This window comes from Triticum aestivum, chromosome 1B (assembly GCF_018294505.1).
Source record: "Triticum aestivum cultivar Chinese Spring chromosome 1B, IWGSC CS RefSeq v2.1, whole genome shotgun sequence".
NCBI classification, from domain to species: domain Eukaryota; kingdom Viridiplantae; phylum Streptophyta; class Magnoliopsida; order Poales; family Poaceae; genus Triticum; species Triticum aestivum.
In genome coordinates, this window is record NC_057795.1 from 590,976,721 (window position 1) to 591,048,809 (window position 72,089).

General features: G+C 43.8%; 2 protein-coding genes, 2 non-coding genes and 1 pseudogene across 4 annotated transcripts in view; 2 read left to right on the forward strand and 3 right to left on the reverse strand.

The window, feature by feature from the left end:
* The window catches only part of LOC123096361 (uncharacterized), a 1,055-nt gene extending 258 nt beyond the window's left edge, over positions 1-797 (reverse strand). The window contains exon 1 of the mRNA XM_044518082.1: positions 1-797. This exon is cut by the window's left edge and continues 258 nt beyond it. Coding sequence (XP_044374017.1) covers positions 1-797 — 797 coding nt within the window.
* Positions 798-22,960: 22,163 nt separating this feature from the next.
* On the reverse strand, positions 22,961-23,033 carry TRNAK-CUU (transfer RNA lysine (anticodon CUU)). The gene has a single exon. It is a non-coding gene; the product is annotated as a tRNA-Lys (tRNA).
* A 2,045-nt stretch (positions 23,034-25,078) lies between these two features.
* On the forward strand, positions 25,079-25,151 carry TRNAF-GAA (transfer RNA phenylalanine (anticodon GAA)). The gene has a single exon. It is a non-coding gene; the product is annotated as a tRNA-Phe (tRNA).
* Positions 25,152-25,314: 163 nt separating this feature from the next.
* On the reverse strand, positions 25,315-32,400 carry LOC123080135 (kinesin-like protein KIN-14K; annotated as a pseudogene).
* A 1,314-nt stretch (positions 32,401-33,714) lies between these two features.
* LOC123140662 (BAHD acyltransferase DCR) lies at positions 33,715-37,415 on the forward strand. Its single transcript, XM_044559949.1, has 2 exons — positions 33,715-34,271; positions 36,259-37,415. Exons 1-2 carry the CDS (start codon positions 33,819-33,821, stop codon positions 37,144-37,146), a joined length of 1,341 nt encoding a protein of 446 aa, XP_044415884.1. The 5' UTR covers positions 33,715-33,818; the 3' UTR covers positions 37,147-37,415.
* The last annotated feature ends 34,674 nt before the right edge of the window (positions 37,416-72,089 follow it).

Here is a 72,089-nt window from a genome sequence, read left to right on the forward strand (position 1 = left end):
CACACGATGAACTCGTCGGCGCGCCGGTCGACCACGCCCTTGCGCCCTTCCTCGTCGTCCTCCGCCCTCGCCGCGAACGGTGAGTCCGTGATCCGCACCTGCCGCGCCGCCGGGCCGCGCCCGGCAGCCCAGGGCACTGTCGCGCCCTCCACGTTGCCCTCCTCCCCCTCCTCCACGTCGTCCATCAGCTCGAACAGCGTCTTCACGGCAGGAGCCGAGGTGTACTCCGGAAGGTCGCCGTGCTGCTGCTGCGGGAGCAGGCTCTGGCCCCGGTGCCGGTGCGCGCGGCGGCGGCGCCTGTGCACCGGCGGGCTGCTGCAGCTGAACTCTACCTCGCGTGGTCGGTACTGGTACTGCTGGTACACGGCGGCGCCGGGGTCCATGGACCGGCACGACAGCGTCGACGAGATCGAGGACGCGCTGCCCCTGCCACCGTGCGCCCCGCGGCCGCGCGGGTACGGGTGCACCGCGGCGCCCGGGTCCATGGACCGGCAGGAGAGCACCGCCGACAGGTACGTCGTGAACGCCGGGTCCTGGTCCCGCGCCGACGGCAGGTGGTTGTGATGGCGCTTGGACGATGACAGCATGTGGTGCAGGTTCACGCCGAGCGCCGCGAGCTTGGGCTGGTGCTTGTCGAGGCCCCTGACGAGCACGAGGTGCACGGCGCGCACCATGCGCCACAACTTCTTGGCGCTCAGCGCCGGCGCGGCGGCCGTCGGGACCTGCTCGGCACGGCCGACACCATCCTCCTCCATCCCCGGCGGCTGATAGTGGTACGTATCCCCGCTCATGTCCATCGATCGCCCTACTTCTCCTTTCTCCTTCTGGAAAATTTCTAGTGCTCTCGGGGACTTGTCTTTGCTCTCAGGACTAGCACACTAATCTGTCTCTGCATCTGACAGGAGGGAAGAAGAGCAGCAATGGTATTTAAAGAAGGGTCACGTCGTGTGATGGCCACGGATCACTGGACATTGATGCCACGGAGAATTATTGGCCCAATATAATGGTCTTCAAATTGTTCTTTTTGTGCTCATCTGCTAGCTCACGACGTGGTCAGCCGGGGTTGGCCGATTTAGTTCCACATATATGTGCATCAGTGCATGGGATCTTTGGCAGGAGGTCATAACGGGCTTGCGTGTCATGCCATACATATCAGGCAAGCTCATACGATGTAGATGCATGGAATTAGTAAGCTTTTAAGCCCGCTTTTCCTCATACGCGCGTTCTGGTACACTGACTAAGAGTTTCCACGTTTAGCTTGCGTGATCTGCAGTCGAGAGAGAAAGGCTACAAGGTAGGTTGCTTGAGATGTCGACGTGACCTACCCTCGACACTTTTTACCATGAAAAAACAGGTTTCTCGATGAAGTAGAAATGAGAGGAAAACGAAGAAATTCGGGCCGAGGTTATGTATCTGTCCATTCCTGATTTGGTCATTCGATTCTGTAACCCTAAACTTTTTGACTAGAAACCTTTAGCCCTAGGTCTCGGTCAAAAGTGTTACAAACGACGGAATAATGTTACTTCACTGTTGGTTCCTCAATGATATGTCCATCTCTAGATTTGGTCACTGGGTTCTAAGTTCTAACCCTAAACTTTTGACATGGGAAAACTTTAGCGCTAGATACCAGTCAAAGTGTTACAATCGTGCCCGCAAAAGAAAACTATTACAATCGATGAAAATTTTCAAATCTATTCATCGAACATCATGGCAGTACAAAGAACACGAGAAGTAACAAAAATTACATCTATATTCGTAGACCACTTAGCGACAACTACAAAGCGCCGGGACAAGCCAAAGGCACGCCACCGTCATCGCCCTCTCTCACCAGAGCAGGGCAAACCTAAACCGTTGAAACTGGGTAGAAATGAGAGGAAATCGAAGAAATTCGTGTCGCAATTATATATCTGTCCATTCTTGATTTGGTCATTTGATTCTACAACCCTAAACCTTTGAGACTAGAAAAACTTTAGCCCTAGGTCTCAGTCAAAAGTATTATAGCTTACGTACAATTGATGGAGTAATGTTACTTCATTGTTGGTTCCTCAATGATATGTCGATTTCTAGATTTGGTCACTGGGTTCTGAGTTCTAACCCTAAACTTTTGACATGGGGAAACTTTAGCGCTAGATACCAGTCAAAGTGTTACAATCATCCCCGTAAAACAAAACTATTACAATCAATGGAATAGTGGTGGCTTCTTCTCTTATTTTTGTGGGAAAAATTTCCAATCTATTCACCAAACATCATGGAAGTACAAAGAAAACGAGAAGTAACAAAAAATACATCCATATTCGTAGACCACCTAGCGACAACTAGAAGCACTGGAGCGAGCCGAAGGCGCACTACCGTCATCACCCTCCCTCACCAGAGCCGCACAAGCCTAAACCTTTGAAAGTGGATAGAAATGAGAGGAAATCGAGGATATTCGTGTCGCAGTTATATATCTGTCCATTCTTGATTTAGTCATTCTATTATATAACCCTAATCCTTTGAGACGACTAGAAAAACTTTAGCCCTTAGGTCTCAGTCAAAAGTGTTATAGCTTACGTACACCCAATGGAATAATGTTACTTCATTGTTGGTTCCTCAATGATACATTGATTTCTAGACTTGGTCACTGGGCTCTGTGTTCTAACTCTAAACTTTTGACATGGGGAAACTTTAGCGCTAGATATCAGTCAAATTGTTACAATCGCCACCGCAAAAGAAGACTATTACAATCCATGGAATAGTGGTGGTTTCATACACATAACAGTCCAATCAGCACAAGAAAAATAATAAGAAGAAAAAGTGAATTAGAAAAAGGAAATCAGAAGAAGGCAAGCAAAAATATGGAAAAACTCATGAATCTGGAGAAGCCTAGATCTCCTTGAGCCCTTGGTTGAATATTCATTTGTGTTATTACATTTATTAACATAATACAACCGACGACGCCTCCGACCACTACCATGGCAAGTCTAGCCACCCTGTGACGTGCGACTAGATTGTCCCTCTCATGATCCAATGTTTATGACTACCGATTTTGTCAAGTTTTTTTTTTTGATTTTGTGTTATCTTGTACTCCCTCCGATCCATATCAATTGTCGCTGATTTGGTGCAACAATTAATATGAATCGGAGGGAGTATAAAAGGCTTAGGTATTTTTTTTTTGCGGAGAATAAAAGGTTTAGGTCACATGTATTCGATTCCAAGACAAAACTCTATGTTCGATATAAGTCCAACTGTAGCCCTACACAAATATTCAACACAAATTTAACATGTTGCCACTTAGAGGGAGTAATATAACTATCTCCATGGTGTCACCATCTGCTTAATTTATGTTAAGACAATTAGGAGTTTTCTGGGTGTTAAGAGCGTAGGGTTCACTTAAATAGCATGACAGCAGAAAACTGAAATGATGAGTTGTGCGTGGCAAACATGTAGCTAGTAGTATTACTATTAGTGTATCCAAGATAGTTTTGTCAATACAAAGTGTTATGATGAGGACATCTTAGTACTAATTAAAAAGATGAAGGGGCATACTTCATCCTTGTGCGCTCCATGAATTCTGAAAGAAACGAGAGTGGAATTTTGATGTCACCAGCTGGACTAGCCAACCAGCAGACCACTGTTCATTAATAGGAATGTTTTATGCACTGCACTCAATATCGCAAGTTTCTTACCTCCAAACAAAATATTTACTTGTTACTAATACAAAATCAAAAGGTTTAGCCTGCAGTTGTATACCAGGAGGAGTCCATAAGCAGCAGCCGCAGCCGCTGATAAGCTTGATATCACTGTCCGAGTTTAATGGTACACCCGGCCAATTATACACAGCCGGCCTCTGTCCACCTCAAACAAGACCGCTAACGCCCAACATCACCTGTTTAGTATTTCCGGTGGTGTTTAGTATGCAACCTGCGATCTAAGTAGGCTCACACACGTGTCTAAGATCTCTTAGAAAGGACATGTATACATGTTTAATTCTGACACCTATTAGCAGTCAGAACACCATGTACTCCCAAAAAGATCCCATGAAGAACACTGTCGTAGAAGTTGCCTCCCCAAACTTGTGTGGAACGCAAGAGAAAATTTGAGGGAATTAGTAGCAGTGATGTGACAAAATGAAGAAGGCAGTTAATCTAGAGCCTCAAAATGGTACGAGACCTTGACCTTCCGCAAAAGCAGAAATGCGAGCTGCGATCTGCTGACTGAGACTAGGTAAGTACGGTTTGCCTTTGGAACAAAAACTATTTTTAGGCACAACCGACAGCCTATACACCTTGTGTTCTAAGCCTTATCTGGTCTATTAATGGTTGCCTAAATTTTCCATGGTTCCATGTGGTCCATTGTAAAAATTTAAAAAGAAAATTCATAGACTCTAGAAAAATGGTAGAATTCAGCACCATGGCGGTCGAATAGTGGCGCCTGCCTTTCTTTTAACTTCATACAAAATTTATTAAATGATGGTTACATGCAAAAAAAGGGTTGCATGCATACTTCACCAGGATCATAACGAGGAAATCAAATAACATCATTTGTACACAAAGTGAACCGACTCCTCTGACCCCCGCGTCGCCTCTGCTCTGGCGACACGGGGGAGCCCCACCAGGCGCCGCCACCTCTCCCCTCCCCCCCTCCCCTCGTCTCGCCGCCGCCTAGCCCGCCGGCGAAGCCCGGGCTGGCTCCAGGGAGGGTGGCGGCAGGGCACCTCACTAGGTGGCGCGGCGCGCGGATCCCGACCGCTCGGGAGCGATTCAGCGGTGACTAGCGTCACGGAGGCTACTCCAGGTGTCCGGCGGTGTCGGCCCTCGGTGTTGCTCCCTTGCTCCGACGTGGGCGGAGGGATGCGGAAGAGGGGCGGCGGAAGGTACGTGGTGGCCGGATCTGGTCGGCCTAGGTCGGATTCGGAGTGGCAGCGGCTGGGCGCGTCGTCAGAGGTGGTTGGTGGTGCGCGGGGAGGTCTACGGTGGCGGGCTACGTTGGCGCGCGAGCAGTGGCGTTATATCGGGCGTGCACAACTCGAGGCGGAGCCGGTGGTCGCAGAGGGCATGGGCAGCAGCTGGACAAGGGGCTCAGGCGTCGTGGTTCTGACGTCGAGCTGGGTCTGGCACGTCATTCACGACATGAGGTGTTGTTGTGATTACTGGCACGGTTGCAAGATGCGGCAACAGCTGCACGACGAGGTGGAGCCGGTGGAAGTCGACCGTGGGGACTGTGCTCGGATTCGGAGGTGTGAAGGAGCTCCGTGCGAAAGTCTAGCATTGACCTTGGGTCAGTGCCGGCAACAATGGCACCATGGCCATGGTGTCGTTCCCCTTCTTGAAGGTGTTGCCATGGAGCTCCATTACACGACTCTCCGTGAGAAATCCCTAGATTTGGATGGTCGAAGCGGGCGATGACGGCGGCTACGTCGTTTCCTTCTTTGAGGCATCGTCTTGGAGAGTTAGCATGTTGCAATTTGCACGGATCTCTTCGTCGTCGGGGACAGTGGACGTTCGGGAGACGACTATGAGTGGTTTGTGATTGTGCGTCGAGATGGCGATGTCGGGAACAATGTGAGTGGCAACTCTATGAGGTGGGGGTTCTATCTCGACATTGGTTGGGTGGCATCCTTATTCCGCTCGGGCGGTAGGGGTGTCGGCTCGGTCGATGCGCCCGAATGGGGGCGATACGACTTTACATTGGGGCGGCGGCCCCGGATGTGGTGCGACGTTGGTGGTCTACGAGTGGTTTCCCTGAGCAGCGTGGGTTGCAGGCAGCTGGGTTGTGCGGAGTTGCTGCTCGAGGGGAGCGGTGGTATGTCGGGGCGGCGGCCCCGGAAGGCGGTGTCAGTTGATTGTGCTGGGCGCGACGTTGCGGTGGATGTCGGGGCGGCGGCCCCGAGAGAATCACTGTGGCGACCAGACTTTTGTGGCAACGATGATTGTGGGAGCAATATCGGCAACGCGGCAATGGTTGTGGTAGTTTGCTTGTTGCTGTGGAGTCGAAGCTACGGGGCTGGGCTGTGGTGTATGATGACTGACTGTAGGTGGCCCGTTCGGCGATCTTCCGTGGCGTCAGTCGTGCCTGGTTTTGTTCTTCTGAGTTTTCCGTCAGAGTCGGAGCTGCGTTGTCTATCCGCAGGTCGACATGTCGATTAGGATGGGCTTTGCCCTGTGTGTTCCAGTCTATGGGAGTGGGCTTGGTCCTAATTGTTCTGGTTTTTGTCCGGTTTTCCGTAATTAACTAGCAATTCTTTTCTGCTTAATTAATAGATGAGGCAATCTTTGCCTCTGTTTCGAAAAAAATAACGAGGAAATCAGTTGGGTCTTCAGGACAGACCCGATCCCTGTGTATAACCGCCTTAGTGACCTCATGTCAACCCTTTTATGTCGCAATGACAATGTGTATAGGTTGCATGCTGTGCATTTAGAGTTTATTTGGCTCTATGAAGAATCGAGTTGTAATTTTTCTTCTTTGGGATTTCTTGTATCACTGGAAATCTTTAATACAAATCGAGAGCCTCTTCACAAAAATAATGTCAAGGTATTTAGAAAGCTTCCGCCATCCTTGTATATGTGCTCTACCTTCAGTGCGGAGACCTTCAGAGCTAAGGACTTCTTGGACACAAAGCATCAGATTTTTTGTCGAAAGAGACCCTCTGCCCACTGGAATTACCAAAAAAGACCCCCTGCGGACGAAATTGACAAAAGAGACCCCCTCACTAGTGGCGGCAGGCGCGGCAAGCGACACGTGTCACCTGCCGCCGCGCCGTGAGGCGGCGGGCCCGGCCGCCACAACAGGAGGCGGCAGCCCGGTGTATAACGGTGCGTGCACAGGGCAGCACAGGGCAGCGTGCCGCGACGGAACGGGCCGCGCCAGGCGGGCCCGGCCGCCACCGGGTGAGGCGGCCGCCGCTGCCGCTGTCGCTACCCGGCCGACAAGGCCTGCTGCGCGCGGGCCCAGCAGGTGGGCCACGCCGCCACCTGCCGAGGCGGCCTGTCCTGTGCTGCTGCACGCGCGACAGTGCGCAGACGGCGCTGATTTCGAGGCGCGACAGTGCGCAGACGGTGCTGATTTCGAGGCGCGACAGTGCGCAGACGGCGCTGATTTCGTGGCGCTACAATGACGGTTGTGACTCCGACGCGCGGGGATATGGACGCTTTTGGTTCTTTCACCAGGGAATCACTCACTCGCTGCGGGAATCCGAGCTGCGGGAACCTGTTGTGCCGACACTACAGGGATCCTCTTCCTTTATATAGTATGCTTCTGCTCCGTGCGCAAGCACACTGGCATCCTCTTCTAACTTCTGAGTGTGTAAGAACAGAGAGAAAGAAAAACTCAGTAGGCACTTCCACTCGTGATTTAGGGCGATTTGAAGTTGGATTTTGAATATGTTGAAGTTGAAGAAAAGATAGACGAAGGTAAGATCTATCCATTTTTGTTGGTTTCGTTTGCATGCATGATGTTTTTACTATTTTTGTTTAGTTCATAACTATGTGTTATCTATTTTGTTAGGCATTATTTCATCACTTTTTGGAGTCATTTAGAGCTTCAGGAGTACGATTTGCCTAGCGAAGTGAACTACCAAGTTGAAGATCAAGGTATGAGCTTTGCAATAAATTGATTTTTTTGTGCATGCAAGGTTGTAATTAGTTAGTCTTTTAGCTCATCATTAGCTATGCAATGTTAGTGATTAGAGGTTAGAAATAATTTCAGACGACAGATGTAGCATTTACAATATATTTTTTAGAAGGGTAGGTTGAAGATGTTGTATCAATGTTAGGTGCGTCCATTAGTATTGACATGCAAGAAATCTTAATATGGTAATTAAAAAACACTTGTACTGTAATTGTTCATTGCATGTGGTATGTTATTTCATGTGGTATGTTTATTAATAAGTCTATAGTTAGGAGGTTGTAGGTCTATTTTGTTATGTCAAAATAATGTAAATTTTATATGTTACGAATATGTGCTAATGTACTTGATGATGTATGTAATTAGGTAAAATAATTAATCTTAGTAGCAAACAAGGAGGAGATGACGTGATTGAAGAAATTGTGTTTCCATCTTCGCTGTCCCTTTTGAGGTGATGACCAGATACATGCAAGTGCTATTTTCATACTTTTGATAGCAGAAAGAAAAATCTGTGTGTAATATTGATGTTCATATGATAATAGGTTGACTCTGTTCATATAGTACTGGTGACGGATATTTATTCGAACTATTTGGACTCTTAATTGCATTCGCAAGCACATCCATATTGGAGCTAAGGTATAAAATGACGTCGTAATTTTGTTAATATTTTTTATATTGATGTACTGTCATGCCGCTGCAAATATTATTATTTGTAAATAAATGAATTTTATCGTATGATATGAAAAACATTATATCATGCCGGAAGAAATTAGATATTTTACTCATATGATATTAAAATGTTATTATCGTAATATTATGTTTAGTGGTTGTTTGGATAGCGAGTACTTACCCTCAGTTTTGTCATAACCTGTTGTAAGAAAATTATGTAGAAAACCATATTTTACTAATAGTCGTTTTTTCAGAAGCTAAGTTTTTGCATGTTGCGAGAACTATTTTAGGATATTTTTGGGGTAGTTAGAGAAAAACAAACAGAGTTTTAGTTTGTTACGCTCGTAGACAAGTTTGAGAAAAATAGATCTTTAAATACCCGTTAACCAAACAACCCCTTAAAGTCTAAGCAAATGATTCTAAAAACAAACCCAATATTTATAACGAAAATACGGTTACTAAATGTTCAGTTACTAATTATTTGAAATGTAAACATGTATGTTGGTTAGGTACTATGGAAAATTTAGTAGTGTACTATGGGAACGTCTTACGCAACGGTCAATGCTGGGTGGATGTGTCCTTCTGCGAGTCGACTACAGTTGTGGTGAGAGACATGGTCAACGTGGGTTATGTAGCTGTTAGAAGGTGCATCCGAGCGGTGTTTAGCCCAGTGATGTAGGGAAAAAAATGACAATGGAGGCCTTCGTCGTTGACGGAGGAAATGATGGGACAGTTGCCCGTTGGGGTTTGCGGCCTGTCACAGGTGATCGGTCGTGGGGGTCGTACATGAGGTTTGCAAGCAATCCCAATAACTCAATGTATGGTCAGCCGATGGTGTATGTGGAGTTCATTTCAGTCACTGATGTTGCCGGATGCAGTAGCAGGGGTGGTGAGGTCGAGTTGGCCATCACATCAGCCCCTAGCATCGGCCCATCGGAACCGACGGGCGGCCAGCCTGTGTATGACACAGGATATTGGTCGGCGGCCGTTGACATGAGCGAACACGTGGACGGATTGTCGGAGGCGCTAGATGATGATGATCATTCTTCTGCGTCTTCGGAGTCAAGCGGAGAAGAAGATGTTCCTCCTCAGAGGGCGGTCGCGGCGGCACTGCAACCTGGGTTTTTACAGGATATGAGCATCACCAACGAATTTCACTCTGCTTCTGGCCTAGGAGCGGGAAGCCTGGAGGTTGGGCAAGTTTTCCCAGATAAGAAGTCTGCTTACCAGGCAATGGGTAGCTATGCAATCGGCATCCACCGCCAGCATAGAGTGAAGCAGTCTGATAAAAAAGAGTTGAAGGTCATATGCATCCACACCGCGAAAGGTTGCCGCAGAAGAGTTCTCGCTAGACTGAAGCCTGGGGTATGTCAGTCATGGCATATCACAAAAATAGTGGAGCATACCTGTGAGCAAACTGGGACTCTTTCAGATCACTGCAATGTGACAGCAAAATTTGTGGCACAGACGATGGAAACAATTGTGCAGGGAAATCTCAACATTAGTGTTAGGGCTCTGCAAAAAGATGCAGAGGATCTAATTGGATTCCCTGTTAGCTACAGCAAGGCTAGGCGTGCGAAGGAAAATATATTCAAGAACTTGTATGGTACCTATGAGGAGGCATATTCTTATGCCCCTAGAATGCTTCATCAAATAGCAAGTGCTAATAGGGGGACTCAAGTTTGGCGGAGAGAACATCCAAACCCAATGAACCCGGGTGAGCTAATCCTGGACCGCTTATTCTGGGCATTCACCCAGACTATACAAGCCTTCAGGCACTGTCTCCCGGTATTATCTGTTGATGGTACCTTTCTCACTGGAAAGTATAAGGGCACACTATTGGTGGCGATTGCAGCGGATGCAAATAATCAGCTTCTTCCTATTGCATATGCATTGGTCGAGAGCGAGAACAAAGATAGCTGGTTGTGGTTCCTGAGCTGCGTGAAGATTGGTGTCGTGAAAGAGCGTAAAGGTGTTTGCATCATTTCTGATCGCAACATTGGATTATTAAGCGCTCTTGAAATAATTAAGGCGTCGGAAGAAGAGTGGGGCTGGCCCGATCTAGAGGGAAGGTGGTGCATGAGGCATTTGGCAGCAAACTTTTACTCCAAATTCAAAAACAAGGATTGATTCAAGTTATTCAAGAGGATGTGCATGCAAAAAACTGAAGCCAAAATGAATGCGATATGGGCGGGTATCAATGGTGAGATCGACCGCGCGGCCTTGCCGCAGAGAGAAGACCGGAGGGGTTGTAGGACGGCCATAAATTTGAGCCAGTGAATCACCGAGAATTGCCCTCATTTGGAGAAGTGGGCGCAGGCTCACGACACCGGGGCTCGGTATGGAATAATGACCAGCAACATGTCAGAGGTGTACAATGGTGTTCTTAAAGGGGTGCGAGCACTGCCTATCACAGCCCTAATTGAAGAAACTTGGAACCGGACCCTGTCATACTTTGCAGACAGGGTCACCGTCGCCAAAGCACAAGTTGAATTGAACAAGCCATTGTCCGAGAAGATGCAAAGACATCTGGACAAGAAAGCAAAGAAGTCCCAAAGTCATGGCTGCCGGAAAGTGGACGCACTTAGGAATAAGTGGGAGGTCAATGTGCGAGCCAAGTACGTTAAGGGTTACCACATAGGATCAAAAAAGCAAGCTATCACCCTTGGCTCAACCTCCTGTGAGTGCACTTGTAACAAGCCCAAGCTTGAGGGCTACCCTTGCAGTCATGTGCTCCGGGTGGCTGCTGTTCAAAAAATCAGCGTCGACCCATACATATCGCCGTACTTCAACATGTATAATCTGTATAACACTTGGAACGGTGAGTTCTGGGCTTGGGGCATTGATATGAACTACAAAATGTTATGGCCAGATGGGCCGAAATGGGTTCCGAACGCCGACTTGACGACGTCAGTCTAGGCGTCATCGCAATGACATGGACCATAGCCAGATGGGAGAACCAAGGCGATGCCGCGTTTGCAGGTGTCCTGGACATTGACGCAAAGATTGCCCGTATCGAGCCAACAACAACGCATGATGTTGATATATATGTACTCGCCATGTTTATTTATATTTCTACTCGTTATGTGTACTTATATTAAATTTAAATTGATTCTCTTTGTATTATTGTGCTCCTGATGTTAACTTCAGATAATTAATGTAAATCGTATCTCTTTGTATTTTTTAAGTTAATTTTGATTTGCATTTGTATTTCTGTCTTCCTCGTAATTTATATTTGTATGTTTGTGTGCAGGTTATGGGTGAAGTGCCAGTGCTTTTGCAAGGGGCCCATGACGCCGGCCACCGTTGCCACCTATTTCTGAAACCAAATACTAAGCATGATTATCGGCCTTTCAGTCTTCGAACCATAAAGAAAACATGGCCAATACACAATCATTTCCTTGCTCACCTTGACGCTTATGGACTACAAGGTTTTGCTAGGCTCACATCATGCGACGACCAAGTACGTTCGGACCCATCCCTTTTGACATCCCTCGTTGACCGGTGGAGACCTGAAACCCACACCTTTCACTTTCGTTTTGGGGAGCTTGCACCTACACTGAAAGATGTTTCTATGATCACTGCTCTACCAATTAGAGGTGAGCCGGTAGTCTCTCCACGAGTGTCTCCATCTTGGGCATTAGATATAGTAGCCCGTCTTGGGATGGAAATGCCAGAATCACAACGTTCTGGTAACCCTCGGGGCATCCCACTCGTCTGGCTTCGTGATAACTTTCTTAATTTATCTAGCTTCGCCAATGAGGAGACGAGAAAAAGACATATGTTTGCGTATCTGTTGTGGCTCCTCGGGAATCTATTTCCAAATTCACATGGGGACGTTGTTGTCCCTGGTCTCATCTACATTGCAGAGAATATGGTAGATGAACCTTTACCCGAGCAGCCAAAATACAGCTTCGGTTCTGCCATGCTATCTCATACATACAGAGGCTTGTGTGATGCCACGCAAAAAACCTCTTTCGCACAAAAAGCTCCATTACTTTGTGTCGCCTATGAGTTTCTACAGTTGTGGTCCTGGGAATACCTCCCTGTAGGACGACCTCGTATAGTACAACCCGTATACCCATATGACTTTAGCGAGGGTGCTAGCGCAACTATGGCCACCAGGTGGACAAAGGCACGGAAACGTTGGTCTCCAGATATTGCGAAAAATTGTTACCCTATGTATCACCAGCAGTTTGAGATACTTGATGAGGCATAAGTCACATGGAACCCGTGGACTCAGGACCAGCTAAAAATGGTCTTTGATGCTCGACACTTCACACCAGGCATGTTGACCGATAGTGCATTCTGGCTGACTCGCTGCAACTTATTGTTCATGTGGTGTGTTGAGCCTTACAACCCAGAGCGTGTAATGAGATAGTTCGGTCTCTATCAAGAAATTCCACCACCTTTTCCCAGACGTATCGACGAGGAAACACATAAGTAAGATGTGACATCCCTAAATAGTTAGTGTCATTTTTAATTTACTAAACTCACACTTTGTTACATAATTTGCAGGCTAACCAATATGGGCAGGGGTTGGAGTTTATACGATTGGAGGGAAGAGAGCATTGAATGGGTACACAAGTGGGAAAATGAAGCGCTAGCAGATATAGTGCGTCAACTTAGGTATATTTTATGTACATTATTTTTTTACGATGATCATACGATGCATGAAGATGCTTTGCTTTCATCACAACGGTTTATGTAATTATTTAATTTTGCAGACCGTACGATGAAAGTACAGATCAAGCGTACAAGCAGTGGTACTGCATGAACACACGTGCTAGCCTGGCCAGTCAGCCAGCTACTATACCAACACATCTCACACAAGAGGAGCAGGCGCGGAGACATGTTGAGCTGCATGCAGCTTACTATCGTGACCACCTGGTAATCACTTGTAACTTTTTTAGGTCCATCATTTCATAATCATTTGAACTAAATAACATCCAAATATTGTTCAGCTTGAAAATGTCAACGAAGTAGGGCAGATGGCTACGGATAGCATGTCGGCCCAGGGCCCATATCGCAAGACATTCCAGAAACTTTTGCAACAATTCGTGGCAAAGAAGTTCAGATGCGGTAGAGGCGACGATGTTGTCACTGGAGCATACATGCCGGCAGCGAGGTCAGCCAGACCGAGTGCGGCACCATCGTCCAGACCGAGCGAGGCGCGTATGAGCCATGAGCAATGGGGGGAGGGTCCGAGTACTAGAACGACATTGCCACGACATGACTCATCTCTGCCACTGCATCGCTCTTCTTCGATGCAGCTTCGTCAGGGGCAGACATCTCAGGACCATGGCACGGGCTTGGATTCGATGCCCGAGCAGTTTCTTTCCCCTAACCCATATGCGTACACAGGATATGATGCATACACCCAAGGTGAGGGATCTCAGCCGTATCTCTCCACGCGAGGGATCCCCATGCCCGAGGAGACTCGTGTACCAGATTTAAACCAGCACCACGTACAATGGCCAGATAGTATAGGAGAGGGATATGCTCAGGTAGTCATGTTTACATTTCAATGCATTTACAATGATATCATATATTATCCTCTAACAGTTTGTTTAAAATTTTTCTATGTGCAGGACACACCTGATGTTAATTGGGGCGATGAGAACACCCAACGCAGCGTCAACACAGGCCTCCGGGGAGCATCACATGATCATGGCGTCAACACAGGCCTCCGGGGAGCATCACATTATCTTGGCGACACGGTTACATCATTAGTTACAGAGTTCTTCGGAGGGGACGTTATTGTCCCACTTTTATCCCCCCGGAGTCACAACCATACGCCTACAATTACGCTTCAGGTTCGCAACAAGGATTCGCGACTCCACCACCTACGCAGGACTCGCAGACACATGAAGCCGAATTGGAGTACGGCCGCGGTCTTCGTGTGACCCGGCCACCGCTTCGCTTGTCGCCTTCCGGTCGTAAGGAAATGCCAGGTGGTCGTCGTAAAGTAGGGTGATTCATCTATGCACGTGCGCGACCCATTGTATCTACATATGTCTGTATCAGACTTTTCAATTTGAACATCTATGTATGCTGAAATAAAAATGCATCAGTCAGGAACAATTTTTCCCGCCTATATCTCCCGCTCCACTCTTTTGCTTATGTTAGGCCGAAATGAATTTTTTTTAAATTTTGGCTGATGAATACTGTGCAACCATTGCCCGTCTTAGACATTGAAAAAAAAAATTCAGGCAATGCTTTCCCCTCAATATTTTCCCGCAAACGCTTTCCCTCCATATGTTCCGCCACCCGTTTCCCGCCAACGCTTTCCCGCAATATGTCCCCGCCACTCATTTCCCGCCATATGTTCCCGCCAACCCTTTCCCGCCATACTGCACTCGTTCTTTCCCGCCATTTTATCCTCTCTACCTATAAAACCCCCTTCAGACGGAGGTGGATAAGCATTCGAGTGTAGTGTAGTCGAGATGTCCCATTATCCTTTCGATCGTAGTTTTTACCCTGGGATGAGCAGGACTCTTCTGAGGCTAGCTACCGATTTCAGGATGGACAATAGGATAGTTCCATGGGACGAACTCACCGGTAGTGACACCATAATGAATGAGTTGGCTCACCAATTACGTAGGTCTGGGTGGCCTGAAAGGACCTATGAGGAGGTACGTAAAGAACTTCTTAGGTTGCGTGCAAGGTGGAAGAATGTAGTGGAGCCGAAGAGTGAAACTTTTAGAAGGACTGCAGAAAATCATCCATTTTTATGGACTGAGGAGAGCGAGGATGAAGATGATATCTTCATGCCGCCGCTTCCGGGTGCTGCATCGTCAATGGGCAAGAGTTCTGCATCGTCTCAGGGCAAGAGTACTGCATCCTCGAAGAGCAAGAGTTCTGCATCGTCCAAGGGTAAGAGTTCTACATCCTCGAAGGGCAAGAGTTCTGCATCGATGGAGGATGACGATGATGCCTTCATGTAGTTTTTAAGCTGTATTCCAGTTCTACCGTTTAATTCGGATGTACTTGCATTATTGGTTTGTACTCTCTTATTGTAGGGCACTATGTTCTATCTTAATTTTATTTTGTAGTTGTTGCACGATGTTCGATATTAGTGGAGGGAAAGAAAATGCCACTACTTTATTCTAAAACTATATTTATTTCCATTACGACACGGCACAACTGAAAATAAGATACATTGTAGGAATAAACCTACATTTAACTCCTGAAATAAAGCTACATTAAAGTGCAGAAATAAAGATACAAATGATTGCAAAATTTAAAATACTACCACAGGAATCTACTGAGTCCAACGTGGATATTTTCCTTTTCCATCGCCAGCTTCTTCTGCTGCATTGGCCTCACGAGCCCTTTCTTTCTTTCTCTGCCTCTCCGCCTCACGAGCCTCCTTTCGCTGTCGTTCCTGCTCCTCCATGCGACGAGCCTCTTCCCTGTTTTTCTTTCCCATTTCCTGAAAAAAACGGTGTTGCTCCGCATAGTATTCTTTTAACTCTCTCTTGCTCTGCTTTCTCCTCAGCTTCCGCCTTCTCGCGTCGCTCTTCCGCAAATAAACTATTCCACGCCCGACGACTTGTTTCACGAATCTCAGTCACTGCCCAAGCCGGCTTCTCCGTGTCAATCCAACGATAGTACATGCACAGAGGCGGAGGAGACTACAACAAGAAACAAAAATGTTACTAAAGAATCAATGAAAATACCAACAATATCTATTCGTGATGGTTAAACCATACCGGAGGCTTGTCGTACTCTGAAATAGCTACGGCAGGATCTTCCTCATAATTGGCGCACATGAAAAACTTCATGCCCAACCAATCTGAAAAATCCATCACCTCCTTCACCTTGCAAAGATCGCCACACCAACACCGCAGGACTGCCACCCCCAGAGGCAAACTTGCATTCTTCATTTTCCTCGGCCTAATGCTTTGATCCGAGCAAGGCAAACTCATACCGACTGAAAAAATGTGTTACACACTTTGCGCACTGCCGATTTCGAGGATGGCTGGACGAGAGCCTCGGTGTCTCCTTTTATAAGCTCAGACGATAATGCTGGCGAGAAAATTAAGCGGGGATATTTACGATCCATGTAGTGTCGGCACAACAGCTTCCCGTAGCCTCGGATTCCTAGTGCCATCGCATCCGCTGAGGCAAAAGAAGCAAAGGCAGGATTGATTCCTGGGCGAAAGAACCAAAAGCATCCATATTCCCGCGCGTCGGAGTCACGGCCGTCACTGTCGCGCCTCAAAATCAGCGCCGTCTGCGCACTGTCGCGCATGCAGCAGCACAGGACAGGCCGCCTCGGCTGGTGGCGGCGTGGCCCACCTGCTGGGCCCGCGCGCAGCAGGCCTTGTCGGCCAGGTAGCGACAGCGGCAGCGGCGGCCGCCTCACCCGGTGGCGGCCGGGCCCGCCTGGCGCGGCCCATTCCGTCGCGGCACGCTGCCCTGTGCTGCCCTGTGCACGCACCGTTATACACCGGGCTGTCGCCTCCTGTTGTGGCGGCCGGGCCCGCCGCCTCACGGCGTGGCGGCAGGTGACACGTGTCGCCTGCCGCGCCTGCCGCCACTAGTGAGGGGGTCTCTTTTGTCAATTTCGTCCGCAGGGGGTCTTTTTTGGCAATTCCAGTGGGCAGAGGGTCTCTTTTGATAAAAAATAAAAGCATCAAAGTCCACATAAAAGATTGCAAACCAATCTATATGGCTGGGAGGATACTATCTCCAATAGCTTTTGTTTGAACAGATCGACTAAAAGAGTGTTGACGATTGTACGATTGCATGCCACAAGAAAGTTGCCTTGCTCATCCCAGATAACACATATAACCAACTACAGATGGTCTATCACAACCAATTAGTTGCAATGAATACCAAAATATTGCAATATCTAAATGGTGACAAAATTATAAATATTGTGCAATATAATTTAGTTATTGACACAATTACTTATTTCATGCCAATAATACATTTTTTATTGCCACAATGTTTAATGATGGCGACATTCTGAATTTTTTTCTCCAGAAATAGCTCACTATTGCCACATTTCTTACAATGTGGAAATAATTAGTATATTTCGTGACGATTGTGACTGTTCCGAGATTTAAAATTTCTTTGCACGACAGTCACAATGTTGCTGCAGATAAAAGAAGTTGGTAATAGTTATGTCCTTTGGAATGACTTTTGATGATTGCAAGAATTTAGTTTTTCTTGCAATACATCTTACAAATTACAACGAAAAAAAGTAACATCATGGTAATAGTTGCATCATGTTGCAATGACAATAGCTGGATTTTGCTGGCACATAATCGGTGCAGCAACAAAACAAGCACTAATGTTTCAGTGAAAATTGTGTTATTGAAATCTGTAAAGCATGATGCAAAAATATTTGGCTCTCTAAAAATATGTTTTTGTGGGTGTCTATTTTATTAAATCAATCTTGATTATTTTGGATGTTGTGCTCATGGCATAAAGTAATAGGTTAGCGTTTATAATATCCTTATATACTTCAAATTTCGAAAAGATTCACCAACCATGTATTGCAGTGTACTCTCAATCGAATTTTTAGGTGATGTATTTTCAAACAAATAAGTGCACTTTGAAAGAAAAGAAAAGAAAAGCAATGTAGAAAGAAAATAGAGTAGTGGGAAAGTGGGCTAGCCTAACCGGCCCATCCAACCCACGGAGGGCAGCAGTTTTTTTATTTTTTTACTTTTTTAGATGAGGGCAGCAGTTTGTTAGGAGAAGGTGTCTAGTGCAAATCTTGGGGTGCATCTGATGTTACGTGCATGTGACCCTCGTCGAACAATTAGTCCCACATCGCTAGTTGACCAACACAAGCACCTGTCTAAAAGGCAACCCTCTCGCTCTTTACATCAGCCTGGCGTGGTCGCGCGCGCCTGTAACTCTAGCGCATCGGAGGGCTGAAGAGTCTGTGAACCGGATATGTGGTCTCGAGATCTTGCATTGGGAGACAGATGTTGCTGCTACGCCCCATTCCCCCCTCACCCTGTAGAACGGGGCCTCTGGCAATACCATGTTATGGCTTTAGGCCGCAACTGTGCTCCCGAATGTTGCCATGTAGCCAGGGCGAACCCACGGGATGCCGCCACACGTCACAGCACCCACTTGTTTGGGCCCGTCGATGCCAGGATTCGACCAACAGCCCATTTACAAATTCTCTTTTTAGTTTGCAAATTATTCTATTTTTATATGCCAAAATATAGGAATGAAAAACTTTGGTATCTCGTCGCACCAGATCTGCATGCATACGCCGCCACTGTGCTCCCGAATGTTGACATGTAGCCAGCGCGAATGCACGGGATGCTGCCACACGTCACAGCACCCCGCCCCGCTCCATCGGGCATCAAAGGGGAAGGGAGTAGCCTCGCCGCCGCCACCGCCGGCCAGACTTTGTCCAACGATTGCCACCCGGTGGTGGCGAGGGAGAGGAGGCAGAGATGGGGTTGGGACTAAAGGCGCACAAGGGTTCTCCCGGTCTCCCGCGAAAGAGACACGGATGAAGAGAGGAAAGTTTCTCTCCACTTAGTTGCATACAACAAGTCACAGTCCGACCATCTGCTGCTGCAGCGCATGGTTTTGGCTGTAACTTTTGCATATGACCTCGAATGAAGATGATCCAAATATCAAAATGGTCCATTTCGATTATCTAAAGAATTTTCTTGTAGAAACCTTTTACATTTGAGGCTATCTTATTTGCATTTTATGCCATGCTAAAATATGGCGTCAACAATGTGCTCACCGTTGCCGGGCAGTTCTGGCTACACCTACAGGTTGTTGATCCTGGGGGAGAATGTGGATGTCCTGTCGTCTGCCATCAAAGAGGTGGGGACAAACCTCTGAACATTCAATTTTAAGCTACATGCATTAGAGCATCTCTAGCAGATCTTGCAAACCGGGTCATTCGTTAAAATAACCGCCGGTTTGCGGGATCCATTTCGTATCCCCCGCCCGAGCAGATCCACCAAATCGGATAGTCTCGGAATTTTTTGTGGGATCCCGCATCCGCGAGTTCATTTCCTCCATATGTACAGGAATCCACCCGATTTTGCAGGCTCCACCGCAACTCGTCGCCACCGTCGGCACCATGGATCCGCCCGGGAGCTCGGCACGCGGGCTCATTCCTTGCAGATCCGGTTGCTTTGGCCGACTCTTAGCGGGCGCATTGGGGGAAGAGGGCAGCACGGTGTTGCTTCGGTCGGAGGGAGAAGAAAGGGGTGGTGCGGCGTCGGGTGGCGGGAAGAAGAAAGAGGCGGATCCGCGTCAGCCGGCAGGAGAAGGAAGGGCAGCGCGACGCGGCTTGCTTCGGGGGAGGTATGTCCGGTTGAAACTCATGCCGGCTAGTGCTCGATTTTGGCCCGGATTGGGTTCGGGTGAAACACATTCCGTCTTGTGTGCATATTGTAGATGGATTGGAGTTCATCCTCGTCTTCTTCGTCCGACGATTCGGACATAGAAGACTTGATCCTCGATGATGATGATGAAAACCTAGTGTTGTTGCATCTCCTCGACGAATTTGAGGTGGGGCCGAAGAAAAAGCGGCACGGATCGACGGTCGGCTGGCTATGCATTCCCCGCAACCGAGCTCTCGGCGACAAAATGCTCATGAAGGACTACTTCGCTGAGGTACCGACATATCCGGCTATCCTCTTTCATAGGCGATATCGAATGCGTAGGTCACTCTTAGTCCGCATCGTCGAGGCTTGCGAGCAAAATTGCCGTCTCTTCACCCGGCGTAGGAATGCCGCCGGTTTGATTGGTTTAGTGCATATAGAAAAATCGGCGGTGATGAGAGTGATTGCATATGGTGTTCTGGCTGACTATGCGGACGAATATCTTCGCATTGGCGAATATACCACCATAAAAATGGTCGTGTCTTTGCTAAGACAATAATCCGGGTTTTTGGCCCGGAGTATCTTCGAGCTCCAAATGAAGATGACGTAAAGAAGCTCATGGCAATGAACGAAGCAAGGGGATGGTCGGGCATGCTATGTAGTATTGATTGCATGTATTAGAGGTGGGAGAACTGCCCGGTGGCTTGGCAGGGCAATACACCGGCCACAAACTCAAACCCACCATCGTGCTTGAAGCCGTGGCCTTACATGATATGTGGATTTGGCATTGCTTCTTTGGTTTGCCAGAGTCTCTCAATGATATCATCGTATTGCAATGGTTTCATTTATTTGCTCAACTAGCTAGTGACAAAGCTCCGGCTTGCAACTATACCGTCAATGGCCATGACTATACCATAGGGTACTATCTTGTCGGCGGTATTTATCCATCATGGTCAACATTTGTGAAGACCATTAGTGACCCCAATATTAAGAAGGACAAATTTTTTGCCGAAGCACAAGAAGCTTGCCAAAAGGATATTGAGAGGGCATTTGATGTGTTGCAAGCTTGGTTTGCCATTGTTCGAGGTCCTGCTCGCTTCTGGGATAAAAAGTCCCTTGGAAACATCATGACTGCTTGTGTAATTTTGCATAACATGATCGTCGAGGAAGAGAGGGATTTGGACTTAGAGTACAACTATGACAATGTTGGTAGTCGTGTGAAGCCGACCAGGGATGCAGATAAGATCAATGCATTTCTTGAGACCTACCAGAAGATCAAGGACTGTGATTCGCACAACCAACTTCAACATGATCTTATTGACCATCGGTGGCAGCTCTATGGGATCCCCATCTGTATCCATTTCTATTCACGTGAGATTTGAATAATTTGGTGTTGTAATAATTATTTGAATTCAAACATTTGTTGTAATGATGATTACTGTTATATTGTGAGTTGCTTGACCATTTATATATTTGTATGTTTTGAATTTATTTCAGATTCCATTCGATTGATATTATTATGAAATGTGCAATTTGTTTGATGTTCTATTAAAAATTTACGATGCGGCGAGGGTTCCGGCCAAACTGATCCACAAACGCATCCCACAAAACATTTGTGAGATGCATTTGCCGGATCTATTCGGGCGGGCGCTTGTCACATCGTAAAAACAATTTGCGGAAGCCCTTATACAACTTTTATGGGACGCACGGTTGCAGGATATGCTAGAGATGCTTTTATTCTGTCTAACCCGTAAAATCTTTCAGATAACGGAGCCTTTTTTTTGCATGGTAATATGTATCTCATTTATATAGAGTAAAGATCAAGTTACAAGGCACGTAAGCACCAACCATACATAACTGAAAAGACAGGAAAATCCTATGCAATATACCAGCGCCTGTCCCTTTCCTTCGACACCACCGAAGTGGCCATCAAAGGATAAAAAGACAGATCACCTCTTCACCCAAGCTCGATGCGGCTCCATCGCTGGTCAGCACTTTACGGACCTCCAAAGTAGTTTGCCAGAAGCAAAACCATAGCCGTTGAAAGAATCAGACCGGGGCAACATGTCCCCGGACACGCCATCGAACTTCAGAACTGGCATCCCCGCATGACGACGATGACGTCGGAGGAGGAAACCAGAACTGACAGCCTTCGACCACAGACCCAACACAGGATACTCCATCTTCCAGCTGTCACTTGCGTAGACAACCGCCTGCGCGTACTCCTGAACGATAAAACTTCCCTGCTCCACCATGACGTCGGAGACAACGCCACATCAACGGGGACAGAGCAGAAGGAGAGACACACCTAATGGAGTCACCGCCGCCGCCTCACCAACGCCATCCATGAACCCTAACGCTGCCAATCTGAGGGATCGACAGGGACACGATGCCATCAACTCCGAGACGCCGTCATGAAAGACACCGCCGGTGTGGAAATAGAGTTGAGGCAGATTTATTCGTCTAGACGCCGCTCCCACCACCACAACGACGCACCACGACCTACAAATCCAAATCCTAACTACAGAGCGAAGGAACGGGGTCCCCCCTCCCTCCTGCCGCCGGAGCAGCGGCCGGAGGGAGAGGGGGCCAGCGCCCCGGCCGGTGGAGATCGGAGGAAAAGATCGCCTCTCCCTAGTCGCCTGGTGGTGGCGGCGCTAGGGTAGGAACGCCCGTAGCTTCAGATAACGGAGCCTGACGATGACGAAAGGTACGTGAAGGTGGAGCTGTAGTAGAGTCCGCGCTGGATACTGTACTTCGTCGGCTCAGGTACTGCACAAATACAAGCGCGGCTCGATCGAATTACATCACTGAAATGTTGGGCTGCATTACTGCATAGCTGAGTGTTTCTTTCTCACGCACACCGACGTTTTTGGTACATTATGTTCGTAGCCATCCTGGCGGTGACACTGCTGTTTGTTTTTTTTTTGGTATGAGTGACACTGCTGCTGCTGCTGTACGAGGTGCTCAGCGAGCTGCTCGGGTATGCCAGCGCCACGGAACAGACGACGGCGACGCCTCGCTGTGGAGAGGAAGAGGGTGGGAGCCTGGGCTCGTTCTACAACTCTGTCAACTCCCGCGACGGCGACGTGGGCGGCGTCTATGCGTGGTGTGCTGCGATGCCCGGACTGCGGCACTCCGCCACCTGCCACGACTGCAGCGGATATGCGTATGTATGTGCGGTCTACGTGTTCTGTCGTGCATTTGTGTGGCAGGATTGTTGAGAGGGGTGCTAGCTGCCCGTTCTGCCAGAGGAAGCTCAAGAAGGTGAGGAGAATCTTCTGTGTATGAGCGAGATAGACATTCATGTCCGTGAGGGACGAAAAAAAATGGCAGCCAGTGCGATCTACTCTTCTACAAGAGAACGCCCACCGTGGGGCTCGAACCCACGACCACAAGGTTAAGAGCCTTGCGCTCTACCAACTGAGCTAGACGGGCTTGGTGAACTGTTTCTAAGTATAGTTCTAATGATGAGAGTTTCTAATGTAACGAGCGCAGGATGTGTTAAGCATTTTATACTAGCATCCTGTGACGGTATTTTTCCTTTCAGCACATTACCGACGCAGATAATCATACATTACTCTATGAATGCATGCACATACATACTACCCCTATGAGCATCTCAAAGAAATCGAACCGACATCTCATCTTAAAATTGGCGAAATCGCCACAGAAGACTTCGTAGACGATAGGAATGTCTCATCCCATCGACATAAGACCTGAAATAAATTCTGAAAAATGCAAGAATCAGTGTCAAGTCTAGGAATTGTACTCTGATGGTCTGGAGATGCCATTGTCCTTCTAACTAACCGCAGGTTTCGCGTTATCAGCATTTTTGGACTAGAGATACCACTGTCTTCCTAACCAACCACATGTTGGTTCGCGTTATCAGTATTTTTATTATGGACATTATCTTGTTCTTTTTCGACTGTGGGCATTATAAGTTTCTCTCTTTTTCCCCATAAAAAAGGCATCTATGTTTCTTTTCACTTCTCCTGCAAGGTCGCCGTTCCCATCCACCTCCGGTCGCTGTCCAGAGGTGGATGAGAACTCGGCAGCAGTGACAACACATTATCCCGCAAAAAAGACAACACATTGATGGAATAAGTGCCTCCATCCTTCTTCCCTTTCCAATGGTATTTGCTTCAACGTCGGCGGCAAGCTTGTAAATGATGGCCGTGTTGATCCGGACAACCAAAGCTATTAGGTGATGTGTTAGGAGTTTGGTTTTGTCGAACTCTTTGCCCAATATGTAGGGTGGTAGGCAATGGTGAATCTAGAAAACAGAGGGGGGTTGGGCTGCCTGTGCCATGCGAACATGTGTTGGGCTGGGCTGGCAAGTGACTAGGTTGGCCCTTGAGACTATTAGTAAAAAGAAGTTGCAACGCTTGGAGGGGGGCTTGAGCCTGTTAAAGTTCCCTAGTAGATTCACCACTGATGATAGGGGTGGTCCAAATGATCTTCTTGGAGTAGCTTTATTAGGTCAATGATATTTTGTTGGTCGGTGGAAGCAAGATGGAAGTGCTAGAAGCACCGACGGCTATATCAGATCTAGTTGTGGATGAGGATGCACCTCTGTTTGCTTGATGTTTACAATGGTTAGATTAGTGTCGTCATCTATACTCTTAGGGGGGTAGTGACACTACGCCTGTCGTGTCGATGTTCGATCGACGATGTTTTTGTTATGTCTTAGTGGACGGGATATAGCCGCGGTCTTCAAAACACATTAGGTGATAGGAGTTTATTAGGTCTTATCATTTTTTGATAGAAGAATGCCGCTCTTAATGACTATAAAATATCATCATAAAGAGTTTCCTGGATACAATCCATAGTTACATTGTGCTGGATAGAATCACCAAAGCAAGCACACACATGCGGTAATGTACGAGTCACGACATTATGATTGTTCCTTGACATGAATCAGATTTCAAATGCCCCCGGGTGCATTCTCTAATCCTAGGGTACCATAAAACTGAACACGTCACTGAGAAAAGATAATGAGAAACATGAGCTGCCAACATTGGCTGTCATACCTCTGAACACACTTTTAATCTCGTATGATCTTTTCTGGAAGACCCTTTGGGTTGTAGGTATGGACCAAGAAATTCCAGGGGATGTTTAAACACTACCAGTGGATAGGGACGATTCCACATGGTTGGAAACAGAACCTGCCATATTCATTACCCTATGTTCCTATACGCTGTAATATACTCCCTCCGTTTTTATTTAGTTCGAATATTAGTTTTTGTCAAAGTCAAGCTTTGCAAACTTTAACCAAGTTTATAAACAAAAATATTAAGATATACAATAACAAATCAACAACATTAGATTCATTATTGAATGTACTTTCACATCGTATAGATTTATTATGATAAATGTCTATATTGTTTTTTATAAATTTGGTCAAACTTTATGAAGTTTGACCTTAGTCAACTTTAATATGCAGAATAAATAAAAACGGAGGGAGTACTAGAAACACACAAGCGGGGATAGCTCAGTTGGGAGAGCGTCAGACTGAAGATCTGAAGGTCGCGTGTTCGATCCACGCTCACCGCATTGCATTTTTTTTTTTTTTGCGAATCCACCGCATTGTATTTTTCATGTTGTTCTGTAAAAACACTGAAAACTCTTCAAGTCTCATAGCGGTCTCTCTGACTAGTGTGATTTCCTTTCTTTTTCTATCAACAACTCTCACAATAGTTCCGTCAAAAAAAAAGTCTCACAGTGGCAATTCTCTTGTGTAAAGAAGCCAAGCCTGAATGTGGGCTAGAGCCTGAAAAGAGAGAGCAGACCAGTTGTCATGATCATGTACATTGAAACCGAACCAGGAGTGTACCAATAGTCCAATATTTTTTTCGTTCTTGATCGTCAGACCATAACATTTAACCCTTGTTGCCGTAGAACAAATACAATGCGAGGATCCTCTGAAGTCTGAACATTGCAAGCATCCTCGTCAGAAGTGAAACAGGGGTCACATATCATAGCCTTGTTCTCATGTCAGCAGTTTGTTCCACCTTTCTCGTCTCATCGAGTAACAATGGGCATACAAAATACAGACCTAGCAGCTAAAACGTGATCTACTTCTGCCATCTTTTGGTTGACCTGGCTGACGAAGAGCCTCCCGCCAACTGGTTGGATTGATTCCTTGTATGACCTGGTTTGTCAATATGATCCTTACTCCTTAGGAGAATTAACTATTGGTTCCGATTTAAATTTTTACCAAACGTCATGAGTAGATAAAAAAAATTGAACCTCGACGTGAAATTTTCCAAGTTGTGAAAGTTTATTGAGCCCTAGCACCAAAATTTTGCAGGTTCTATGAAGAACTCTTGTGCTTACTTGGAGCCTTCAAAATTGCATCCCTTGGTTTTGATCTGGAGATTGCTGGCTACTTGGTTTTTGTGAGAGTGGATCTGGTTATCCACGATGGACCTCCATGCCTGAAACTATCGAGCATTACCAAATTATTAAGCCTACTTCTCGAAAGATGAAAAACTCTCAAGACGACTAGTATAGACAAAAATAAATTACTCCTGATGCATAGCGGTAGGAATGGAAAAAAATGGAAGTCATATAGGAAACAGAGAGTACATTGTCGTATCGTCGATTATGTCCAAGTTGAAGTCCATAATATTCCTTCTGCCAATAGAATACTCCATTTCTCTTACCAACGAAGAAAGAACCATCTTTAGATACATTGTCTTCATAATCTGCTTCAGCCAACCCCAGAGCCAAAATTTTAGTGGGTGAAGTCTGACCAGCATGTGCATTTACCTCAGCATAACTCACCGGATCTGCCAGTTGTCTCTTTCGGTTTAATGTGATCAGCGATGCCTTATTGGAATTAAAATTATTTGGCATGGTTGCACCATGGTTGTCAACAATTGAATTTGGGATTTGTCTTTGTCTTTGTCTTTCATGAGTTTGAGCTGCTCAATTTGTATATCTTTTCATGAAATAGTGTCTTTCAAGGATGAAACCTAGAAAAGTCCGAAAAGCACAAATGACAACTTTATATCCATAATATGAGAGATTCTTTATCTGCAATAGAAGTTAACAGCAACTGCAAATGACCACTTTGGAGTTTCAGTTAGTACTCCCTCCGTCCCAAAATTCTTGTCTTAGATTTTTCTAAATACGGATATATCTAGTTACATTTTAGTGTTAGGTACATCCGTATTTAGACAAATTTAAGACAAGAAATTTGGAACGAAGGGAGTATTATATAAAAAACTTGAACCATACGATATCCAACAGTGATCTTTTTTGACAGAGCTACAGCGGGCTTACGCCGACCTGAATCATTTTCATTATCATAATTAAGACTGAGATACAAACACAACGGCTACACAAATGTAGCACGCAGCACACACAGGAAGAAATTAGGAATAACAGAGAAGCAGCCAACACCAAGAACTTAGCACCCAACAACACTAGACCGACAGAGAAGAGCAGGAACTAGTATTGTTGGGTCAGTTGAAAGGTGAATTGACACCGAGAAGAGGAAGAGAAGAAGCCGCGTGCTACCGTGCGATCACTCATCACCTTGAAGAGCTAGGAGAGTCGCAGCCACCATCGAAGGGCTTCCCAATGCCTATCCACGACACGACGCAGAAGCCACTGACCATGACGAAGGGAAATGTTCTGCTGAGACAGCCCTGCACCTCCTCTGAGCCACACCACAACCACCATCACAATAGAGATAATCAGAGCACTTTGTCGAAGGGCACCGAAAACCGAGACCTCACCGCCGCCACGATCCCCCAAGAGAAAGATCGACCAAAACAACACCATGATTTTTTTAGAAAAGGAGGAATACCCCCGGCCTCTGCATCTGGACGATGCATACGGTCATTTTATTAATTATTAACACAAGACCTTACAAAGTCGTATAAAAGTAAGACCGAAGCCACCATCTAAGCAACATCTGTCCCTACCACTGTCTAGTTGATGAAGGGGCGCTGATAGTCTGGGCCTAATACCAAACAGACCTCACAGCAGAACCTAACATCTAAGACCTGAGGTCCCAACCAGGATGCCTGCCGGGTATGGGCACCCACCAGTCCGGCGTGCTCCTCAACCAGGACGCCTGCCAGGTATGAGGCCGCCACAGCCACCTACCACCAATCCATCTTCAGAGCTGTACTGCTGCATCGACCTTGCCCGATCTAGCAGCCGCCGACGCCACCACGACGCCAGACAATGTTGACCTCCTGCACGTGTCCATCACCACACATCTGACGCCAAGCCTCCGCTGCTCCATGCCACCAAGAGCCGCCGACAAGAATATGTAGAAAGAAACAACGCTCCACCGAAAGGGAGGCAGCACACCCCCACCCCTCACCTACAGACCCTCCCATCCGAACCCAGTGTCCCTGACGCCGCCTCCAGGAAGGTTACGGTGCACGGGACGCCTCCGACGACCGATCCGCATCGGATCTTGGGGTTTCACCCGGACATGGGTCGGAGTGGAGAGATGGTGTCCTCAGCAGCGCCCCAAGGAGGAAAGCGCCGCCAAAAGTCGGCGTCGCCGCTGCCGGCCAGCCAAGGCGGCCAAGGTTTCCCTCGGACATCGATCTGCTCTACAGAACACACCGGAGGCAGATCCGGCAATATCCAAAGTCGAACCGGGGATTGGGAGGGGAAGCATGGAAGGGAGGGGGCAATACCTCTAGATCTGGCACGGGAAGCTCCACGCCGCGCTCGACCACCACTTGCGGCTCGCCGTCCTCACAGGCGAGCCCTTAGGCCAGCCGTCCGCCTGCGCACGCCGCCTGTCGCACGACGGCGCCGCCACGCCAGCAGGGGCCGCCGCCCCTGGATCCTAGGGCCTCCGTGAAGAAGGAGCGCCGAAGACCCCGGCGCCACCTTCCCCGGCGCCCGCGCGGGCTTTCCCGGCGGTCATCTCCGGTGGCGGCGAGGGGGGAGTGGGGGGTGGCGGCGGGGGCTAACCCTAGATGCCCTCGAGTCGCCCTAGGGGCGACGCAAGGGACGGAGGAGGGGGCAAGGATAACAAGCAGATCAGAGCATCATAATGATCTTAAAATTGGGGGAGAATTTCACTTCCCCGGCCTCTACACCAACTAGGGATGCATACGGCCATTTTAGTATGAGTACCAAGATAAATATGGCCCTCAGAATTTTTTAAATGAGTATCAAGATATTTTTTGATGAGTGGTTCCACCACACACCAAACTTGATCCTTAATAAATGGGGAAAAACCCCTATGCATCACCTGTCAATTCTAAAAATTGAACCCGGGTCATTAGGTTGCACAACCACATGCCCAACCACTAAACCAAGGCTCTCTTTGCAAACAATACCAGGATGACCAAGGCAAAGACCGCTGCCACAATTCACTTCCACCACCACCCCAAACAGTCCATCAACCCAAACCACACACTAAACAGACCAACCACACTCGAGTTGAGATGACAAACGAACCATAGCGGCTCAATGTCTCCAAAGACAACTCCCCCAAGAGGGCAACGATGTCAAATACCTCGTAGATGTCTGGTCGACAAATGGATCTAGGCTTTCGCCTGAAGCACATTAGAGGACACGACACGGGAGCTTCACTGGGCACGCACGGGCTTTGTCGATGTCCCCTCCGGCGGCGCTGATGCGGTGGAAGGAGGGGGGAAAGTCCTGGTGGCGCACGGGAGGGGGGGGGCAGTTTTAATCGGACTATGGATCTTGTAAGCCCTCATTTTATCTATGGTCCTATGGAAATTTAGCAATTCATGTTTGCTTTCCTTTCTAATTGGTCCAAAATTTGTTCTGGTAGTTTTGCAAAGAGGGAAATAGTAGTGGAGAATGATGTTTTGACTCTCGGCCTCCATGGAGGTCCAAAATTTGAAAATTTAGGTTTAAAAAAACTGAAAAAGTTGTACAAGTAAACAAGGATGTGAGGCGTATGTGTGTAACATTTCAGGATTAAATACGTTGAAATGCGACTTGTACAAAAAAGATAAATTCATGATATGGGAGGATGAATAGTATCATGTGTTAAAAAGCCTCAGATTTGTCTTTTTTGCACAACCCTCATTTCAACATATTTCGTCCTGAAATTTACACACTTGCGCACTATGCCTTCATCTATCTCTGTATTTTTTTTCAGAATTTTTTGAATTATAAAAATATGAATTTTCATGAATTTTGAATTTTACATTTGAAGGCCTATATGGAGCCCGACCTCCAAAAGCAATTTCCGATGGTAATGGCATTTCGCTGAATCGGCATAACTGGAGTGACATTTATCTAGTTAACCCCCAAAAGTAAAAATAGCAAAAGTTCCCAAGCTATTCAAGTCCGAGTTTTTTTGTAGGTTTGTATTCATTATTTGTCAATACTAGCGCACATTCTAGAAACCAACACTATCAAGAATGTCAAGAAATATGTAACATAACCCAACCGTAAATAAACACATGCTATTTTACTGCTAATTCTTTACAATGTTTTGGTACAGGCTATGAATTGTAGTTTTTATGGTTTAACACCATACCAACTGTAGTTATAAGCAAGTACTCCCTCCAATTAAAACCACGACACTTATTATGGATTGGAGGGAGTATATAAAAATCACTTGAGTCCTAAAATCGGTTCCAACCTGAGATTAGAAGTGATCATGGAACGAAAATATCTATCTTGGGTTTTTAGGACAATGTTCACAATTTATTACCACATTTATATGTAAATCTATCCTTTTATTTTACACACTATTCTTTCTTTCCCTAACTAATATTGTTTTTTAACTCCACCCATATATTAATTAATTAAAACAAATGTTCATACAATCATTCATTACAGCTATTGCCACGTTGGGGGGAACACTATTAATAAGAATACGATCAGACTTGCTAATAAAACTCAACTTCACAATTAGAATGAAGGCTCGAGAAGAGTTCGGCTTTGAATTAACAAAGTCATCAAACCGGCAAGGAATACACAAGGCCACCAAGCATGAGCGACCAAAAGATACAAGGAAGAGGACTGAGCGACTAAAACGGGTTCTCATGTGCGCAAAAGGAAAACAAACTCCAGTTCAAGACGAGCTACAGAAAGGCTTAAGTGTAAGAGCCTGTTCAGTAGCTCTTTGATTGATGCTGCCACGTGCATCCGGTCTTGAGCTCCGGGGCGAAAGCCTAGGTTTTGAACCCCTAGCAATGGCGATGGTTTTTGTAGTTACCTTGTTGAAGGAATTGCTCGGCATGCTCGTACTGACTCTTCAGGATGAAAAACTAGATTCTAGCCTTGTTGGTTGGATCTGGTGATGGCAACTTTCAGTGTCGCTCCCTTCCTGAAGGCATTGTTGTTGAAGAAATTCGTTGTTTGTGTGGTGTCATGATATGGTTGGTGCAGATGCGGTCATTGTTATAGTTTGTCGATCATGGATTTGATCCCTTTGACATTTTTTCTTTTCTTTTTCCTAGCCTACGCATAACTTTGGTCTTATATGACTTTGCTAGCTGCTGGCTTTTTTAGGGTGTGTGTTGGTGTTGGTTGTGTGTATTTTAGCTATGCAGAGGTCGGGTGTGTGCTCATAGTGTTTTTATCCTCTTAATGCTCCATTTTAAGTCAATAAAAGCTGTCCTTTATCCAAAAAAGTAGCTCTTTGATATCCTTTCCCTCTTTGTACTTCTTGCAACGCCTAACTCTACTCCAGAAACTCCTTTTAGCAAACTTTAAAGTGCTTATTGTTTCTAAATATGGGTCAACATCAGGATTTATTTGGACAAACATTAGTGTCTTTGCTTGTCCCCCTGCAATAGAATATTTGAAGAAATAATTATAATTATCACATAAAGCCTCCAAATGCATGATTTATCAGCAAGTAAACAATCGATTATGAAGAGAGCTTTGAAGAACTTGTGTGAGCTTTGCTGTTTCTGTAGGGCACATGGGCATTTTTCTGTGCCAGAGCAAAAATCACATCACCTAAAGCAGAGAGTGATTTGTTAATATGTTGAGCCTCTTTTAATCTATCTCCCGTTGCTTCGGACTGCTCTACTCTTTCCCTGCCAGCAAGATCAATGAGCTGTATACATCCTCTAGAGGTGGATCCAATATTCACATCCAACTCTATAACATGTACAGATAGAATACTACATGTAATAGTATATGTTTAACAAATCCATATTATAGAGAATAACGGTAAAAACATAATATGAATCCGGTTCATGGTTCAGTCAACCTGTGGGACCGGCTGCTTCTTTCATCTAGAGCTGTTGCACCAACTGCTCGATTTGCTAGTCCAATTTCCATTAAGTCTTAAACATCTGATGTTGATTTAATTGGATATAAGCTCGCATCCGGTAAGAGTCCAATAGGCTGAGAAGTCTAAACATCAAGTGTTTATTTATGTTAATGAGTACCATTCTTACTTTACAATTTTAATAATAAGAATACAATACAATAAAATAGAGGTATGATTATAAGAAATGTAACGGAAAAAATATGTGCAAGAGTATTAAAGGATATTGTGTCCGTGCAGTATTGATTGACAAAAGATCATGAATGTGTTCGTTGTAAATCTCAACCATCTGTACCCCCACCTTGTACGAGAAAATATTTCTCCCACCTAGTAAAATATCAAATAGATCATTTAAATCCCTATAATTGACACCCCCAATCTTTCATTGATGTACTGGGTCCACTCTGGAAAAAGATAGAAAATAAGACACTGATAATTATACAGTGTACGGCAAAAATTTAAACATGATTCTCAAGACTAGAGTCAGTGGCACAGTGTAAGTTTTTTCAAAACCAGTTTGACAATACACAAAAATACACACCTTGAATCCATTGAGAACTGACCAATTCAACGGTTGAGTGTCGGAAAAACTTGGCTGTGGCTAATTAGAGAATTATTAATAAGAAAAAATAAAACTATTATTATTATAAAATTATACTCTAAGAAGCAAATGAGCTAAACACTTTGCTAAACTCGACATCCAGTGTGCATCTTTCCTTGCTTCAGTGGATTTGAAATCAGAAGCTCACCACTTTCACTAATGTATTTAATAGTAGTTGATTTTTTTTATCTTGGTCAGGAAGAAATGGTATTACATGACAATGCACATATTTCATAAAAATATTGTCTAGGAAAGAGAATATTTTCAAAAGAGAATATTATATAGGAAAAGAGATTATTTCCAAGTGTTCACATAGTTCATAAAAATATTAATATTTTAAAATATATTTAAATACATTCTCATATAATTTTAGAAAATATCGTATTTTAATAAAATATTCATGTCTTATATAAAGTGTTCATGCGTTTGGAAAATGTTATGTAGATTTTAGAAAATGTTCACATGTTTTAATAAACTTTGTGTGGTTGCAAAAAGATAAATTTTTGAATAAAATTAAATATAAAAATATGTATGTAAAATTAATCAGGAGCCTAGTGTGGCCCCAGACTATCATCCTCAAATGAAGATTGTTTCAAGTTATGCATACATTTATATAATTCACAAATATTATTTTAATTACATGAACAAAAATTTAAAAGCAAGTTATTTTTGTATGCATATTATTAATTAATCAAGTATATTTGAACTTGTATTATGACTATGACTATAATTTACTTTTACAAAATTATTAGAAAAAAACTAACATGTGGAATATGGGCCACACAGAATACGGGTTCGGCTCCTCTGCAGCTGTGTTGCTACTGTTGTCTAAAAAAAATGCTACTCCGTAAGGTGCATTTCTACATGTTAGTTTTTCTTAGCTTTGTTACTATTCCTACTATACTACCTTTCCTGTAGTAATTTTTTAGCTTGCTACTATCTGTTCACTTGCTGTTACATGTTCTGCACTATTTTTTCTAGTAAGAGTACTACTACTCGTAGTGAAGGCAGAGAGGAACGTATGCATCCTTGTAAGTCTCCCTCCACCGTGTTATCTTGTCCTTCTTCACACGTCCCGACCGACCGTGCTCCGGGTGGTTTGGAAGGGCGCGGTGGCGGTCGATCAATTAGCTCGGTGCATCAAGGCCGCCATAAATGTCCCACCACCCTCCCAACGGCCATCGCCTTGGTCCTTCCCCTCCCCCATCAAGATGACAACCAAAGCCTGCTCGATCTGCCTCCCCCATCAATGCCCGCACCTCCACCTCCGCCCCTCCTTTATATCACTCCCCCAGAGTAGCTCTCCCATTCCACGCCACAGCCCGCTGACACTCGCAGCTTACATCACAGACCAATTAAACAAACAGCAATGGCCGTGGACAACGGGGACGCCGCCATGGCCGTCGCGGTCACCGGCACCCGCACGGTGGCGCCGGCCAAGACCAAGGTCACCCTCGCCACCTTCGACCTGCCCTACATCACCTTCTACTACAACCAGAAGCTGCTCCTCTACCGCCTCCCGCAGGGCGCCGCCGACTTCCAGGACGTCACCGCGCGCATGGCCGACGCGCTCGGGGACGCGCTCGCCTACTTCTACCCGCTCGCCGGCCGGATCCGCCAGGAGAAGGGCGACGGCGGCGCGCTGTACGTCGATGGGGAGGAAGGCGCGGAGGTCGTCGAGGCCGCTGCCGAGGGCGTCTCCGTGGACCAGCTCGCCGGCGAGGACTGCGGCGAGGAGGCGGAGAAGCTCATGCAGCAGCTCATACCCTACACCGGCGTCATGAACCTCGAGGGACTCCACCGCCCGCTGCTTGCGGTCCAGGTATGCACCGCCGGAGCTCCTTACCTTGATCACTTAGCAACCGTAGCTTTGGCATGATGGTACGGGAAAGGGCGTTCATAACAGCAAGTTCCGGGGAACGAAATCCTTCGGCCTCCTATTATTTTCGAAAATACTGATGGGCGAACGTTCACTGGGAGGGTGACTTAGAGCCGTTGGATCATGATCAAACGCGTGCCATTTTTTAGAGAAACAATTACACTGCATCGCTGGCAATTTTGCCATGGATACCCAGTCCTCAGTGAAAAAGACACCGTGAGCGTCATCTTTTTCATTAAAACCAACAAAACCTAAAGTCATTTCGTGTCAGGGGTATTAATTCCTTGGTATGTACATGAATACCAAAGAAATTCCACAGCCAGTGTATACTGTAGCTATATTGTTGGTATTCAGGCAAAAAAATAATACAATGAATACCAAGCAGGCGATTCCTTCCGCACTATTGTTTCGCGTTCCCCTTTTAACTTATCGACTACTATCCGGGAGTGGATATGATCTCCCAGACATACGCAATGATTTAGCTAATGCACGGAAATGCATACCATGATTTTGAACGAGCTCTTTCTTATACGTGCAGGTTTTATGAGCCTTTTGCTAACAAAATGAAAAGGGAAGAGACAAACTGTAGTGCCCGTTAGAACATCTATGTGTAGTTTTCATGACCATTTAATTATAATTTTTGACAAAAAGAATTTGAATTAAATTTTATGAACAATAAAATACACAGACTTTTTAGGAACCTGTTATCGTGGATCATCTCTAAAAAAAAAATACTGCCTACGTCTTAAAAAGCTTGTTTTAGATTTGTTAGATTAATAAATTTAAGACAAGCTTTTTGAGACGGAGGTAATATATAAAAAATCCTGGCATAAAGTCACTGATCATTGGGAAAAATGATAAAAGCAAGGCCTTGTTGTGAAATTTGGGCTTGTTTGCTGGTCGCGAACAAGCTATGAGGCATCGAGCACATGTGGCCCCGCCATATGAGCGAGTGACAAACCCTATCGGGTAACCTGTTAGACCATTTTAGCGGTGGCGGTGGGTAATAGTGGTCAACAAGGGGGCAGTTGAACAGGGGCGGATATCTTTAGAATCCGCCCTACCTTATAAGCATGGTTGGAAGATCTACACATTCGGCAATGGTCAACGAGGGGGTAGGTGAATAGGGGCGGACATCTTTAGAATCCGCCCTACCTGGCTACCTTATGAGCATGCTTGCAAGATCTACATATTCGGCGCATTTTAAGTAAGTGCTAGTAAATCTCTGAAATACTACAAGTATATATTACTCCCTCCATCCATAATCTAAGATGTTTCTTGACACTACACTAAACAGAGAATTCGCTCGAATTTGTCGCCACAACCATGCAAGGTTGACTATTTTGAAATATGAACATATATTTGTCATTCCTACGAATGGCATTGTCACACCCATGTCTTGCCGACAGGTGCATTCTGGGGCCGCATGTCGCTGAAGAGGGAATGCCAAACACTCAAATTACTATAGCGTTTGAAATGGCAAATCCGCAAATGTTGATCCAATTGCTACACTGCTGGCTTATTAGTTAGGTATAGTATATAGCCGTATACTTTTAAGATTTTTTTTAGGACAGTATACCTTAAGATGTTCCCGCAAAAAAAAAAGTATACTTTAAGATGATCACATAACAAACTGCAGAGATCTACTGCTGCAGTACTGAGGTTGTGCACCGACGCATTGCCTAGCTGTGCGATGTAAATATAAGGGGCAGAATTCTGATTCGGACACATGCACGGTTGGCGTGTAAATTTATCGGCCGACAAACTAGTAGGCCAGCATTATTGATCGTGCATAGTAGGAGTAGATCATTGCGCGTACACACACTATTTGCGTTCATCTTTCTGCAATTCAATTTTCATATTGAAATTTGCCCTATCCTTCATTTTGTTCAAATTTCCTCAAACTGAAAGTAATGGAGTTGGAGTGCAGTTCACCAAGCTCAAGGACGGCCTCGCCGTGGGCTGCGCCTTCAACCACGCCGTGCTGGACGGCACCGCCACGTGGCACTTCATGAGCTCCTGGGCCGAGCTCTGCCGCGGCGCCGCCGCCCCGTCGGCGCTCCCGATCCACAACCGCGCCATGGCGCGCTCGGTGCGCGTCGGCCTCACCCTCCCGGCCTCCGCGGAGGCGCACGAGAAGACGGACCCCAACGGGCCCAAGAAGCCGCTCGTGGCCCGCGTTTTCTCCTTCCCGGGGCCCGTCGTGGCCCGCATCAAGACCGCCGCCAACGCGGCGCTACCCCCGGGCGCGAAGCCCTTCTCGGCCTTCCAGTCCCTGGGCGCCCACATCTGGCGGTCCGTCTCGCGCGCCCGTGAGCTGGGCCCCGCCGACATCACCGTCTTCGCCGTGTTCGCCGACTGCCGGGCCCGCCTCGACCCGCCCGTGCCGGCGACGTACTTCGGCAACCTCATCCAGGCGGTCTTCACGGGCGTGCCCGCGGGGATGCTCCTGGGCGGCCCCCCGGAGCTGGCGGCCGGGATGCTGCAGAAGGCCATCGGCGAGCACGACGCGGCCGCCGTGACGCGGAGGCTGGACGAGTACGAGGCGGCGCCCAAGCTGTTCCACTACAGCGACGCCGGGCCCAACTGCGTGGCCGTGGGCAGCTCGCCGCGCTTCCGCGTGTACGACGTGGACTTCGGGTTCGGCAGGCCGGAGCGCGTCCGCAGCGGCGGGAACAACAAGTTCGACGGGATGGTGTACCTGTACCCGGGCCGCGGCGGCGACAGCGGCGGCATCGACGTGGAGCTGGCGCTGCAGCCGGAGCCCATGCAGAGGCTCGAGAAGGACGAGGAGTTCCTGCAGGTCGCGGCTGCCTGATCACCTGCACGTCGCTGCTTGCATTATTTAGTGAGCTTAATTAAGCAAAGGTTTGTGATTTAGCCAGCTTCGTTAATTCGATGTACACTAGTGCATGTGTGTTTGCTTGTTACTGCTACGGCCTACGGATCTGTTCCGGTTAAATAAGGATCGATCGATTAGTTTGTGTAAAATCACCATCCTATTTGTCATGTCATGTACTCATGTCACACAAATAGTCATGTAATGTACTATATGTAATCCGCCTACAGGATTTGCATATTTGTTTACACGTACTAGGCTTATCCCTTCTGAATTAAACTACTGTGTTTCCTTTTTCATATATTTTTAAAGGGGAAATCCTTTGGACAACGCTAACGCCCACCAGTGGTGGCGGAGCTAGCATTTGACAATAGGGTGGGCCGCCCAAAAAAAATGAGTTCGTTCTAAGGCCACATCTGCAGTCCCTGCACATCTGGCTTGAACATACTAGCTTTCTTCCCTATCTTCCTAGCAATGTCTCTCAAAAATAGAAGCAAGGTTTCTGGTCCTCTTTTTTTTTCAATAATTCTGCAGGAATATGGGTTTGATTTCATCGGTACATCTATTTATGTGCTGCATCTAATTAAATTCATCCACAACTAGAAAACAGAACTCATCTATGTAATATATAACATTGCATCTCTGTTTCCATTCCCTGTCAAGGGTCTGACAAGCAAAGAAATTTAACTGTAATCGGCCGAAGGGGATTTGAGGCCAGTACCTCTCCCTCAGCCTCCCAATCTGTGCGCCTGAGTGGACTGGGCGCCGTGGCCCGTGGGCGACTCGCCGGCTCCGGCAAGCAGTAGCAGGGCCAGGGCGGCTGCCGACTGGGCGCGCTGTTGCGCATGGCGGCCGGACGACGCGCGAAGCAGGCAGGGCCGATGCCCGCGGGCTTCAGGATGGGTCCTCCTGGTGGCCGGCGAGGCGACGCCACAACGGCAAAGCAAGGAAGCAGGCGGCGAATCTGAATCGAGCGAGACAAGGGTTGTGCGGCTGTCTCGTGTGGTGCGGTGTGCCTGTGCGTTGTGCGTGCTGTGTATTCGGCCTTCTTTCTCCCCCGGCCGCTCTTTCTGGCAGCACTTGCTGGACTTCTTTTCCCCTGGCCCATGTCTTAATAATCCTAGGCTGGCTCAAAATCCCAGGGTGGGCCGCGGCCCACCCCGTCCACCCTGTGGCTCCGCCACTGACGCCCACACGTATGGTGGGAGTCAAACCCGCCCACACGCCATGTCACCGCATGCATGCATGTGTAAATTTTTTGGATTTTCAGTTTTTAAAATGTTTTATCTCTTAAATGAAAAATCCGATTGAAGATCCGTTTTCACCATTAAATCCCCCGCGACGAGATCTTCGAAACTAGATCTCATATCGATATATTTCGGCGAATTTTTTTTGGGTTAAAACTTGCCATGTCTATTGCACATGAATTGCCATGATATTTACACTGAAATTGCCATGATATGTTTCAACTATTTTCTTCTACATTTAAAAGTAAATTTTAACATATTATAAAACGGGGAATTAAGAAACTAGACTTGTCATGCACCATAAACTAAAATTGCCATGATACATGCACTTAAAATTACCATGGTTCATACAAAAAAATATTTTCATGGTTAAAGTACTGGAATTGGCATCATCAAAAAACTAAAATTGCCACATGGCAACTTTAGTTTAAGCACTATGGCAACTATAGTGTAAACATCATGGCAACTTCTGAGCAAAGAAAATTTCGTCGAAACATATCAACATGGGGTCTAGTTTTGAAGATCTCATCGAGACGGATTTAATGGTGAAAACGGATTTTTAATTCGCTTTTCTAATTAGGAGATAAAACATTTTAAGCCGAAAACCAAAAAAAACTGCTGATGTCATCTATTAATACGTGGCAAAATGAGTGGTGATGGAGGCTTGTCGGCGATGTGTAAACGCCCACACGTGTGGGCGTTAGTTTTTCCTAATCCTTTTCATATTTCTGAAAAGCGATGCATACATCAAAGATGTTTATGGTACCACACCAAACATCACCATCACATTAGGTTTTTCCTTTTCCCTAGGTTTTTACCTAGCTAGGGTCTACCTTGTCCTTTGGCGGCGACGGCGGAGTCCATGTAATCCAACCACCGATCGCTGGGGATTCCTCAAGGTTTGGTGGTTCTATCGTCCGTGAGGAGAGACTATGTTTTTCATGGTGGAACCATACATGATGGAGGCTAGCAGGGGGGAAAGGAAGATGGGGTAGATGAGCCGCGAGCGTCAGGAATAGAAGGGAGTTGCGGGAAGAGAGGGATCGATGATTCCTCATATGATCCGCAGATCTGCGATGAGAAATTCGGGAAGGAGCGGGCAAGCAGCAGCAAAGCAAATTGGGAGGATGTTGATGGGGATGAGTGGGATTGCTACTGCCCCGGCCCACATTAGGACAATTTTGATGGGCTGAACACCTTCATGGTGAGGAAGAAGAGGATTTGGATCTCTCAGGAGAGGTGGAAGAGTTGATCAAGGATGTAAGGTGGTCATGGTTGTTTAGGGTTCATACAAAGCGACTCTTCAGCCATGTCACGCTGCTAAACACGACGAGGAATGCATGGGCGTCGGCCCAGGGAGTGGCCTTCAACAAAGATCAATCTGTTCCTAGTCTAATGACACTGCTTGGGTGACTGGAAATGAGTGATGGATGTGAGGCCTTGTCTATTCAGGAAGGGTCACGTGGTTATAGTGGAGTGTGATGGCTTCACGAACGTGTCTGACTATGCCTATGATAAAATCCAGGTCTGGGCAAGAACCAAGGGACTACTCGATGGTCTTAGGGGGAATAAGGATTTGGATGTGAAGGTTGGTACGGAAGTGGGAGAACCAACGATCACGGTGGTGGTCAATGAAGGAAAGATTAATCCGTCAAGCTTTCTTCGTGCAAGAGTTTATGTTGATGTCAACAAGCCACTGGTGAGATTTGTGCCAATCACTTCTATGGAGACGAATAAATGCCATGTTTATTATGAAAAAACTTCCAGATTTTTGCTTCTTCTGCGGGTGTATGGGCCATGTGGTGGAAGAATGCGGTGATGGTATTCATGATCGCAACTCTTATGACTGCGGAGATTGGCTACTCTGGGACCTTGAACCAAGTGGTGGTGGCACGAAAGGAGGTAGAGGGAGAGGTTTTGTGGACGGTGGGAGAGGGGGAGGCGAGTATGGAGGAGGGTGGAGATGAGGACCTAGGGGAGGAGGTGGTAGAGGTGATCAAGTTGGTAGGAGTAATAGAGGAGGAGGTATAGAGATGGTTGGTTGGGAGGGTACAACAAGTGACTCTAGAATCTTTCTGGATACAACCACTGAACCGGAAAATGGCCACTATCATTTTCCGAGAAAATACTATCTTGTGGACTCAGGCTCTAGGTTTATGCCTTGATGTCTTTATCCTTACTGTGGGGAGCGGGACCATTTGCGTGATTCTAGAGAAGCAGGGGTTGGTTGGATGCGGGATCTACTCCTCGAGGAGCAATACAGACGTAGATGATATCATCACGACCTCTCTTTGCGTACTATAGGATTCCACTATGTATTGTCTATGAATTACATCATAAAAGGCAATGTGATAAAGCATCAATATAATAAAAATAATAGAGAATTAATTTTTTTTTAAGTTGAAGCAAGAACTACAAATCTAAAGCAATAATAAAGAGCCGTCCGGGTTAATAAGACTGAGAAAATTAATATGGAAAGCTCCGTTGCGGGATTCAGACCTAACCATTCAAGGAGAGGCAGTGGAAACGACAGAACCTATGATTCCATATGGTTTTATTGAAAAGAATCCTAACACTTCATTAGGTGGGATGGCAGAACAAACCAAAAAATTCTCTTAATTGTAAGTTTATAAATTAGCAAACAAGACATGATTGAGGAGACGATGAGGATGCTGATTTTGACGGGTTGGGCCTAACATAGTACAATGCATGACTGGAGGGGCATATTGGGAGAGACTGATCAGGGAGGATGGTACAGTGAATATCCAAGGTCAACTAGTGTCACATTTGGCAGGCAAAGTTGCGGGTATTGTTCTTCTTCTTAGTCACTATGGTAATGGAGCGGGTCACTCAGGTTGCTCTATTCCTCCGACGGGCACTGCAGGGAAGGACCCTATTGTAAAGAGGAGGCAGCGGGGCAATGGTGGTGATTATGTTGATACTGTTAGGACAAATGTGGCGAACTCCCTCAAGGAGGGCCGCTGATTCAAATGAATATTATAAATTGGAACTTATGGGGACGGGGAAATACCGGACAGTTCGTGAGTTAGTGACCTTGTTTTAGTCACATTCCCCCATGTTCATATTCTTATGTGAAACTAGACAAAAATAGGTCAAGATGAAGAGAATCCATGACATATTGGGGCTTAAAGGTTTTACTAGTGTGCATAACAATGGCTTGAGTGGTGGCTTAGCACTTTATTGGCATGAATCATACATTTTTTTATATTGTGGATAAGGAAGAACATTATATTGATGCTTTGGTCAGAACTCGCGAAGGAGCTGACCAGTGGAGAATAACTTATGTCTATGGAAAGCCCCGCGTCGAGAATCATCATCTCATGTGTGGGCAAAACTTCAAGCTTTAAAAAACACATGTCATCTCACATGGTTAGTGGTTGGTGATTTTAATGAACCTTTATGTGACATTGAGCATGTTTCCACAACCCCTAGAGCTGAATCATAGATGATTACTTTTAGGGACACGTTGGAGATATGCAAAGTGGTTGACCTCGGATTTCTAGGCGTCCCCTTCACATATGCTAATAAAAGGAGTGGAGAGGGTAACGTGAAGATGAGATTGGACATGGTGGTTGCTGATACGTCTCCAACGTATCTATAATTTTTTATTGTTACATGTTGTTATATTATCATTCTTGGATGTTTTACAATCATTTTTAGCAACTTTATATCATTTTTTGGGACTAACCTATTGACATAGTGCCCAGTGCCAGTTGTTGTTTTTTACTTCGCAGAATATCAGTACCGAACGGAGTCCGAATGCAGCAAAACTTTTTGGAGAATTTTTCTGGACTAGAAGACACCTGTTGGGCCAAAGAAGTACTAGAGGGGGGCTCTGAGGGTGAGCATAGCCCACCCGAGCACGCCTGGGGGCGCAGGCGCGCCCTGGTGGGTGGTGCCCACCTCGGCCGCCTCCGGCATCGCCTCTTTGCTCTATAAATACCCCGAAAATCCAAAAACCCTAGGGGAGTCGACGAAACACAATTCCAGCCACCTCAAGTTCCAGAACCATCATATCCAATCTAGACACCATCATGGAGGGGTTCATCATCCTTATTGGTGCCTCTCCGATGACGCTTGAGTAGTTCATTTTAGACCTACGGGTCCGTAGGCAATATCTAGATGACTTCTTCTCTCTTTTTGATTCTCAATACAATGGTCTCTTCGAGATCTATTTGATGTAACTATTTTTGCAGTGTGTTTATTGGGATCCCGTGAACTTTGAGTTTATGATCAGATCTATATATCCATGAAAGTTATTTGAGTTTCTTTGATCTCTTATATGCATGATTACTTATAGCCTCGTATTACTTCTTTGATTCTTTGGTTTAGTTAGGCCGACTAGATCAATTTTTCTTGACATGGGAAGAGGTGCTTTGTGATGGGTTCGATCGTACGGTGTTCTTTCCCAGTGGCAGAAGGGGCAGCAAGACACGTATGTATTGTTGCTATTAAAGATAACAATATTGGGGCCATTTCTACATGAATAGATCTTGTCTACATCATGGCATCATTCTTATTGCATTAGTCTGTTTCTCCATGAACTTAATACACTAGATAAATGCTGGATAGTGGTCGATGTGTGGAGTAATAGTGGTAGATGTAGACATGAGTCGGTCTACTAATCTTGGACGTGATGCCTATATAATGATCATTGCCTAGATATCGTCATAATTATTTGAGGTTCCCAACCGTAATTTGTTCACCCACCATATGCTATTTTCTCAAGAGAAGCCACTAGTGACATCTACCGACCTCGGGTCTATTTTCTCATCATACATTTTCAGATCTATATTGCTATTTGCCTTTTTATTTATTTGCATCTTTTATTTTCAGATCTGTACAACCAAAAAACCCAAAAATACCTCGCTGAATTTTCTTTCGCATCGGGTTGCAAGTATTTGTTCTTTGTGTGCAAGTATCATTTACATAGTGTTGCTTGGTTCTCCCATCGGTTCGATAACCTTGATCTCATAACTGAGGGATCTACCTACCTTAGTTGCACTACATCATCCCTTTCTCTTTGGGGAAAATACTGACGCGGATACAAGACATCACAAAAAGGGAGGATCAAAGAGGTCTGGTGCCGTTGCCGGGGAGACATCATCAACATCTATCAGTTTCCTAATCACAAATCTTATCTCCTTGCAATTTACATTATTTTCCATTTGCCTCTCGTTTCCATCTCCCCCACTTCACAAAAATTTGTCATTTTATTCGCCTTCCTTTTCGTTTTCCTTTTTCTTGTTTGATCTTTTGTTTGCTTGAGTTCCATGTGCCTTCTATATGCTTGCGTCTTCGCTTGCTAAAAATCTATTGATATGGATCCCCATTCACTTGCTAATCTTTTTAAAAGATCGAATCATGATGAACCAATTGCTAGTGAGTTGAGTGCACTAGATTATCTTTACGAAGTTTTGCTTGAGATTCATGAATCTGGAAATTGTGATGAAGAAATTTATGAAGTGATTCATGATAGCTCCTTGAATGAAAAGCATGATTGCAATGATTTTACTATAAATTCTATTAATGTCAATTGTGATAATAACATGCAAAACCCCAAGCTTGGGGATGCTAATTTTGCTATGTCTACTACTTATTGCAATGATCATGATTGGGGTGATAATGTTTCTTATGATCTTGAAAATTTATTTAAGCCTCATAATGAATATGATATTGATAATAGTGTTTGAAATAATATTGAAAGTGGGTTTGGAAGAGTTTCAACTCTAGGTAATAATGATCCCACTACTTTGGAGAATCATTAATATTATAATTTTTTTGATAAAAGTGGGCATGGAGAGGTCATGACTTTATTTGATAATAATCCCACTATTTTGGAAGAGTGTCAACTTTGCATGCATGTGGATCATGACGAGAATATTTTATGTGATATTTATATTGTTGAATTTGATTATTATCCTACATGTAATTATTATGAGAGGGGAAAATATGGTTGTAGAAGTTTTCATGTTACTAAATTACCTCTCGTTATGTTGAGATCGTCAATGTTTTATTCCTCTTCTTTGCATATGCTAGATGTTTCTTGTCTTGATAATTTTTTTCCTTATAAAATGGCTATCCATAGGAAGTATGTTAGACTTAAATGTGTTCTTGACATGCTACATGATGCTCTCTTTGTGTTTCATGCGAGCATCATTGGAATCTCAATCCTATCTTAACGGCTATAAAGAAAGAGCTCGTTGGGAGACAACCCAATAGTTTATTTTTGGTTTTATTTCTGTTCTTCAATAAATATAAATTTATGCCTCTGATTAGAGTGTGTTTTATGTTTTAGTTAGTTTTTGTGCCTCTAAACCTTTGGGATCATGTTGGGTGATAGTTGATTTGATCTTGTTGAAAAACAGAAACTTTTGTGCCCAGTAAAATAATTTTCATAAAGCACAGAAGCGTGATTTTGCTCTGAATGTTTTACACAAGATTAATATACAAATTTCCCACGTTGCCCTATTTTTTCAGAACTTTTGGAGTTATATAAGTATACGAAGTTCCCTGATTACTACAGACTATTATGTTTTTGACAGATTCTGTTTTCATTGCATTGTGTGCTTATTTTGATGAATCTATGGTTTGTATCGGGGGATATAAGCCATGTTAAAGTTAAAATACAGTAGTTATAATGCAATAATAAAATATGAATGGGTTTGCAATAGTACTTAGAGTGGTGATTTGTCTTGTTATACTAACGAATCTCACGAAGGTTTTGTTAAGTTTTGTGTGATTGAAGTTTTCAAGTTCTGGGTGAGATCAAGATGGATGAAGGAATAAGGAGAAGCAAGAGCCTAAGCTTGGGGATGCCCCATGGCACTCCAAGATAATATTCAAGGATGAACAAGCAACTAAGCATGGGGATTCCCCGAGTGGCATCCCCTCTTTCCTCTAACAGCAATCGGTATTTTACTTGGAGCTATATTTTTATTCGTCACATATCATGAGTTTTGGTTGGAGCGTCTTATATTATATGAGTCTTTGCTTGTTTTGCTTTTAGTTTGTCAATCCTTGCTGGACACACCTATTTGAGAGTGGCAAAATTATGCTATGATTTGTTAGAATTGTTCTATGCTTCACTTAAATGTTTTGAGCTATGGAATTGCTCTAGTGCTTCACTTATATCTTTTTTGAGCACGACATGCTTTAATATTTTTGAAGAAATGCTCTCATGCTTCCCTTAGATTTATTTGAGAGTTAGTACTTTTGAATAAATTCTCTCATGGTTCACTTATATTATTTTGTGAGATGTAAATATTTGTGCTCATGTTCTTCACTTAAAATTGTTTGAGCTATCAAAAGCAACTTATGAAACTAGTCCCAAAGTGATAGATATTCAAGAGGGATATAATAAAAACTTTCATGAAGATCATCGGACAAAATAAACCTGATTCTTTGTAATAGTTTTAAGATATCATGATAGTAATATGTGAGTCATGTTGGTGAGTAATTATGCTTCAGTAAGAATATTGATGTTAAGATTTGTGATTCCCTATTCAAGCACGAAAGTCAATAGTTATGCAATGAAATTACATTCTACTTGTGGTGCATTATTCAGTGTTAGTTATGCTTAATGCTCGCTTATGTGATTTTTCATTTCTTGGTTGGTGGCTTCTCAATCTTTTTGCTAGCATCCACTTATACTAAGTAGAAATACTGCTTGTGCATCCAAAATCCTTAAACCCAGTTTTTCCGTATGAGTCCACCATACCTACCTATATGCGGTATTCCCGTCCCGTTCTAAGAAAATTTGTATGTCCCATCTCTAATTTTAAAAATAAATTTCCTTTTTGTGTGCTCGAACCACTCATTGAACGGTAGGGGGTGGCTGATATTTTTCCATGCTAGAAGTGTTATTCTCAAGATGAGTGTTTATTCACTTGTCATTGCACAAGAGTACGACAAAGGTATTAGGGATGCCCAGTCCCGAAATGAAAAAGAAATTTAGTTTATGTTGTCAAATAGTAAATTCCTTGGAAAGCGTTGGTATGGATGGCACCCGTGGATACGGCTAGCCGTGGCATGTGAAAGTATGGTGGAAAATGGATAAAACTTTATTTTCTGTTTGGGAACCGCCTATGATATATCTAGCATGGAAAGTATTGGGAACTACTCGATCGCTTTCGTTAACAGGAAAAGCATGCCACCCAAAATATTTTATCTCTGATTTTTAAGCTTTGAGCTCTGGCACCTCTACAAATCCCTACTTCCCTTTGCGAAGGGCCTTTCTATTTACTTTATGCATTTCTATGTTTATTTGAGTCTCCATCTTCTCTTATAAAGCACCAACTAAGGGGCAGTATGATCATACCTGACCACTGCATGTAGCTAATATGTGAGTGTGTTTCATGAATGGATCAATGATTGAGCATGATGTGCTAGGGATAACTTGCTTTACCGTTGATATTTTGAAAGACATGGTTGCTTGTTGATATGCTTGAGTATTGTAATCTTCATGTCAAAACTAGACTATTGCCTTGAACCATATAAAAGTCCATATGTCCATGCTACAAAAGAAAAGAATGTGATGAACATGGTAGGCAGCATTCCACATCAAAAATTCTATTTTTATCATTTACCTACTCGAGGACGAGCAGGAATTAAGCTTGGGGGTGCTGATACGTCTCCGATATATCTTGTTATATTATCATTCTTGGATGTTTTACAATCATTTTTAGCAACTTTATATAATTTTTTGGGACTAACCTATTGACATAGTGCCCAGTGCTAGTTGCTGTTTTTTGCTTGTTTTTTACTTCGCAAAATATCAGTACCAAACGGAGTCCAAACGCAGCAAAACTTTTTGGAGAATTTTTCTAGACCAGAAGACACCTGTTGGGCCAAAGGAGTACCAGAGGGGGGCTCCGAGGGGAGCACAACCCACCCGGGAACGCCTGGGGTCCAAGCGCGCCCTGGTGGATTGTGCCCACCTCGGCCACCTCCGATACCACTTCTTTGCTCTATAAATACACAGAAAATCCAAAAACCCTAGGGGAGTCGACGAAATACAATTCCAGCCGCCACAAGTTCCAAAACCACCAGATCCAATCTAGACACCATCACGGAGGGGTTCATCATCCTCATTGGTGCCTCTCCGATGATGCGTGAGTAGTTCATTGTAGACCTATGGGTCCGTAAGTAGCTAGATGGCTTCTTCTCTCTTTTTGATTCTCAATACAATGGTCTCTTGGAGTTCTATTTTATGTAACCCTTTTTGCGGTGTGTTTGTTGGGATCCGATGAACTTTGAGTTTATGATCAGATCTATATATCCATGGAAGTTATTTGAGTTTCTTTGATCGCTTATATGCTTGATTACTTATAACCTAGTATTTCTTCTTTGAATCATTTTTTAGTTAGGCCTACTAGATCGATTTTTCTTGCCATGGGAAGAGGTGCTTTGAGATGGGTTTGATCGTACTGTGTTCTTTCCCAGTGACAGAAGGGGCAGCAAGACACATATGTATTGTTGCTATTAAGGATAGCAAGATGGGGGCTATTCCTACATGAATAGATCTCGTCTGCATCATGTCATCATTCCTATTGCATTACCCCGTTTCTCCATGAACTTAATACACTAGATGCATGCTGGATAGTGGTCGATGTGTGGAGTAATAGTAGTAGATGCATGCAGGAGTCAGTCTACTAATCTTGGATGTGATGCCTATATAATGATCATTGCCTAGATATCGTCATAATTATTTGAGGTTCTATCAATTGCCCAACAGTAATTTGTTCACCCACCGTATGCTATTTTCTCGAGAGAAGCCACTAGTGACATCTACAGCCCCCGGGTCTATTTTCTCATCATATATTTTCAAATCTATATTGCCATTTGCCTTTTTATTTATTTGCATCTTTTATTTTCAGATCTATACAACCAAAAAACGCAAAAATACCTCGCTGAATTTTATTTGCCTTTATTCTACTTGCATCTACCAATCTATCACCTTACCAATCTTTTACCCGAGAGGGATTGACAACCCCTCTTTCGCGTCGGGTTGCAAAGTATTTGTTCTTTGTGTGCACATACCATTTACATAGTGTTGCTTGGTTCTCCTACTAGTTCGATAACCTTGGTCTCGTAACTGAGGGATCTACCGACCTTAACTGTACAACAACTGTTGGGAATCGTTGCATGGAAAACAAAAAAAATTCTATGCACACGCAATGATCTATCCATGGAGATGCATAGAAACGAGGGGGATAGGTTGTCTACGTACCCTCATAGATCATAGGAGGAAGTGTTTCACAATGCGGTTGATGTAGTCGAACTTCTTCATGCTTCAACCGATCAAGTATCGAACGCACAACACCTCCGCGTTCTGCACACGTTCAACTTGGTGACATCCCTCGTATTCTTGATCTAGCAAGACATCGAGGTAGTAGATGAGTTCCGTCAGCCTGACGGCGTGGTGACGATGATGGTGAAGAGATCATTGCAGGGCTTCACCTAAGCACTATGAAAATATGACTTGGGGTGTAAGCGGTGAGGTGGGTGCCGCACACGGCTAGGCAATTGTCTGTTATGTGCTAGGCGCCCCCCTCCCACATTTATATAGGTGGGAGGGAGGGAGGAGCATCCAAGGGGGTCACCCAAGTAGGGGGAATCCTACTTGGGGTCTCTCCCAAGCCGCGCCCCTCCTTTCCTTATTTGGAGCGCGGGGAAAGGCAGGGGAGGGTGGCGCCCCCCTTTCCTTTCTCCCATGAGAGGGAAAGGCAAGAGAGGCTAGCCCTCCCATTTCCTTCCCTAGCGCTGGCCAACAAGGGAAGGGGCACACCAGCCCCCTTGTGGGCTGGTATGTTCCCTCCTTTGGCCCATAAGGCCCATAACTTGCTGGAGGGTGCTCAGAACCCCTTCCGGTGACCCGATTACTTCCCGGTACGTGCCAAAACACTTTCGGTGTCCAAATACCATCATCCTATATATCAATATTTACCTCTCGACCATTTCGGGACTCCTTGTCATGTCCGTGATCTCATCTGGGACTCCGAACAAAATTCGGTCACCAAAACATATAACTCATATAACACTAGGTAAATTGAGTTGAATTTTGGCAGGAGGCAATGCTATGGATAGGAAAAGATGTCCAAAAAGTTTGGGGTCAATCAAGCAAAGATAAATAGCACTTGCTTCACACAACGCCATTTAGGGTAGAATAGGAAAACAATTATTGGAGGATGATTTTTTTGAACATGGCAATGAAAAGTTTTGCCATATTTGAGGAATATAGGACCCAAAAAATTATGAGAATTATTTGGGAATTTTTGGAGTGACAGAAAGATGAGTTGCTTCACAACCTAGGGAAAATAGGATAATTCCTTTAACAGAAAAGGAATATTCCCAATAAAAGAATATTGGGATTTAGGCTAGGATGAAAATGACATGATCTAGGGATAGTTTTGAGGATGGCAGGCTATATAAAACCTAGGAAGACATGATCTTCCCAAGTTTTAGAACCACATAGCCACAGAAACGCAAAATTCAAATCAATAAATCCAAGAAAATCATAGGAAAAAGAAAAGGGCAGATCTAGGATGTTATAACCCCCCTCCCCTTAGAGAAATCTCGTGCTCGAGATTTGGTTGCTTAGGGAACAAGTAAATATTTTGACTTGAAGAAACCGTTTCCAACTCGGGTTTCTCCTATTTACTCTTATATTATGTTCCCACTGAATTTCACCTGACTGACTGCCTTGGTCTGGGGTGGTTTGTTTCACCGTATCTGACATGCTGACAGGACTTACCTCATATGTTCCTGTTCATACTGACTCAAAGTTTTCCTTCATATCTGCTGGCTTAGCTGAGGTCCAAAAGATTATTATTACTGATAGACGTGTCCTTCTCGATATTGATTCTTAATGGAGATGTCATTCCAGTATCGAGTACCAAGAATATTCCATGGAGTGGGGAACCCATCTTCCCGTGGAACAAATAATTTCTTATATCCAGGCATTGGACTGCTTGAATATCTAGGCATACCTTCTGGGCTCAAAACAATGATAGGAATCATACTTGTTCTTCTAATGGATTCTGACATTTTGCAGGAGTTTCTAACTTATCTTGACTGGCTTCACTATCTTGCGTATCCAACCTGTACCAAAAGTTTGATTGTTGCTTGACGTGATTGATAGAAAAATTGCACCATCACTTGATGATCACATTTGTAGGCTTGACTGGCGGTGATCTTGGGAAAGAATCTTGTTCACACAGGCTATTCTTTAATTGCTTACCATATGCTAGAGCACGGGCTTTGTGGCTTGTTTATTAATACTAGGATCACTAATTTTGCCGGTATATCCATGTGGGTACAGCCTGTGCGATGCTTCAGCATAGTTGCCGAGGTCAATATGTCGAGATGTCCTGCAGTCTGACTTGACAAACTTGGGTATACAATGCTGACAGTTTTGATCATAAACTGTGGACTGAGCTGGTTGACTTGATATGAGGTCCTTACTATGATGGGGTAGACCTCTTAGGCGTATCTCCATTTAGGTTTGATGTGGAATAAGACTATCTTGGGCATACATACCACACTGTTCACACAATAACCGTCATACCTGTATTGTCGGTCCTTCTATTGCATTATTATTTTCATCATCTGGATCTTTAACTGAAAGAGCGGGGCCTTGTTTACCGTTGATTATTTATGCGACCCTGAGTACTGTCATGTTCAATATCTTACAATCATACCTTGGTCTTGTTCAGGTCTTGAGTTTCGGGATATTTATCTGGTTCACGTGTGCTTATAAAAATCTCATTACTGTTGTTGACTATGCCAGACAGTGATAGGGTTAATAACATCACCTTATCGGATGTGCAGGGCTGATCTTGATATTTACTGCCAAGATGATGTCTCAATATTGTCTTTCCTTAAGACTTGTCGATTCTTGCATTCCCCACTGGTTTTCTGTCTCTTGAATAACCGGTGAGGTTGTCAAATGCGTACCGTGAATTCTTCCTTGCGTGAAAGACTTGCATGAACTTGGCAATATACTCACTGTATGAAGAAATATCTGATTCTCAAGGTATGCCTCGATTCTGACTGATTCTTGTTTCTGACTTAACTATTGCAGATCTGCCACTTGGACACACCGCCGTATGCTGACAACTCGTAGTTTAATATCGTGTACCAGTGTCGTACTGAAGAAGGCTGGGCAGATTGCGTTGGAAGCTATCGGGATATCATGCTGAGGAAGACTGGATGGCTTGTACTCGAAGCTTGCGGCGGCTAGCTTGCTAAGGAAGACTTACTGATGCAGCCTGAGGAATCTTGCCTTGTACACTTCGCTGATAAATTATGCAGAAGGACTGGACTGATTTTCTTTGTGAATGGAATATATATATATTCTTGTCATTCTGGCAGCTGATTACTTGCATGACAAGAATTGTCTGACTGTCCTTGTTGAATTCATTTTATATTTGAACTGACTTCGGGGTGTTGCATGTTTCAAATATGATTCATGACAGAATCAGTCATTGTGTACAGACCATACCTTTGACTTGAAATGCATTGTTGGACTTGGATCAAATTTTGTTCTCCTGTTGGTTTAATCATTGCTGCAATAAAGATGGATCTCTGACGAGTACTTGTTACTGAAAGTCTGAGCAGAATATACTTGTATTCAGACCGGATGTCTGCAAATGTTGTCGGCTGAAAATTTCATTGCTTTTAACTGAGTTCCATGGTGTATATCTGCACTTCTCATGACTTCTTCTAATCGGTGGCGGTTGATGAGCAATTTCCATAAGGGGTTAACACTGAAGATTCAGAGCAAAGAAGCATGAGAAAATGATCGATTGCAATAAAGCACACAACAAACAAGCTACAAAACTACTCCACACCGGCACACACAAGCAATGATATGACAACAAATGCACATGCACTACACGAAGTACTACACCCTACACTTGAGAAAACGCTCAGGAACTGACGAAGAAGCTAAGGGAGTAGTGAGTGGAACTGCTGACTCTGAAACTCCGGATGGATGAGGCGAAGGGGTTGGGGAAGCTGGCAGAGACTGAGGTAGGGAAGCACCAACCAATCTCCTGGCTCGAATGGCATCACGGACTAACTCAGAAATAAGAAGACACTCGGCCGTCATGTAACGGGACATGGCGAGGATTGACAGGTGGGAAATGGATTCTCTTAGGATTTTCGGTGATGGTGGGATAATATTGATAAGCACTGTTCTCCTGCACCATGCTCTCTTGATGACGAAGACTGGTGATTCTTGCCATTGCTACAAGCTGAACTGCACGCTCGGGAGTAGCGTCGTAACCACCGGGGAAACTGTAGGTGCGCTTACCAACAGGAATCAGGGCTGACAGATGGTCACGAGCAACATATTCCAGAATTCTTCCTCTGGCAGAAAACGGGAATACTTGATAATGGCGTGGATCTCCGCGGGGATAAATGGTACACCACATATCGCCAAGGAGAGTGGCAAAGCTGAGAGGTGCAGGAGTGGGGCTGAACACAATAGGAACAACACCGAGAGCTCTGGGAAGGGCACTGAACTCATGGAAGCTGACCACCATCTACGCACGGAACATGGGTTAGGTGTAACCTAATAAGACTTTATGCAACAAAGAAATGCAACAACCAGATGCAGCAAGCAAGGGCAACAACCAGACCCTATACTACCTTTTTCTAACGTTCCGACGGACTAGAACGATCTACAGCCAGACCTGCTCTAATACCAAGCACTGTGGCACCCTGGCTCAGAGAAACCGAACGCCCCGTATTCCAGCCCAGAGATCAAGGTGAAGTCTTCTGGAATACGACATTTCTTAGCATAGAACAAACCAACTCTCTATTACAGCACGAATATGAATATAAGGCCTCTGATATTACAATGAATAACATCAACATGGCGATGCTACGCCAACCACAATTGCTCAATGCAAGCAGCATAACAACTCGAGGCAGCGGAACAACTACTGGCAGCAGAACATCGAATAGCGATGATGGACTCCAATCCGCAGGGACTCTGGCTGGAATGTTTATCCTAGCTCACGAACATAGGAACCACACCAAACAAGCAAGCAATCTAGGCATGACCTGCAAACTGGCATGAAACACTAGGTCAGTACATTGAATGTACTTGCAAGCTCACAATAACCAAAGGCAGTCAAGACAAACAACAACATGGCATTAGCATGTTAAAGCAATCATGAGCATGATACTAACAGAACAACATGGCATGCACCAACTGAACATGATACGGGTAGAACAAGCATAGCATGAGCATATGAACATGATGATACTACATGCAACAGGTTATAACATTATCATGCACCAACTTACTCTACGCCGGTTACCTTGTAACCAACACATGCACCAACTTACCAACCTCTGTATCCTTGATACCACCGTGATCATCTCGCAATCACATATAACTCAACCAACTTCGGTATCCATGATACCTCCGTGATCCTCTCTCCATCACATATAACTCAGCAAACTTCGGTATCCACGATACCTTCGTGATCATCTCTCGATCACAACCAATCTCTTTCTCATCATCGAACCGGGGTTATTATTAATCAAGCCCTTACTATTACCATTGGCTCATAGTGTGACCGACTACGAACTGGGCCCATATCCGTGAGCACGGCTATCGATAGATTTAAACACACACTCTGTAGAGGTTAGTACATTGTACCCACACCATGGAATCCATGGCCTCACAATCCCATTCGTGTGGACCAACGACATTCTGACAAAACTGATCTATTGCCCATGACACTCTCCCGGCCACTCCGACCAACTCCCCTCTAGGCTAAGTCCTGGGTGGACCTGTATTGACCAATGACACCCAACGACCACCGTCATGGCAGAACAATAAACAATAAACGACCACAGAAAAGCAAAATTCAAATCAATAAATCCAAGAAAATCAAAGGAAAAAAGAAAAGGGCAGAATCCAGGATGTTACAAGTTCTCACACACTTCTCTCATCTCACGTTTGGTAGCAAATTGGACTAAGTTTTTCATGTCGCTCATCGTGGGGGCACTCTATTTTGGCTTGTGGTGCTCACTCTTTTTTTGGTGGTTCGCTCTCTGACTATTCTCTCCATGATGGGTGGGTTGCTTGTCGGTGATCACTTGACTTGGAGACATAGGTCGTAGCACGTACTCCTTTCCTTTCATCTTGAAGCTATAGTGATTGGTCTGTCCGTTGTGGATGATGCCTCGGTCAAATTGCCATGGTCGTCCAAGAAGGAGATGGCAAACGGACATCAGAACGACATCACACTCCAAAGTGTCTTCGTATTCTCCGATCTTGAAGGAAACTTGCACCATATGCTCGACTTGGATAGTGCCAGAGCCACTTAGCCATTGGATCTTGTAGGGGTGTGGGTGCTTCATCTTGACCAATTGGGGCTTGGAACATAGCTCTTCACTCGCCAAGTTATGGCAACTCCCTCCATCGATGATGACATTCATGGACCTTCCATTGATGTCGGCCTTGGTGTGGAAGATATGGCATATTTGGTCTTCGTCTTGTTGATGTTGAAGAGTCAAAACCTTGGAGACAACAAGAGCGGGATTGAATCTTCGTCACAGAAGACTTGATCATCTTCATCTTTGTTCACTTGCTGATGCATGGCCACTTGCTCAAGGGATTCCATTTCCTCTTCACTCATGGAGTTATAGGTTTCATCATCGGTGAGGATCATGGTGTGCTTGTTGGTGCACTCGAAGGACTTGTGGCCTCGGCCGCCGCACGTGAAGCATTTGATGGAACTTGTCTTGATGGTCTCATCCGGTGGAGTTGTATATGATGAAGCCCTTGGCTTGAAGTTACTTGTAGTAGGAGGACGACTTGAAGTTGTCGAAGTCTTCTTGTAAGTTGACTTGTCGCCGTTGCTTGGTGAAGCTTTTGTCAAGGTAGAAGTCGTTGGAGTCATTGAAGCTTGGGTGTTGGAGAAACCGTAGCTCTTGGAAGAGTAATTGGCATACTTGAAGTCATCTTGCACTTGTCATTCTGCCTTGGTAGCTTGATGCACTAGCTCTATGAGGTTGGAGTAAGGTTGGAAGTTGACAATCTTCTTGATAGGATGATTGATTCCATTCAAGAAACGGGCCATAGTTTGCTCATTATCTTCCGTGACATTGGCTCTTATCATGGCGTTCTCCATTTCCTTGTAGTATTCTTCAACGCTCTTTGTTCCTTGCTTCAGGAGTTGGAGTTTCTTGAAGAGGTCGTGGTTGTAGTATGTTGGCACAAAGCATGCTCTCATGACATCCTTCATTTGATCACATTTGGTGATTGGTGGTTGATACGTCTCCAAGGTATCTATAATTTTTGATTGTTCCATGCTATTATATTACCCGTTTTGGATGTTTATGGGCTTTACTAAACAATTTTATATCATTTCGGGACTAACCTATTAACCAGAGGCCCAACCCAAATTGCTGTTTTTTTGCCTGTTTCAGTGTTTCGCAGAAAAGGAATATCAAATGGAGTCCAAACGGAATGAAACCTTCAGGAGAGTTATTTTTGGAACAAACGCAATCCAGGAGACTTGGAGTGGACGTCAAGATGCAAACGAGGAAGCCACGAGGCAGGAGGGCGCGCCCTAGGGGGTGGGCATGCCCCCACCCTCGTGGACCCCTCGTGGCTCCCCTGACCGACTTCCTTCACCTATATATATCTACGTACCCCAAAAACATCCAGGAGCACCATGAAACCCTATTTCCACCGCCGCAACCTTCTGTACCCGTGAGATCCCATCTTGGAGCCTTTTTCGGTGCTCTGCCAGAGGGGGAATCGACCATGGAGGCTTCTACATCAACGCCATAGCCTCTCCGATGAGTTGTGAGTAGTTTACCACAAACCTTCGGGTTCATAGTTATTAGCTAGATGGCTTCTTCTCTCTCTTTGAATCTCAATACAATGTTCTCCTCGATCTTCTTGGAGATCTATTTGATGTAACTGTTTTTGCGGTGTGTTTGTCGAGATCTGATGAATTGTGGGTTTATGATCAAGCTTATCTATGAGAAATATTTGAATCTCCTCTGAATTCTTTTATGTATGATTGGTTATCTTTGCAAGTCTCCTCGAATTATCAGTTTGGTTTGGCCTACTAGATTGATCTTTCTTGCAATGGGAGAAGTGCTTAGCTTTGGGTTCAATCTTGCGGTGTCCTTTTCCAGTGACAGCAGGGGCAGCAAGGCACGTATTGTATTGTTGCCATCGAGGATAAAAAGATGGGGTTTATATCATATTGCTTGAGTTTATCCTTCTACATCATGTCATCTTGCCTAATGCGTTACTATGTTCTTATGAACTTAATACTCTAGATGCATGCTGGATAGCGGTCGATGTGTGGAGTAATAGTAGTAGATGCAGGCAGTAGTCAGTCTACTAATCTTGGACGTGATGCCTATATACATGATCATGCCTAGATATTCTCATAACTATGCACTTTTCTTTCAATTGCTGGACAGTAATTTGTAACCCACCGTAATACTTATGCTATCTTGAGAGAAGCCACTAGTGAAACCTATGGCCCCTGGATCTATTTTCCATCATATAAGTTTTCGATCTACTTTAGTTTGCATTCCTTACTTTCCAATCTACATCATAAAAATACCAAAAATATTTATCTTATCTTATTATCTCTATCAGATCTCACTTTTGCAAGTGGTCGTGAAGCGATTGACAACCCCTTTATCGCGTTGGTTGCGAGGTTCTTGTTTGTTTGTGTAGGTACGAGGGACTTGGAGTGTAGCCTCCTACTGGATTGATACCTTGGTTCTCAAAACTGAGGGAAATACTTATGCTACTTTGCTGCATCATCATTTCCTCTTCAAGGGAAAACCAACGTATGCTCAAGAGGTAGCAAGAAGGATTTCTGGCGCCGTTGCCGGGGAGTCTATGCAGAAGTGAAGACATACCAAGTACCCATCACAAACTCTTCTCCCTCACATTACATTATTTGCCATTTGCCTCTCGTTTTCCTCTCCCCCACTTCACCCTTGCCATTTTATTTGCCCTCTCTTTTCTGTTCACCTTCTTCTTGTGTCGTCAGGGCTAGCGTCCTCCTATCATCGTTAGTACTCCCGATCACGAAGTTCTTAATTTTAAACAAAGGGTGGGAGAAAATATAAAAGATGCTTGGCATAGAATTTGCAATGCTCAAAATAGATCTACTAGGAAGCAACCTACTTCCGTTCTTCTTTGCAATTTTTATGTAGGCATTACTCTTTGGAATAGATGCATTCTTGAAACCATTACCAGAGGGATTTTTTTGGGTAGCCATACTTTTGATGCTTATAATTCTATGTTAGATTTGTTTGGTCCACCACCTCTCTTGGTTAATGGAACTGTTTTAACTTTAGAACATGTGATGCAAAGGCTTGAAATTATTGAAAATGAAGTTGCCACTGTTGAGTTAATTGAAAATTTGGATAAAAATATCCACCACCAAATTACTCAATATGGATCTAAGGTTGGAGTTACTCTAATTTTTTTAAAGAGAATGAACCCATAGTTAACGAAAGAATAGATCAAGATTCTACAAGAATCAGTAAACTTGAGGACATTATTACCAACTTAGGGCCTGCCTTTTCATCCATGAAAAATACTCCAACTCCTCCTACCAAAATTTCCAAATTAATGTATGTTCCTCAAAACAAGGGTGAATTTTCTAGTAAGGAAAATGCGGATCTCAAATCAATAAGTGTTCATCCCAACTTTTTCGCTTTCATTAAGGAACCTTTTGCTATAAATGAAGCTCTTGATTTCTTGCCTAGGAGTTTAATCTTTACTAAAAAGAAAGAAACTCCTAAGGTCTATAAGTGTTCTATTGAAGAATTGGATACCAAAGATGGCAATACTTAGATCTATTCTCGCTTTTATGCCTAGCTAGGGGCGTTAAACAATAGTGCTTGTTGGGAGGCAACCCAATTTTATTTTCGTTCCTTGCTTTTTGTTCCTGTTTAGTATTAAATAATTCATCTAGCCTCTGTTTAGACGTGGTTTTATGTTTTAATTAGCATTTGTGCCAAGTAGAACCTTTGGAAAGACTTGGGTGAATTTTTTTATCTTGCTGTAAACAACAGAAAATTTAGCACTCATGAAATTAGCTGACATGTTTTACTGGGGAGTGATTTTAGGTTGATTTTTTTTGCAGATGATTAATATACAAATTCCTCACGTCCACCAAGTTATTTCAGAATTTTGTGAGTTACAGAAGTATTCAAAAGTTACAGATTGCTACAGGATGTTCTGTTTTTGACAGATTCTGTTTTTCTTGTGTTGTTTGCTTATTTTGATGAATCTATGGCTAGTATCGGGGGGTATGAACCATAGAGAAGTTGTAATACAGTAGGTTTAACACCAATATAAATAAAGAATGAGTTCATTACAGTACCTTAAGTGGTGGTTTTTCTTTCTTGCACTAACGGAGCTTATGAGATTTTCTGTTGAGTTTTGTGTTGTGAAGTTTTCAAGTTTTGGGTAAAGATTTGATGGACTACGGAATAAGGAGTGGGAAGGGCCTAAGCTTGGGGATGCCCATGGCACCCCAAGATAAATTCAATTACAACCAAAAGCCTAAGCTTGGGGATGCCATGGAAGGCATCCCCTCTTTCGTCTTCGTCTATCGGTAACTTTACTTGGGGCTATATTTTTATTCACCACATGATATGTGTTTTGCTTGGAGCGTCTTGTATGATATGAGTCTTTGATTTTTTGTTTACCATAATCATGCTTGCTGTACACACCTTTTGGGAGAGACACACAAGATTCAGAATTTATTAGAATACTCTATGTGCTTCACTTATATCTTTTGAGCTAGATAATTTTGCTCTAGTGCTTCACTTATATCTTTTTAGAGCATGGCGGTGGTTTTATTTTGTAGAAATTAATGATCTCTCATGCTTCACTTATATTAGTTTGAGAGTATTTTAGAACGGCATGGTATTTGCTTTGGTTATGAACTTAGTCCTAATATGATGGGCATCCAAGTTGGGTATAATAAAAACTATCATATAGAGTGCATTGAACACTATGATAAATTTGATACTTGATAATTGTTTTGAGATATAGAGACATGCTTACTTGTTAGTATGCTTGAAGTATTACTATGTTTATGCCAATATGAACTTTTATTTTGAATCATTTGGATCTGAACATTCATGCCATAATAAAGAAAGTTACATTGAGAAATATGCTAGGTAGCATTCCACATCAAAAAATCTGTTTTTATCATTTACCTACTCGAGGACGAGCAGGAATTAAGCTTGGGGGTGCTTGATACGTCTCCAACATATCTATAATTTTTTATTGTTCCATGCCATTATATTACCTGTTTTGGATGTTTATGGGCTAAACTAAACACTTCTATATCATTTTTGGGACTAACCTATTAACCGGAGGCCTAGCCCAAATTGTTGTTTTTTTGCCTGTTTTAGTGTTTCGCAGAAAAGGAATATCAAATGGAGTCCAAACGGAATGAAACCTTCGGGAGAGTTATTTTGGAACAAACACAATCCAGGAGACTTGGATGGATGTCAAGAAGCAGACGAGGAAGACACGAGGCAGGTGGGCGCGCCCCCCACCCTCATGGGCCCCTCATGGCTCCCCTGACCAACTTCCTTCACCTATATATATATCTACGTACCCTGAAAACATCCAGGAGCACCACGAAACCCTATTTCCACCGCAGCAACCTTCTATACCCATGAGATCCCATCTTGGAGCCTTTTTCAGTGCTCTGCCGGAGGGGCAATCGACCATGGAGGGCTTCTACAACAATGACATAGCCTCTCCGATGAGTTGTGAGTAGTTTACCACATACCTTCGGGTCCATAGTTATTAGCTAGATGGCTTCTTCTCTCTCTTTGAATCTCAATACAATGTTCTCCTTGTTCTTCTTGGAGATCTATTTGTTGTAACTCTTTTTGCGGTGTGTTTGTTGAGATCCGATGAATTTTGGGTTTATGATCAAGTTTATCTATGAGAAATATTTGAATCTCCTATGCATTCTTTTATGTATGATTGGTTATCTTTGCAAGTCTCTTAGAATTATGAGTTTGGTTTGGCCTACTAGATTGATCTTTCTTGCAATGGGAGAAGTGCTTAGCTTTGGGTTCAATCTTGCGGTGTCCTTTCCCAGTGACAGCAGGGGCAGCAAGGCACGTATTTTATTGTTGCCATCGAGGATAAAAAGATGGGGTTTATATCATATTGCTTGAGTTTATCCTTCTACATCATGTCATCTTGCCTAATGAGTTACTCTATTCTTATGAACTTAATACTCTAGATGCATGCTGGATAGCGGTCGATGTGTGGAGTAATAGTAGTAGATGCAGGCAGGAGTCGGTCTACTAATCTTGGATGTGATGCCTATATACATAATCATGCCTATATATTCTCATAACTATGCAATTTTCTATCAATTGCTCGACAATAATTTGTTCACCCACCGTAATACTTATGCTATCTTGAGAGAAGCCACTAGTAAAACCTATGGGCCCCGGGTCAATTTTCCATCATATAAGTTTTCGATCTACTTTATTTTGCAATCTTTAATTTCCAATCTACATCATAAAAATACCAAAAATATTTAACTTATCTTATTATCTCTGTCAGATCTCACTTTCGCAAGTGGTCGTGAAGGGATTGACAACCCCTTTATCGCGTTGGTTGCGAGGTTCTTGTTTGTTTGTGTAGGTACGAGGGACTTGGAGTGTAGTCTCCTACTGGATTTATACGTTGGTTCTCAAAACTGAGGGAAATACTTATGCTACTTTGTTGCATCACTCTTTCCTCTTCGAGGGAAAAACCAACGCATGCTCAAGAGGTAGCAAGAAGAATTTCTGGCGCCGTTGACGGGGAGATCTACGTACAAGTCAAGACATACCAAGTACCCATCACAAACTCTTCTCCCTCGCATTACATTATTTGCCATTTGCCTCTCGTTTTCCTCTCCCCCACTTCACCCTTGCCATTTTATTCGCTTGTCTCTTGTGTGCTTGTGTGTTGGTTTGCTTGTCATGATGGCTCGAGATAATACTAAATTGTGTGATTTTTCCAATACCAACAATAATGATTTCCTTAGCACTCCTATTGATCCTCTTAACGATGCTGAATCTTGTGAAATTAATGTTGCCTTGTTGAATCTTGTCATGAAAGATCAATTCTCTGGCCTTCCTAGTGAAGATGCCGCTACTCATCTAAACAACTTTGTTTATTTGTGCGATATGCAAAATAAGAAAGAGGTGGATAATGATATTGTGAAATTGAAGCTATTTTTGTTTTCACTTAGAGATCGTGCTAAAACTTGGTTTTCGTCTTTGCCTAAAAATAGTATTGATTCTTGGAATAAGTGCAAAGATGCTTTTATCTCTAAGGATTTTCCTCCCGCTAAGATCATCTCTCTTAGAAACGATATTATGAATTTTAAGCAACTTGATCATGAACATGTTGCACAATCTTGGGAGAGGATGAAATTAATGATTCGCAATTGCCCTACACATGGTTTAAATTTATGGACGATCATACAAAAAATTTATGCCGGATTGAATTTTGCTTGTAGAAATCTTTTAGATTCGGCCGCGGGAGGCACTTTTATGGAAATCACTTTGGGAGAAGCTACTAAACTCCTAGATAATATTATGGTGAATTATTCTCAATGGCACACCGAAAGATCTACTAGTAAAAAGGTTCATGCGATAGAAGAGATTAATGTTTTGAGTGGAAAGATGGATGAACTTATGAAATTGTTTGCTAATAAGAGTGTTCCTATTGATCCTAATGATATGACTTTGTCTACTTTGATTGAGAATAGTAATGAATCCATGGATGTGAATTTTGTTGGTAGGAATAATTTTGGTAACAACGCATATAGAGGAAACTTTAATCCTAGGTCGTTTCCTAGTAATTCCTCTAATAATTTTGGAAATTCCTAGAATAATTCTTATGGAAATTTTAATAAGATTCCCTCTGATTTTGAGATTAGTGTTCAAGAATTTATGATTTCTCAAAAGAATTTCAATGCTTTGCTTGAAGAAAAATTGCCTAAGATTGATGAATTGGCTAGGAACATGGATAGAATTTCTCTTGATGTTGATTCTTTGAAACTTAGATCTATTCCACCAAAGCATGATATCAATGAGTCTCATGAGAATTTCCATTGATGAGTGGAAAGAAAGAACCGCTAGAATGCGTGCTAAGAAAGATTGCTTTGTAAGAGCGTGTTCTTCTAATTTTCATGATAATAATGATGAAGATCTAAAAGTGATTGATGTGTCCCCTATTAAATCTTTGTTTTGCAATATGAATCTTGGTAATAATGAGACTGGATATGAGTCAACTTTAGGTAAGAGGCGTCCCAATGATTTGGAGTTTTTAGATCTTAATGCAAAAATTGGTAAAAGTGGGATTGAAGAGGTCAAAACTTTACATAGCAATGAACCCACTAACTTGGATTTCAAGGAATTTAATTATGATAGTTGTTCTTTAATAGATTGTATTTCCTTGTTGCAATCCGTGTTGAATTCTCCTCATGCTTATAGTCAAAATAAAGCTTTTACTAAACATATCGTTGATGCTTTGATGCAATCATATGAAGAAAAACTTGAATTAGAAGTTTCTATCCCTAGAAAACTTTATGATGAGTGGGAACCTACTATTAAAATTAAAATTAGTGATCATGAATGCTATGCTTTGTGTGATTTGGGTGCTAGTACTTCCACAATCCCAAAAACTTTGTGTGATGTGTTAGGTTTCCGTGAATTTGATGATTGCTCTTTAAACTTGCACCTTGCAGATTCCACTATTAAGAAACCTATGGGAAGGATTAATGATGTTCTTATTGTTGCAAATAGGAATTATGTGCCCGTAGATTTTATTGTTCTTGATATAGATTGCAATCTTTCATGTCCTATTATTCTTGGTAGACCTTTCCTTAGAACGATTAATGCAATTATTGATATGAAAGAAGCAAATATTAGATTGCAATTTCCATTCAGGCAATGCATGGAACACTTTCCTAGGAAGAAAATAAAATTACTTTATGAATCTATTATGAGAGCCACTTATGAATTGAATACCAAAGATGACAATACTTAGATCTATTCTCGCTTTTATGCCTAGCTAGGGGCGTTAAACTTAGTGCTTGTTGGGAGGCAACCCAATTTTATTTCTGTTCCTTGCTTTTTGTTCCTGATTAGTAATAAATAATTCATCTAGCCTCTGGTTAGATCTGGTTTTATGTTTTAATTAGTGTTTGTGCCAAATAGAACCTTTGGGAAGACTTGGGTGAAGTCTATATGATCTCGCTGTAAAAAGCAGAAACTTTAGTGCTCACGAGATTTGCTGTTATTTTTTACTGGAGAGTGATTTTAGGTTGATTATTTTTTCAGATGATTAATAGACAAATTCCTCACGTCCACCAATTTATTTAAGAATTTTTGGAGTTACAGAAGTATTCGAAAGTTACAGATTGCTACAGACTATTCTGTTTTTGGCAGATTCTGTTTTCTGTGTGTTGTTTGCTTATTTTGATGAATCTATGGATAGTATCGGGGGGTATGAACCATAGAGAGGTTGTAATATAGTAGGTTTTAACACCCATATAAATAAAGAATGAGTTCATTACAGTACCTTAAGTAGTGGTTTTTCTTTCTTGCACTAACGGAGCTTATGAGATTTTCTGTTGAGTTTTGTGTTGTGAAGTTTTCAAGTTTTGGGTAAAGATTTGATGGATTATGGAATAAGGAGTGGAAAGAGCCTAAGCTTGGGGATTCCCATGGCACCCCAAGATAAATTCAAGGACATCCAAAATCCTAAGCTTGGGGATACCCCGGAAGGCATCCCCTCTTTCGTCTTCGTCCATCGGTAACTTTACTTGAGGCTATATTTTTATTCACCACATGATATGTGTTTTGCTTGGAGCGTCTTGTATGAATTGAGTATTTGCTTTTTAGTTTACCACAATCATCCTTGCTGTACACACCTTTTGGAGAGACACACATGAATCAGAATTTATTAGAATACTCTATGTGCTTCACTTATATCTTTTGAGCTAGAAAATTTTGCTCTAGTGCTTCACTTATATTTTTAGAGCACGGTGGTGTTTTTATTTTGTAGAAATTATTGATCTCTCATGCTTCACTTATATTATTTTGAGAGTCCTTTAGAATAGTATGGTAATTTACATTGGCTATAAAATTAGTCCTAATATGATAGGCATCCAAGATTGGTATAATAAAAACTATCATATAAAGTGCATTGAATACTATGAGAAGTTTGATACTTGATGATTGTTTTGAGATATGAAGATGGTAATATTAGAGTCGTGCTTGTTGAGTAATTGTGAATTTGAGAAATACTTGTGTTGAGGTTTGCAAGTCCCGTAGCATGCACGTATGGTAACCGTTGTGTGACAAATTTGAGGCATGGGGTGTTCTTTGATTGTCATCCTTATGAGTGGCGGTCGGGGACGAGCGATGGTCTTTTCCTACCAATATATCCCCCTAGGAGCATGCGCGTATTGCTTGGTTTTTGATGACTTGTAGATTTTTGCAATAAGTATGTGAGTTCTTTATGACTAATGTTGAGTCCATGGATTATACACACTTTTACCTTACCATCATTGCTAGCCTCTTCGGTACCGTGCATTGCCCTTTCTCACCTTGAGAGTTGGTGCAAACTTCGCCGGTGCATCCAAACCCCGTGGTACTATACGCTCTATCACACATAAACCTCCTTATATCTTCCTCAAAACAGCCACCATACCTACCTATTATTGCATTTCCATAGCCATTCCGAGATATATTGCCATGCAACTTTCCGCCGTTTCATTTATTATGACACGTTTCGTCATTGTCATATTGCCTTGCATGATCATGGAGTTGACATCGTATTTGTGGCAAAGCCACCATGCACAATATCATACATGTCTCCCTTGTTTCATTGCCCATCTCGGTACACCGTCGGAGGCATTCACATAGAGTCATATTTTGTTCTAGTATCAAGTTGTAATCATTGAGTTGTAAATAAATAGAAGTGTGATGATAATCATTAATAGAGCATTGTCCCAAATAAAAAAAGAGAAAGGCCAAATAAAAAAAAGGAAAGGCCAAAAAAAGAGGGGGACAATGCTACTATCTTTTTTTCCACACTTGTGCTTCAAAGTAGCACCATGATCTTTATGATAGAGAGTTTCTTGTTTTGTCACTTTCATATACTAGTGGGAATTTTTCATTATAGAACTTGGCTTGTATATTCCAACAATAAGCTTCCTCAAATGCCTACCCACTTAGTTTCTTTTGTTGAGCTTTCATGCATTTATAGGTCTAGTGCATCCGTTGCATGGCAATCCCTACTCCTTGCATTGACATCAGTTGATGGGCATCTCCCTATCCCGTTGATTAGCCACGTCAATGTGAGACTTTCTCCTTTTTTGTCTTCTCCACATAAGCCCCATCATTATATTCTATTCCACCCATAGTGCTATATCCATGGCTCACGCTCATGTATTGCGTGAAGGTTGAAAAAGTTTGAGATTACTAAAGTATGAAACAATTGCTTGGATTGTGATCGGGGTTGTGCATAATGAGAGCATTCTTGTGTAACAAAAATGGAGCATGACCAAACTATATGATTTTGTAGGGATGAACTTTCTTTTGCCATGTTATTTTGAGAAGACATGATTGTTTAGTTAGTATGCTTGAAGTATAATTATTTTTATGTCAACATTAAACTTTTATCTTGAGTCATTTGGATCTGAACATTGATGCCACAATAAAGAAAAATACATTGAGAATTATGTTAGGTAGCATTCCACATCAAAAATTCTGTTTTTATCATTTACCTACTCGAGGATGAGCAGGAATTCAGCTTGGGGATGCTTGATACGTCTCCAACATATCTATAATTTTTTATTGTTCCATGCTATTATATTACCTATTTTGGATGTTTATGGGCTTTACTAAACAATTTTATATCATTTTTTGGACTAACCTATTAACCGGAGGCCCAGCCCAAATTGCTGTTTTTTTGCATGTTTTAGTGTTTCGCGGAAAAGGAATATCAAACGGAGTCCAAACGGAATGAAACCTTCGGTAGAGATCTTTTTGGAACAAACGCAATCCAGGAGACTTGGAGTGGACTTCAAGCAGCAAAGAGGAAGCCACGAGGCAGGAGGGCGCGCCCCCACCCTCACGGGCCCCTCGTGGCTCCCTGACCGACTTCCTTCGCCTATATATATCTACGTACCCCAAAAACATCCAGGAGCACTACGAAATCCTATTTCCACCGCTGCAACCTTCTGTACCCGTGAGATCCCATCTTGGAGCCTTTTCCGGCGCTCCACAGGAGGGGGAATCGATCACGGAGGGCTTCTGCATCAACGCCATAGCCTCTCCGATGAGTTGTGAGTAGTTTACCACAGACCTTCGGGTCCATAGTTATTAGCTACATGGCTTATTCTCTCTCTTTGAATCTCAATACAATGTTCTCCTTGACCTTCTTGGAGATCTATTCGATGTAACTATTTTTGCGGTGTGTTTGTCAAGATCCGATGAATTGTGGGTTTATGATCAAGTTTATCTATGAGAAATATTTGAATCTCCTCTGAATTATTTTATGTATGATTGGTTATCTTTGCAAGTCTCTTCGAATTATCAGTTTGGTTTGGCCTACTAGATTGATCTTTCTTGCAATGGGAGAAGTGCTTAGCTTTGGGTTCAATCTTGCGGCGTCCTTTCCCAGTGATAGCAGGGGCAGCAAGGCACATATTGTATTGTTGCTTTCAAGGATAAAAAGATGGGGTTTATATCATATTGCTTGAGTTTATCCTTCTACATCATGTCATCTTGCCTAATGCATTACTCTGTTCTTATGAACTTAATACTCTAGATGCATGCAGGATAGCGATCGATGTGTGGAGTAATAGTAGTAGATGCAGGCAGGAGTCGGTCTAATAATCTTGGACGCGATGCCTATATACATGATCATGCCTAGATATTCTCATAACTATGCACTTTTCTATCAATTGCTCGACAGTAATTTGTTCACCCACCATAATACGTATGCTATCTTGAGAGAAGCCACTAGTGAAACCTATGGTCGCCGGGTCTATTTTCCATCATATAAGTTTTCGATCTACTTTATTTTGCAATCTTTACTTTCCAATCTATATCATAAAAATACCAAAAATATTTATCTTATCTTATTATCTGTATCAGATCTCACTTTCACAAGTGGTCGTGAAGGGATTGACAACCCCTTTATCACGTTGGTTTTGAGGTTCTTGTTTGTTTGTGTAGGTACGAGGGACTTGGAGTGCAGTCTCCTATTTGATTGATACCTTGGTTCTCGAAACTGAGGGAAATACTTACGCTACTTTCCTGCATCACCCTTTCCTCTTCAAGGGAAAAACCAACGCATGCTCAAGAGGTAGCAGCACGCCCCCTGGCTTGTGGCCTCCTCGGTCACCTCCTGGCACAGCTCCGGTGCTCCGTGGGTCTGCTTTGGTCCATAATTGATATCCGTAAATTTTCGGCCCATTTCGAGAACTTTTATTTCTGCACAAAAAACGATATCACGGTAGTTCTACTGAAGACAGCTTAGTCCGGGTTAGTTCTATTAAAATCATACCAAAACAATATAAAATTGTTGCAAACATGGCATGACTACTTCATAAATATAGATACGTTGGAGACGTATCAATGGTGAGGTGGGAGAAGTTGAAATGTCCAAGTACATGGAGGAATAAGCATTCTGGAGTTCTTCATGATTTGAAGATGTGGAGAGCTCCTCAATTGAATCCTCTGAAAGATGATGAAAATCAACAAGATTTGACCCACCATATATTTCTTCAAGTTTGGTCCACATGTCATGAGTCGTCATACAAGTCATGATAAAGTCAAATACTTCGAGTGATATAGACCGGATTATGGCATTCTTAGCACCATACCCACAAAGCATATCATCATTTTCCTCGCTAGTTTCAAAAAGGTCATCCTTCCACGGAGAAGCCACTACAAGAACAATTCGCACAAAATTCGGACCCATGATCCAGAAATGACAAATCATGCGAATTTTCCATAGGTGATAGTTTGTGCCACTAAAACAAAAAGTATCATCATGCACTATACCACTAGTCAACATCTTTATTCTCTGGGCGGTAAAGCCTACTAAAGGAGAGACCAAAGCTTTGATACCAATTTAAAGAATCTAGATGACGACTAGAGGGGGGTGAATACACATTTTAAAACTTTTATGGATTTGGCTTTATCCTAATGCGGAAATAAACTAAACGGATGCTTTTTAAGCACAAATCCTAAATATGCACTTTTACAGATTTGGCTTAACTAAGTGCACCAACAACCTATGATAAACAAGATAGGCACTTAAGCAAACTAGCAAGCACAAACTATATCACAAGATATATCAATATGAGCAAGTATGAAATGTGGAAAGTAAAGGGTGTGGGTATGAGATAACCACAAGTGAGTCGGGGACGCGGAGTTATCCCGAAGTTCACACTCGTGAGAGTGCTAATATCCTTTAGAGGGGTGCCGAAGCCAAAGCTCTGGGGCGTCGCCAAGTGACTCACCGTATTCTCCCTTTTGAGTCACCCCCAATGGATGAGCCTTGATTCACTCGGGGTTGGTCTTGAAGGCGACCACCACACCTTTACAAACTTCTCCGAAGCACACCACAACCACAGAAGCTTCCGGAGGAACTTTACCACCTAAGCCACTTCAGACCCTTCCCCGAAGCACACCATAAAAGGAAGCTTCCAGAGGAACCTTGGCCACCTAGGCCTCTTCACTAACTTCTCAATGTATCACCAAACCGTCTAGGAGGCTGAAGCCTCCAAGAGTAATAAACTCACTGGCTCTCACTCGAACAAATCGATGCAGGGAGCTCAAACCAAAGCAATGCAAGGTCAAGCAACAAATGCTCAACTCACTCTCTAAATCTCACAAGATGCACTCTCGAAAGTAGGAGATTGAAGAGAGGGGATGCAATGGAGGAAATCAACAAATGACTCCAAGATCCATCAACAAATCCCCCTTCACATAGAGGGGAGATAGGGGGTTGGAAGAGGTGGTAAGAGGCTCAAAATGATGTTTAAAATGAATGTGAACAACCTCCAAACTAGAGGGGGGACGGAGCATTTAAATAGCCATACCCCAAAACTAGTTGTTGGGGCCCCAACGATAACTTCCTGGACACCCCATGCCCACGGGGGTGGAGAACCTGTGCCCACGGGGCCCCGTGCACACGGTACAAGCCCGTGGGACAACCTGCATCAGCCCACTAAAACATGCATAACTTTGGCATACGAACTCCAAATTCGATGATCTTGGGCTCGTTTTAAAGCTATGTAAAAGCCAAAGGTCATCACATAGAGAACCACCCAAGATCAACAATAAATAATGGTGAAAATCATGAAAAGGTTTGAGCTCTCTACATGCGACGTGATCAAGCTACTTGCCCAAAAGTTCCTCTTGATAGTACGGCTATCAAACCTATAATCTGGTCTCCCTCCAAGCACCATGAGACCAGAAAAAATATGAAAAACTAGCTAAGTTATACCTTTTCCTTGAACATTCCACTTTAGCTTGATGTTGACTTTAATTCTTGCCTCGAGTTGGAATCATTTTCTAGTCCACAAACACTTGGTGAAGATACATGAAATGCATATTGCAATGAGGGAAGCCTTAACTTAAGCCCGTCTTCACATGCACATTATCATGATGTGGACCACAAGATTCAAAGCATATAACCTCCAGCTTCTCATCTTGCACTTGGACTCCTCGAACCCGATGACCATCACCACTTGATGTCATCCACGCATAGGCTACTTGAAATCTTTCCTTTTGATGCAAGCCCATGAGAAACACCTAACCCACATAGACATAACAAACACATAACATGGGTTAGGTAGCAAAGCACAATTCACAGTTACTTACCATACCACTCACTACAAAAAAAATACACTTCCGTGATGATACGTGTTTGTCACAGTAGGTCGCGTTTTCTGTCATGCATGTACATCCATGATGATTTTATGACAGAATCAAGGTAGTCATACCTGTGCTGTCGTAGCAGTGTTCCATGACATTACCAAGATTATCATCATGGAAGTGTCCATTATCATGATGATAAATCACGCGTCATAGAAATGCTTTCGTCAAGGGTGACCGACACGTGGTATCCACCATAACGGAACGTCATTAAGCTATCAGCTTTGGTTTTGGATCCGATAACCCATTAACAGCCCCGACCAATGGGGATTTTCCATGTGTAAAATCGTCATTGGCTGGAGGAAACACGTGTTGGCTCACCGTTGGGACAGATGTCATCCACTCATTGGACCCAAGGCGCCTATGATATGTCGACACGTGGCACGGCCCAACAGAGGCCCATTCCTGTGAAAAGGTTGGCCCATTTGACTTGGTTAAAAGGTGGCGGGCCGGCCCACAGAAAGCCTGTTAACGGCCTATTCGCATATAGCCCATTTACAGGCCGCTAACCTAGGGCCTGTTACGACCTCTCCGAATTAGGCCTAGTAGCGTCATCTGGGCCGTCCAATATGATTCCAGTCCATTTTAACTTCCAGCCCATTGATGACCCACAAGTGTAGGGGATCGCAACAGCTTTCGAGGGTAAAGTATTCAACCCAAATTTATTGATTCGACACAAGGGGAGCCAAAGAATATTCTTGAGTATTAGCAGTTGAGTTGTCAATTCAACCACACCTGGATAACTTAGTATCTGCAGCAAGGTATTTAGTAGCAAAGTAATATGATAGTAATGGTAATGGTGGTAAAAGGTAAAGATAGTAATAGCAATATTTTTGGTGTTTTGTGGTGATGGTACAGTAGCAACGGAAAAGTAAATAAGCGAAGCACAATATATAAAAAGCTCGTAGGCAATGGATCAGTGATGGATAATTATGCCGGATGCGATTCCTCATGGAATAGATATAACATAGAGTGACACAGAACTAGCTCCAATTCATCATTGTAATGTAGGCATGTATTCCGAATATAGTCATACGTGCTTATGGAAAAGAACTTGCATGACATCTTTTGTCCTACCCTCCCGTGGCAGCAGGGTCCTAGTGGAAACTAAGGGATATTAAGGCCTCCTTTTAATAGAGAACCAGACCAAAGCATTAACACATGGTGAATACATGAACTCCTCAAACTACGGTCATCACTGAGAAGTATCCCGATTATTGTCACTTCGGGGTTGTGGATCATAACACATAATAGCTGACTATAGACTTGCAAGATAGGATCAAGAACACACATATATCGATGAAAACATAATAGGTTCAGATCTAAAATCATGGCACTCGGGCCCTAGTGACAAGCATTAAGCATAGCAAAGTCATAGCAACATCAATCTCAGAACGTAGTGGATACTAGGGATCAAACCCTATCAAAACTAACTTGATTACATGATAAATCTCATCCAACCCATCACCGTCCAGCAAGCCTACGATGGAATTACTCACGCACGGCGGTGAGCATCATGAAATTGGTGATGGAGGATGGTTGATGATGACGACGGCGACGAATCCCCCTCTTCGGAGCCCCGAACAAACTCCAGATCAGCCCTCCCGAGAGAGATTAGGGCTTGGCGGCGGCTTCGTATCG

Excerpts from the sequence above, each read along its gene's own strand:
- LOC123140662 (XM_044559949.1), top strand. The coding sequence starts at position 33,819 with ATGGCCGTGGACAACGGGGACGCCGCCATGGCCGTCGCGGTCACCGGC. Across the intron at positions 34,272-36,258 it reads GCCCGCTGCTTGCGGTCCAG|TTCACCAAGCTCAAGGACGG; the intron begins GTATGCACCGCC and ends GTTGGAGTGCAG.